The sequence below is a fragment of the Phragmites australis genome, chromosome 1 (assembly GCF_958298935.1).
Source record: "Phragmites australis chromosome 1, lpPhrAust1.1, whole genome shotgun sequence".
In the NCBI taxonomy this organism is placed as follows: domain Eukaryota; kingdom Viridiplantae; phylum Streptophyta; class Magnoliopsida; order Poales; family Poaceae; genus Phragmites; species Phragmites australis.
This window is the reverse complement of record NC_084921.1, coordinates 33829893-33901148: the sequence shown is the minus strand read 5'-3', so window position 1 is coordinate 33901148 and position 71256 is coordinate 33829893. Positions and strand designations below refer to the sequence as shown.

Below are 71256 nucleotides of genomic sequence, written 5' to 3'. Positions count from 1 at the left end.
GATTGCAAAAATTTTAAATTCACTAGTGGCTTGCCTAACTCTATGCACTTTAGGAACTAAATGAGCATTAAACTTCTGTTCTACCATCATCTCCCAATCTAAATACCTTTTAGCATCATAAGCACCCTCAAAAGATGGTATAGTAAACTTAACCTTAGCAAATAGATTATCATTAATACATAGGTTATGTTGCTAAAAATTATTACCTCTCATACCTTGATGGTTGAAGTTCAATCGGTTCCTTTGTCGTTCATCAAAGGCGTTATGTTCTTATCTCAAAATTTCATCATCCGCAACGGACTCCTCTTGTTCATAGGTTACACCATGGGGATCCACTCGACCATTGTTCAGTAGCGGATTAACCAATCGATCAAAGTGTGTATTAAGCATTGCAATGCTTTCATTAAGTCGTTGTAATACGGTATTGGTTCCCGCAAGCTTCTTGTCGATGTCGTCATTAATAGTTTGTTGATGATCATCCAACAACATTGTGAGTTCTTCCCTCAAAACACACTCTCTTTCGCATCTGATGCTTCTCCTGCCATGGTTAGTCGAAGATAGAAAACAACAAAAGATAAATTATCCCTATTGACTACTAGGTGGTGGAGGTGGAGTCACACACTCTCAAGCGTCCACTATGCTCTTGCAAGTGTTCTTACCAATCACTATAGTTGGCACAACCAGTGGCTGGTTCGTGATACCTTATCAGATGCGAGTGAGATAGTTGCAAGGGAAGATACCGTTATGATCGAGAGAAGGTGTAGCTTGGACAGATAATATTTAGTAGCAAGGAATAGCAATTTTTTTGTGGGGCAATTTTTCTGGACTCTAGGTAATGGACCAAAACTAAACAAAGGGAATAACTGATATTACCTAACGGGCAACCGAGGCTTTGATAGTACTTGATGCGCGTTTGCCCGATCTTCTGAAAGGTAATATGATAAGTCGATTGTGAAAGCATCTAGGCCCCTAAATTGTGTTTTGGTAATTAATGACAATATATCTTTGTGGACTAACTCATTTAAATTGAGTTGTGAAAAGGTTAGTCACGAAGATATTGCGGAGCTAGAAAGATGCATGTGTGGAAGGCGTAAAAGCCTAGTGTAGGAAACATGCCCTTAGGTTGATTGCCTAAATTACATAAGGGCATATATATGATTTTGGTGATTAATGACAACATAGTCAATAAGACTAACATGTTTGTCAAGTATATGCTTTAGTAGGTCTCATGGATGCAACAAAAGAGAAGTCACCGAAGCCGGAACAAAGAAAGGAATGAATTGGACTTGTTCCATGAATTTTGATGTGATCAAATGGGTTGGATTTCTGTATAATTTTGTAGAGTTCTTCACAAGCTTTCAATAGAGCCCAAGATCATCAAAATCGGAGTTCGGAGCGAAAAGTTATGCCCAAAATACAAAATGCAGTTGTGCTGAAATTTGCCTCACCGGATTATCCGCTGCTCACAATGAATTTTGATGTGATCAAATGGGATGGAATTTTGTATAATCTTGTAGATCTATTCACAAGCTTTCAATAGAGCCCAAGATCATCAAAATCGAAGTTCGGAGCGAAAAGTTATGCCCAAAATACAGTTGTGCTGAAATTTGCCTCACAGGATAATCCGGTGCTCAAAATCAACATAACTCCGGTGCTTCAGAGGAATATCCGGTGCTCAAATCAACATAACTCCAGTGCTCAAATCAACATAAGTCCGGTGCCTCACAGGATAATCCGGTGCTCACAAAATGAACTCACCGGACTAATTTTTGCAGAGAGCTCCAAAATGAACTTATGGGCATAGGATAATCCGGTGCTTTTGTCCGGTGTTAACTAACTCATCACAGGATAATCCGGTGCTCACAATTGAGTTTGAGTGGGTTCCAACGACTAGTTTCTCTGATGTACTCACAGGATAATCCGGTGCTTGTACTACTATCATCACAGGATTATCCGGTGCTCACAATTTTCTGAGCCGTTGGGGCAACGGCTAGTTGGCGGGTTTGAGGCTATAAATACTCCTCCATTCAGTCATTTGAAGGTGTTGGAGTCCAGAGAAGTTCATGTACACTTGAGAAGATATCCAAGCCACCAAAGTGCTTAAGTGATCAAAATCCAAGGCGATTAAGCACACTATTAGAGAGTGATTAGTGCTTGTAGGCCTAGAGAGAGTGTAGCTAGTTGATAGCTGCATAGAGAGTGGATCAAGGAGTGATCCTAACTTGTACCAAGTGGTGCGCCGGCACCTTGGAGTCTTGGTGACTCGCCGGTAAGCTTGTTGACCCTCCGACTTGGTGTGGAGAGGCGGCAAGGTATTTGTGCGGGGACGCGGAGACCCTTGCCTTTGTGGCTCAAGCTCCGAAGTGATCACGGCGGCGAGGAACCGGAAAAGAGGCTAGTGGTGAGACCTTGCTTTGGTGGTTTGGTGGCTCATCCGGGTAGAGGCCTTGTCTTTGTGACTTGGTGGCTCAAAGGCCGTGACCGGGTGCCGACCGGGAGCATATCCTTTGTGGAGCTCCAACGTGGACTAGGGGTGGCATTCATGCCATCGAAACCACGGGATAAAAATCCTTGTGCCGAGTTTGTTCTCTCTACCCTCTTTACACTTCCGCATTTACATTCTTGCAATTTACCTTACTAGATAGGTTGCAAGTTTCCTTAATCGGTAGAGTAGACACGCTAGATAAACTTAGAGCACATTTAGATAGAAATTGATATAGGTTTATCTTGTGTTATTTTTTGAGCCGGTTTAGTTCTAAGTGTCCTAATTCACCCCCCCCCCTCTTAGGACGTCACCGATCCTTTCAAGTGGTATCAGAGCCTCGTGCTCTTAAATTGGGCTTAACCGCCTAGAGTTGTGACGTCCAGGGTTGGGATGGATTTCCATAGAGCTCCACTTTTTGATGGCACAAATTTTTCCCGTTGGAAGGTTCTAATGTCTTGTTATTTGCAAGCCCGGGGATTAGATATTTGGAGAGTCACTGAGGAAGGGATGAGGCAACGCATCACTAACAAGGAGAGACAATTAAATGCATTGGTGAAGAGTATCCTTTTATCATCTTTATGCACCGATGCATTTAATCGTGTTTATTCTCTTACCAATGCGCATGATATTTGGACTAGTCTCAATGAAATACATGAGGGCACAAAGGATGTGCGCAATGAGAAATATCATGTGCTTGTTACTAAGCTCAATGGCCTCAAGCAACTATCCTATAAAAGTGCTAATGATATGTATTCTCGTTTGAATATTCTTGTGAATGAGATCAATGGGTTAGGTTTGACGCCAATTGAAGACGATCAAGTGGTGAGAAGAATACTTCAAGCTCTTCTTCCAAAGTACAAGTTGATAGTCTCCTTTATTGCTTTAGTGATCATAAGTTTAAATTCCGCAAGTTTTCTTGATCGCATTGCAATTAGTTTTAAAACCGCCTATTCATCCCCTCTCTAATCGTTATCCTTGATCCTACAAGTGGTATCAGAGCATATGACTCCTTTTTATCGCGGAATTAACCATCCGGGAGTAGAATTATGGCTAGTGATGCTCATGTTAATGTGGGGAAGTCTCCATTTTTTGAGGGGTCAAACTATGCCTATTGGAAGGCTAGAATGATCGTCTACTTAAAGGCTATGGGCGGTAAGCTTTGGGATCTTGTTGATAAGGATTATGTGATTATTGATCCCACTAATCTTACTAATGTTGATAAGGAAAATACTCTTACTAATGCTCAAGCTATGAATGTTCTTTATAGTGCTCTTGATCTTAATGAGTTCAATCGCATTTGCAAGCTTGAGACCGCTCATGAGATTTGGGAAAGGCTCAAGGAGATTCATGAGGGTACTACAATGGTAAAAGATGCCAAGCTCTTTGTTTACAAAGGGCAACTTGAGAAATTTACTATGTTACCAAACGAAAGCATTGAAGAAATGTTCAATCGTTTGAATAACATAATAAATGAGCTCAAGGGGCTTGGCATGGATGTCTCCGATGTTGATTTTTCTCATAAATTCTTTAGAGCATTGCCTAACAAATATGACACAATTGTTACTTTGCTTGGGAGGTCAATTTGAAGGAGACATCACCTGTGCAAATCTTGAGCGAAATTCTTACTCATGATATATTCAAGAAGTCTCAAGAAGATCTTCATGATGGTACCAATGATGTCAAGAAGAAGATTGTTGCTTTCAAGGCTCAAGCATCAAGAGATAAGTATGATCATGAAGAGAGCGATGATTGTGATGAAAGTGATGAAGAAATGGCTCTCTTTGTGAGAAGATTCAAGAGATTAATGAAGAAGAAGAAGTATCAAGGTGGATTCAACAAGAGAGGGCAATCTTCCAAAGGAAACCCTTTTGAAGAAAGAAGATGTTTTGTGTGTGACGAGAAAGGTCATATTGCCACAAATTGCAAGAACAAGGAAGAAAAGTCTTTCAAGAAGAAGAAGGAAGGTTATGGCAAGAAAGTATTCAAGAAATACTATAAGAAGAAGAAGGATGGCCAAGCTTGCTATGTTGAGTGGGATTCGGATGCAAGCTCAAGCTCCGACTCCGAAGATGAGAAGCCATCTCAAAAGGGTCTTATCGGCGTCACTATCAAAGAAGCGCCTTCACTTTTCTCTACTCCACATTGTCTCATGGCAAAAGGTGACTCAAAGGTATTTAATGATGAAGATGAATATTCATATGATGATCTTGTAGAGCTTATAAATGGTTTTGATGATTTCATGAGCAAAGAAAGAGCTAAGTTTAAGGAATTGAAGAAAAGGCATACTTCTCTTCAAGAATCCCATGAGGAGCTAAAGACGGCTCATGAGGGTCTAAAGGAAATTCATGAGTTGCTTAAGGAAGCTCATGACTCTCTCGTTGCTCATGAAACCAACAAAACAAAAGTAGATATGAACATATCTTGCAATATTCTTGATGATGTATCCACTTTGCCTAGTATGAGTTCATCTACCGTGCATGATAATATTCTTGCTATGCCTAATGCCATACCTTGTAATGATTCTTTGATTATCAATGAGAATATCATGTTGAAAGAAAAGGTTGAGAAATTAACCCATGATCTTGCAAGATGCTATGTTGGAGAATCCAAAATTAAACAAGTTTTGGATAGTCAAAGGTTCTCCATCAACAAAGAAGGCCTTGGGTATGTTCCCAAGAAGGGTAAGAAAGCTTTTGTGCATCACAAGACTATGTTTGTGAAAGGTAACGATTATTGCATGAAGTGCAAGAAAACCGGGCATGTCGAGAAGGAAGGCAAAAATGTTAAGGATAATTCTTATGCTTCTTTTGATTGATGCTATGTTCTTAGGAGATGCTCTAATGGTAGTGTTAAAGCTAGATTTGTTGGCACTCCTATAATTGGTGCTAAAATGAATGCTATTTGGGTGCCTAAAGCCTTGGTTACTAACATTCAAGGACCCAAACAAATTTGGATATCTAAAAGAACTTAACTTTATTTTGTAGGTGAATTACAAGTCCGGTGGAAGATATTGGGTGCTAGATAGTGGGTGCACTCAACATATGACCGGAAATCAAAGGATGTTCTCTTCTATGAGCAATGATAGATCGGAATATGACAAGATCACATTTGGAGACAATAGCAAAGGAAAGGTAAAAGAGTTAAGTAAAATTGCTATCTCAAATGATTTATCTATCTCTAATGTTTTGCTAGTTGAATCATTGAATTTCAATTTGTTATCCGTAGCTCAATTGTGTGATCTTGATCTTACATGCACTTTTTCTCCAAATAATGTGATCATATCTAGCATGAAGGATAATAGTATTGTTTTCAAAGGTTTTAGACATGGCAATCTCTATCTAGTTGATTTTTCTTCTAATGATGCAAGCCTTAGAACATGTTTGTTTACAAAGACATCTAAAGGATGGCTTTGGCATAGAAGGCTTGGTCATGTTGGTATGAATCAACTAAACCGGTTGTTGAAGCATGATCTTGTAGTTGGCTTAAAGGATGTAAAATTTGAGAAGAACAAGCTATGTAGCAATTGTCAAGCCGGAAAGCAAGTGGGGAATTCTCATCCTTATAAAAGCTCAATGTCAACTTCAAGACCATTGCAATTATTGCATATGGATCTATTTGGACCAACTACATATATAAGTATTGGAGGTAATAGCTATTGTCTTGTTATTGTTGATGATTTCTCTAAATATACTTGGGTATTCTTTTTGCATGATAAATCTATTGTATTTAACGTGTTCAAAAGTTTTGCAAAAAGGGCCGAGAATGAGTTTGAGTTCAAAATCAAGAAAGTGAGAAGTGATAATGGCTCCGAATTCAAGAATACTAAAGTTGAGGATTTTTGTGATGATAAGGGTATCAAACATGAATTCTCGGCTAAATACACTCCGGAGCAAAATGGAGTTGTTGAAAGGAAGAACCGTACTCTTATTGATATGGCAATGCATATGCTTTCGGAATATAATGTCTCAGACAACTTTTGGGCCGAAGCTATCAATACCGCTTGTCATTCTTCAAATCGGTTATATTGTCATCGGTTATTGAAAAAGACTCCATATGAATTGCTTATTGGAAGAAAGCCCAACATATCATATTTTCGGGTATTTGGATGCAAATGTTATATTCTGAAGAAAAGTACTCGCTTATCTAAATTTCAAAGTAAATATGATGAAGGTTTCTTGCTTGGTTATTCTTCTAATAGTAAAGCTTATCGTGTCTATAATCAAAATTCTGGTTTGGTTTAAGAGACACATGATGTTGAGTTTGATGAGATTAATGGCTCTCAAGAAGAGTAAGAAAATTTGGATAATGTAGGTAATGAAGGCCTGAGAAGTGCTATCAAAAATATGTCTATAGGTGACATCAAGCCAAAAGAGGAAGATGAACAAGAAGATGATCCTTCTATCTCTATTGAAGCTATCCCTTCATCCTCTACCACAAATGATCAAGCTCAAGTTCATAATGTGGAAGATGTGGATGATCAATTACCACAAGTTACTATTTCATCAACTCCATCTCAAGAATTGGTAACTCACCCAAGAATTCATCATTCTATTACCAAGGATCATCCCGTTGATCAAATTTTTGGTGATCTTAGTAAGGGTGTTCAAACTCGTTCTTGCATCGCTTCATTTTGTGAACACTACTCTTTTGTGTTTTCTATCGAGCCTAATCATGTAGAAGAAGCACTAAGTGATCCGGATTGGGTGAATGCAATGCATGAAGAATTGAATAATTTTGCCCGCAATGATGTATGGGAATTGGTTGAAAGACCAAGGGATCATAATGTTATTGGCACTAAATGGGTTTTTCGGAATAAGTAAGATGAAGATGGAATTATTGTGAGGAACAAAGCAAGATTGGTTGCACAAGGATATACTCAAGTCGAAGGTTTGGATTTCGGTGAAACTTTTGCTCCCGTAGCTAGACTTGAGGCTATTAGAATTTTGCTTGCTTTTGCATCATCTCATAATATTAAGTTATATCAAATGGATGTGAAAAGTGCTTTCTTGAATGGTAGAATTAGTGAACTTGTATTTGTTGAGCAACCTCCCGGTTTTGAGGATCCTAAGAAGCCTAATCATGTTTATAAACTCTCTAAGGCTCTCTATGGCCTTAAACAAGCTCCACGTGCGTGGTATGAGAGGCTTAGAGATTTTCTTGTTTCAAAGGGCTTCAAAATTGGGAAAGTTGATACTACATTGTTCACTAAATCTATTGGTAATGATTTCTTTGTTTATCAAATTTATGTTGATGATATCATATTTGGATCCACTAACAAAGATTTTTGTGAGGAATTCGGTGAAATGATGTCAAGGGAATTTGAAATATCCATGATTGGTGAATTGAGTTTCTTTCTCGGACTTCAAATCAAGCAACTCAAAGATGGGACTTTTATTAGTCAATCTAAATATTTGAAGGATTTATTGAAGAAATTGGTATGGAAGATGCGAAGCCTATCAAGACTCCTATAGCAACAAATGGTCATCTTAATCTTGATGAGGAGGGAGGTAAATCGGTAGATTTAAAGCTTTATAGATCAATGATAGGTAGTTTGCTTTATCTTACCGCATCTAGGCCCGATATCTTGTTTAGTGTTTGCATGTGTGCAAGGTTTCAAGCATCCCCTAAAGAATGTCATTTGATGGCCGTTAAGCGCATTTTGAGATATTTGAAATACTCTCCTAGCATAGGACTTTGGTATCCAAAAGGTGCTAAGGTTGAGCTAATCGGCTATTCGGATTCCGATTATGCCGGTTGCAAGGTTGATAGAAAAAGCACCTCCGGTAGTTGCCAATTCCTTGGCAAATCGCTAGTGTTGTGGTCATCCAAGAAGCAAAACTCCGTAGCACTTTCTACCGCCGAAGCCGAATATGTTTCCACGGGTAGTTGTTGTGCTCAATTGCTTTAGATGAGGCAAACTTTGCTAGATTATGGTGTGGTGTTCAAAATAGTGTCTCTTTTGTGTGACAATGAGAGTGCCGTGAAAATAGCCACAAATCCGGTCCAACACTCTAGAACCAAGCATATAGATATTCGCCATCATTTTCTTAGAGATCATGTTAGCAAAGGCGATATCTTAGTTGATAGTGTTCGGACCGAAGACAAACTAGCGGATATCTTTACCAAACCACTAGATGAGAGTCATTTTTGCAAATTGCGAAATGAGCTTAACGTCATCGACTTCTCAAATGTTGCTTGAAAATTTGGACACATATGGTTTTTGTATTTATTTGTTCAAGTATCCTATTCCATGCTTTACGTGTTCTCTTGTTACTGCATTTACAATGTCCTACAAGTTCTTGTTACTCTATTTTATTGCTATTCTTGCATATTTAAATTTATTTCTATTTAAATTCAAGTTCATATATTTTGTGAGTTTATCTATGTCTCTACTCATATGGATCCATCATATATATCATCTCAAAGTTCTTTTGATATCTCTAACCTTGCTTGTATGCTCAAAATTTCGAATTCAGCAAGTAATGATTACAGCGGTCCGACCGCCGGGGGCTCTCGGTCTAACCGCCAGAGCAAATTTGTCTCTGCGCCGTCACGGTCTGACCGCCACGGTCATATTTTCCCAGGTCGACCCTATCCACGTCGGGTTCCAACCCTTCTTCTCCAAACCGAGCATACCCCCCTCTCAAAAGTGCTTAAGGTCAAAACTCAAGAACCTCAAATCCCTTGCTCCCGTTCTATACGAGACCTTTCCCGATCTAACCGAGGACTTCTCTCGCATGGCTTCTCGTGGAGGTGAAGGAACAAGTGGATTTGGAAGGTGGAAGAAGGCTTTGGCCAATAAAGTAAAAAGGAGGAGACATGAGGCTACAGATTCAGATGATGACGATCAAGGTTCTGATTGGATGCCTTCTCAAGGCACATATGGTGAGAGAGTTTCTTCTTTTGCAAGTAATTTTGATGATGATGAGATGAATGAGAATGCTAGTGATGATGATAATGAGTTTAATTTTCAAGAATACACTGGTCATAGAAAACACTGGACTGCATCTGCATACACTAAAGCCAGAAATAAATATCAGTATGACTTGGAAAATGATGCATCTATTCCTCAATTCTATACAATGGTTCAACAAGATGCTTTCTTTGGTCTTATTGTGGAAAAGCAAGTTTTTAAGCATAAATGGATTGATTGGACATATATCCGAGGTCAACCTAACTTGGCAGCTCTGGAAAATATCTTTCAAGAGTTAGGGCTTTATGAGTTTCTTAATCTAAAATGTCCTTGGAATGAGGGTGTTATCAAACAGTTTTATGCCACAGTAGAGATATCTCATGAAAATCAGATAATTGAATGGATGACAGGGACCAAGAAATATCAGGCTTCTTTTCAGGATTTTGCTAATGCTATTAGAATTTCTTATAATGAAGTTTTTGATTCTCGTGATGTGCATAGAGAAGTGGTCTTGACTGATAATGAATGGAACATTTATTATGAAGCACAAGGAGTTGTTCCTAGAGTTATCCTTGGGACTGTTACAGGCTTAAAGGTGCTCCCGGCTGCCATTAACAAAATCTTGAGAGCCACCTTTGCTCCTAAGAGTGGGAACAATGAGGCCATTCGGGATATCCATTGGAATCTTATTGATCATATCATGTAGAGGCACAAAATTAATGTCATTAAGTATATTCTGAGGAAAATTGATCATATCACTATGAGCATTAAGCCAAATCTCTACTTTGCTCCTTATATTATGTCTCTTGTGCTTATACAGACCAACTTTCCAAGATCATCTTGTACTTGCAAATATCTGGGTTATCAGCCTTTCAAGGTAAATCCAGAAATTCTTCGTAGAGGTCTAGATGATCAGGGTGTACCTCAGGGAGGACAGGGCGGTGAGCATCAGCATTATGTCCCTCCTCCAACACATCCAGTCCAAGAGGCAGCACAAGCAGATGCACCACAGTGGTTCTTAGGCTTTCGGCAGCAATTTCATGGTTTTCGACAGGAGTTTGCGGGCTTTCAACAGCAATTCACAGATTTTCAGGCACATCCTCCCGCGTCCTTCTTTCAGCCGATCATTCAAGCACATCGGAATGATATTGCTCTTGTCAGAGAGGACATTGCAGCTCAGAACAGAGAACTGACTGATATGTTCAACAATGTGTCTCTTGAGCAGCAGAATCTGCAGCATGAGCTTCATGACTTCACTAGCAGCTTTACCTCTTTCACTCAGCACTTCTATAATGTCTATCCACGGCCTCCTCCACCTCCTCCGAGTGATGAGTAGACCTTTTTGGTACTTGATGCCAAAGGGGGAGAAGAAATGAAGAATTGTCATCTATCTTTTATTTGCTTATGCATATGGACTTATGTGATGTTTGTTGCATTGCATCTTAATTTATTTGTATTGGATAAGTACTATGTTTGAACTATGTGTTTATTGTAATATGTGATAGACTATGTTTAATTACTTGTGTATCTTTTTATTCATCACAATATTCTTGTTCTATATTTGATTGGATATCTTGAGGAAGAAGCACACTTTGAATGATATGCTTATTAGAAATTTCTTTGTTATTTTCTCTTCCTCGGATCCAAGAAAGTAAGGTAAACTCCGTCAAAATTTTCATTACAATCTATGTCATGTGCCATTTATTCTTCTTTATTTCTTATGGGCACATATGTAGGGGAGCTTACCTTCCATGAGTTTGTACAGCATGTAATTTCTTCAAATTTCACATCTTTGAAATTCTTGCTATAGAAACTCACCCTCGAGTCTTCTTTATGCCTTGTGCTAAAAGTGGGCTCAAAACTTTATACACAACACTTCTTTGAGATATTGTCATCAATTACCAAAAAGGGGGAGATTGAAAGCATCTAGGCCCCTAAATTGTGTTTTGGTAATTAATGACAATATATCTTTGTGGACTAACTCGTTTAAATTGAGTTGTGAAAAGGTTAGTCACGAAGATATTGTGGAGCTAGAAAGATGCATGTGTGGAAGGCGTAAAAGGCTAGCTCAAGGCAAAGGTATATGTTAGGGCATTTTAACTTTGCCGGTCAAAGGTGCTTAGAGAAGAAATTGACCGGATTTATAGGTTATATGCCGTACTATAAAGAAGGGTTGATGTATGGTTACTTGAGGTCTCTATAGTGCCAACTTGCTCAAACTTGCATTCATATAGATGTCAAAATCTTGTTAGAGAGAAAAACTCTTTGGAAAAGGCTGTCTCGGGGTGTTCTGTTGTTGGCGGTCTGACCACGCCTATGGGCGGTCTGACCGCTGTCTTTATAAGAGCAGCACTTAGGTTTTTCAGCTTGTCGGTCTGACCGGAGTGCTCGGGGTGCTCGCTCGGTCTGACCGGGGTGCTCGCTCGGTCAGACCGCTGTATAAGAATTGGCAGCGTGGCTTTCTTGTGTGCTCGGTCTGACCGAAGGGTCGGCTCGGTCAAATCGGCCCCGTGCAGAGACTTTTCGTGCATGGCGGTCTGTCTTAGGGGGTCAGCGGTCCGACCGTCCGGCTGTGTCATAAAGTCAAAGTAGCCGTTTGCTGTAGCGGATGGCTCGGCCGGTCTGACTGACACAAGGCTCGATCAGACCGCCAGGGTCAACTTCGCGTGTAAGAGCACTGTAACGGTCGAATTCTATGAGTTGGCTATAAATATGAAGTGTGCTGGTCATTTGGACTCTCCTCTTGCACCCCTAACACTTCATACACATACTTGGAGCTCTTGTTTCTCCTCTCTCACTCACTTTGCTTAGAGATTGTATTCTTGTGAGATTTGAGAGCATCTAATGCATAAACTTGAGAGTTTGAGCATTTAGGCACTAGTGAATCTTCAAGCAAGAGTCATCGGCTTTTTACTCTTGGAGGTTGCCGCCTCCTAGACGGCTTGGAGGTTGTGGCACCGTTGAGCCCTTCGAGGAGATTGTGAAGGAGCCACGGTGGTGGTTGTGAAAGGCTTGAGCACGCCTTGCCGGAGCAGCGAAGTGCATCGCTAGTGGAATTGAGGTCTCGGGAGTTCTTGTCAATTCTGACTTAAGATCAAGTTGCTCGGTGTGAGTCTTTTATCTTGCGAGATTTGACACTTGATAGAGAAGCGGATTGAAGCTTGAACTCACCTCAACGTGGATTAGGGGTCATCGACAAATCACCGATACCACGGGAAAAATCCTTTGTGTTCCTTGAGCAATTTTCTTTAATGTTGAGCAATTTACCTTTCATGCAATTTACTTCAAGTAATTTACATTCCTAGACTTTGAATTGTTGCTTGTCACCCTAGGTTTGCAAACCTTCAAAATAGCTCTAGTTGTCCCTTTTATTGCTTTAGTGATCATAAGTTTAAATTCCGCAAGTTTTCTTGATCGCATTGCAATTAGTTTTAAAACCGCCTATTCACCCCCCCTCTAGTCGGTATCCTTGATCCTACAGATTGGTGGAGCTTCGATGCTGATGATCCAAGCTCCGAACAGAACAGATCGATAACCCCCGCAACCACTACACCACTACTCCGTGGTTATCAACCGTGCCAAGACGCAGTTGACCTCGTCAAGAAGGCTTTTCCTGCAAGCGAATCGAGAACACATAGATGCAATCTGAATATTGCTAATTACCAATGAAGTACTCGAGTTTGGGGTTCAACAAACTGATAAATAGTGAAATTGTCTAAAACGGAATAATCTAAGCTAAATCTGAGCCTAAACTATGACGGCTACTGTATATTTATAGGTGGAGATGAGGGGGTCAACCTAGAGTTGTGCAGCCATGTAAAAAGACGTGCACAACCTGGACTCCGACCTCGACACGATTACAAAACCCGACAGGGTCCAGAACAGTGATGCAGCACCTTATTCCTTCGACTCTGACAAAACTATAAGAAATATTTGGTCGAGCATAGATCCATTGGAAATGGCTCGATATAAGCTTTTCAGCAAGTCCAAGAACGTCTAAAACGGATTTTGTATGAGAGAATTATGCCCGTTTTACTGAAATGATGTCTTGTGACTCGATCACGACTTCGACTAGAGCTCAGCCTCGAGTCCGAATAGACTTGACCTTCGAGGGGTGACATCCGGGTAAGGTTGTAGTGCTTCTCCCACGTTCCTAAGTAATAAAAATATCATAAGAATTTAGTAGTAATCCATCTAAGGAAATATGAACAGCGAGAAACAAGCTTACCTTGTGGTCTAATTATCGTGCACATGCTCTTGTAATTGGATCTTGTATGATTTAAGGATTATTAGCGGTATTGATCGTATCTAAAAGAGCTATGAACTCATCATTAGAGGAAGCAGTAAACTAGTCACTAGGAATTGCTACCAAACAATTATGACCACCAACAACAACTAAGTCTTTTTCTCAAATAAATTAGTATAGGCTAGAGATAAAAACCACAAGGTTTAACTAAAAAGATGATCATAATGATCATGATGATGATGATAATAATAATAAAGTAATAACAATACAAGGTGTATAAGTTATGGTCCTAACACGTGAATTGCTAACTTTCACACGTTTCTATCCATAGATAGTCTTTTGAAGATATTCTATTCCTTCAAGTCTCTCTTTACAAATTTCCCCGCACTTTAGTATCCAAAGAAAAGATATCTTTATAAGGGCACGCTTGTAAAAATCCCCAAAGGAAACTATTGCTGACCTCAAGAAACTGCTATTGACATGGAGGAATTACCACTACACAATGAATGTGTTATAAGGGGAAAATCGAAATATATGTAACTTATGAGTTATGAGTGGTTTATGAATTCCCTCCCTCCAATTTTCGCACACTATTTTGATGGCTGTTAGGATTTTTACCGGCTTGAACCTGATTCGCCAACTCGTGTCCATCTCTAAAATTCTATCATGTGCTCCGAGCAATTCTGCAAGGAAAACAAGAGCGCATTCTTGGAAGTTAGAACAAAGAGATGATATTAAAACATGCCTTTTTATTTTGAGAATAGAATGCATTTGATCAATAAGATGTTGCGCAACTAGGAGCACCTCGCCCACCCAAAGCAAGAAGCATTCAGGGCCAACCACCCTGCTTGCCCCCACGGCGGTACCTGCAACAACTCTCAAGAGTACTGCTCCTTAGCCTGCTTGATGAACTGAGATATGGATCTGATCATCTGAGTAAAACGTCTGCTCCATGTTGCAGCATGCACAAGAAAATGGGATCCGGCCGTCTCATTATCCAGATGCAATCACAGTGTCATCAATGCGCGGGCTTGATGCTGCTTTGTTTGACCTTTTTTAAGCATGAAGCATCTGAAGAGAGTAGATGACAACTTGTCTGACTTGAGAAAATCAAGCAGTTTCTCCGAAACTACTGCACTCTAAGGCCATGTTTGGAAATATGTTACGATTTAGTACTATTAAACAAACAAACAAACAACAAAACATTTATCCCAAATAAGTTGAAATAGGTTAGAGATATAAATCCACGAGATCCAACTAAAAAGATGATAAGAAAATAACAATAACAACAACAAAAATAAAAATAAATGTATTAATAATAGTAAACAAGCAAAAATAATAACAGTATCAGGAGACTGATGCATAAGTTATAGTTCTGACACGTAGATTGCTAGCTTCCACGTGCTTCTATCCATAAATAATTTTTTGAGATATTCAATTCCTTCAATCTCTCTATACAGACTCCTCACATGTTAAGTTTGGTTGACATCCACCTCTCTTCATATTATCAGCGTGTCTTAGCATTTCATTATGCGCAATTGACTCCGGAGGCCTCCGTTGGATATATCCAAACCATATCAACTGATGTTTGATAAGCTTTTCTTCAATTGGCGTTACCCCTACTCTATCATGTACGTCATCATTTTAGATCCAATTCTTTCTTTGTATGGCCACAAATTTATTACAACATACACATCTCTACTACACTTAACTACTCGGCATGTCTCCTTTTAGTTAGCCAACATTCAGGGACATTTCTAAAAGCTTGACACCATTTCATCTATCGGACTTTGATTCTATACCTAACATCTTCATCGATATCATAATCGCTCTATAACATCCATCCCAAGTATTGAGATATATCATTATTGGGAACCACCTCTCCACTTAAACTAATATCTTCCTCTTTATGCCTAGTAGCACCGAAATCGTACCTTATATACTCGGTTTTGATCTTACTAAATCTTAAAACTTTTGATTCTAAAGTATATATCCACAACTCCAATTTCTTATTAATCACTATCCTACTCTCGTCAACTAGTATCACATCGTCAGCAAAAAAACATACACCAAGAAATATCTTCTTGTATGTCCCTTGTGACATCATTCATCACTAAAGCAGATAAATAAGGGCTCAAAGCTGGCCCTTTATATAGTCCATTTTTATGCAAAAAGTCATCGATATCACGTTCATTTGTCTGAATATTTGTTATAACATTATTGCGCATATCCTTGATAAGGGTAATACACTCTGTTGGGATTTTGTGTTTTTCTAAGGTCTACCACGTGACATTTCTCAGTATTTTATAGTAAAACTTCTCTAAGTCAATAAATACCATGCACAAATATTTTTTTGTTCCCTATATATCTCTATGAGTTGCCTTATAAAAAAATGGTTTCTATGGTCAACCCTAAACCAAATTAGTTATTAGTAATGCCCACTATTTTTATTAGGCGATGCTCAATCATTTTCTTCCAAACAGAACCTAAATTCCTAAGTTCTTAGGCACAGCTTGAATCAATACCTTACCACCTAGTCGAGCTGCTCCTACTATGTGATCGATGGTGGAAACTGGAAACAACATTCGTTCCACCGAGTCCGGCAGAAACTGCTCCAACTCTTGCTATTCAAGTGTTCATCCATCGCTAACCCCATGGCCTGATGGCCCCTTATTAACAATCTTGCTTGTACCTGCAAATTTGCAGTTTACTCCAAGCAAATTAGTTTACCAACCAGACAAAACCATAAAGAATAAACAGCAGGACAGGACAGGACAGGACAGGACGGGAGTGGCCATAGATAGCAAAAGCACACCCGAACGGACGGAATTGTCCAAGTGACGAGACAACGGGAGCTTTCCACTCGATCCCCTCTCCGAATCAATCCATCGCCCTCTGCCAATCAAACCTTGCCGCCACTCCTCGCCCATTGACTGACAGGCAACCACCTGCCCGTCGCCATCCGCGCCCGCCTCCACTCCCACTCCTGCACGCGGGCCGCGCACGGCCTGCCCACGAGACGTCACCACTTACCAGTACGCCGCTCGCTGGCTGCACCTGCGCCCGGCAAGCGAGAGGCATCGCGTGTCCCTTGCTTCGTCCGCACGTGCCTTGGCCCCTCCGCTCCCGTTGCCCACCGAGAAGAGGATCGAGGCGATGCAGCAGGAGCCGTGGCGGCCTGCCGGGGTGGGGGCGGGGCCTGCGCCCACCACCGTCGACGAGGCGTCCATGGAGCGCAGCAAGAGCTTCGTCAAGGCGCTCCAGGTTAGCCGCCCGCCGCCCGGATCCGAGTTGATCCTGCCACACGCAAGTTCGTTTTTTTTTTTCCTTTCGTCCGAATTGGAGTGCAAAGATCCGGGTTCCCCGGGAGCCTGGTTGCTGCCCTCGCTTCTTGGTTAGGTTGGTGCTAACGGACGGTTGCTGCGCGCGCGTGCAGGAGCTCAAGAACCTGCGGCCGCAGCTCTACTCGGCCTCGGAGTACTGCGAGAAGTCCTACCTCCACAGCGAGCAGAAGCAAATGTGCGAGACTCTTCTTGTTTCTTCCTGCTGGAATTATTCTCAGCAATTAAGTTTTTCGGTAACAAAAATTCATGCGTGAAGCAACCATTGTTTACATGTTGTATTGTTCTTAAGGAACCATGGCCTCCTGAACGTTCTAGCTAGCTAGGCAATTTTTTTTTATTTGGTGTTACAAGTCTACGAACAGTAGGTTTTAATGAAGCATTAGTTCAGGAGTACAGGATCCATCTGCCTAGGAGTGTAGGAGGTAGGAGATGGGCATCTGCAAAGTGCATCAATTGATTTTGGGGGGAAATTGTCAGTTGTGGAATGTTGAGACTTGAGAGTTGAGACCTCACTATGAAAAAGTAATCTTGGGCGGACATGGATGTGCAGAAGTAAAATTCTGGAGTTTTCTAGTGAGGGTCCGCAAGTTGTTTATATCAGTTTACTTTGGAGGTTCTGAAATCTGCACTAGACCTCTAGAATTGCAGGATGTGTGCACCTGAGTATAACTGCACTGCAAAAGTGATTTCATAACTACTGATGAACAAAAGGGCACTGCAAATTTCTGCTAGTCGTTAATGGTTTCAGTATGATCGGGGTGGGTCCTCCTGGCCATGTTAAATGTCACGTAGTTTCTGCTATGTAATGAGTGTGCTGGACTGAAACATCCACTTAAAAATTCTCTCATCCATTTTCCCATGCTTCTTGATATCAGGGTGCTGGACAACTTGAAAGATTATACTGTCAGGGCCCTGGTCAATGCTGTCGACCACCTTGGCACAGTCGCCTACAAATTGACAGACCTGTATGAACAGCAGGCTTCAGAAGTCGCAACCCTTGAGTTGAAAGTAGCATGCTTGAACCAGGTACTGCTACTGTCTTAAAACAGGAATTTGTACCAATTTAGCAACATGGGTTAAGCTGAGATTCTTATGGTCCAATGTTTAGCAAGTCCTCACCTGCCAAACTTACACGGATAAAGAAGGCCTTAGGCAACAGCGGATGATGGGGTCTGCCACAAGACACCACAAACATTACATCGTACCATGTAAGGATTTGTAGAACAAATATATAATTATTGGTCAAGGTCTCAAGGGAATGATAAACACCTAACTAACTTTTTAACTTTTCTCTACGATCTAGATGCGGGAAATAAAAGTATGCAGGCTTTTTCTGAGATGCAAGTCGACGCTAATTTTGACTCAACGCCTAGACCTTATTCTTCAGGTGTAGCTTCTTGCTTCTGTGCAAACATTTGAAATTTTGGTATTAGGTACTTGGTGCACTGAAACAAAAGGTTTTTCCCTGCAGCAAAGACCCTCCAGTGGCATTTGGTTTCTGAGAAGAACTCCAAAACTAATAGACCACATCAGCCTGAATTCGAGTAAGCCGTGTTCTGCTTCAGTCTTGCTAAATTGGCATTTGTTCCGCTTACTTCTTCCAGTGTAACATTGGCACCATCTGCTTTTGCAGCCTAGGAGAATCAAAAGCTACTAAGCCTTCATCAAGTGGTTTTCGCCTTCTTGGTATTTAGTTGCTTTGATTGGCTTTAAGTTTATCTTCATTTGGGAGGGGGGTTTTTTTTTTGGCATAGCCCATAAACAGACTGCAAACACTTAACCGAAACTGCTTATGTTTCAGGTAAGGAATCACCTGCATCTCCCTTACCCAAGCATCTGCAGTCCAACATGACCGGCTTGGATATCGTTAACGTCGGCCTGAAGGTAAACCACGATGTAATTGAAACTTGCGCTTAATATTAGGATGATTTCTTTCTGCCGTAAAACTTGCAGATAGTCACCATATCCTTTAGGCTTTATTTTTTATATTTTTTCCAGGTTAAAGTAATCCTTTTCCCACCTATGGTTCTATCATACTTATCCGTAGAAATGCCTTATTTGCATTTTCAGGATCGGCCTGGTACCAGGCCTTTGTCATCATTTAGTTCTTTTGACAACCCAAGAGGGCGCCAAATCCAGAAGGCTCCGCTCCGCACAAAAAGTATGCTTGCTGCTTTGTTTGTCAAGCACAAATCGGCAAAGATGAAGAACGTTTCTGTTCGTTGATCAACTGCCAGCCTGCAATTTGCTCCAGCCATATCACAGTGAAAGTATGAAGCACATGGAAGAAACTATGTATACATGTCGTAAATTATATTTTTATCTTGTATACGAGTGGCCTAGAGATAAATCTTTACTGATACCATTTTCATCTGAGTCTTAATGTCATCTTGCTGATGACCTAAATGGACATACAATGATAGTTTTATACCTTTGTATCATCTCACTAGCCTGAAGTTTCTGTTAGACAGAGAATCCGTCTGCTTACCTTCTGCGGCTGGTCGTCCAGCCTCTGTGACCGTCTGACTCCTGGGCATGTATGGTCATCCAACTCCTGCCCATCCGGCTCCTGCGCATAGATGGACGTCCGGCTTCTTTCTCTCATATGTGCCTATATAATGTAATTTTTTGCAACTCTGAATTTATCAATACAATTATGTGTGATTAGCTTCACTTTCATAGTATTACGATCTGTGTTCGCATCCTGCGAGCACGCGCTTCCGCTTCATCCCTAGCCACCGTCTCACCTCCGCCATGCCATGGCTGACGATGATGCCACCCATGTCGTTGCTGCCACTCACGAACGTGAGGCCGCTGCAGCCCACGACCGTGATGAGGCCATCGCCCGCATCCGTGACGAGGCTGATGCCCGTGAGGAGGCTGCCGCCCATGATGATGATGTCGCACGGGCGCTAGTCCTCCACGAAGCTGCCGCCATAGCCAATCTTCATGCCTAGGCGGTCGCCGCCTAGAATATTCGTGCGCTGGTGCCTGTCGTCCTTGACCTCGGCTTGCCAAACTACAACAAATGGCACGGCCAGTTTCTCATCACGTTGGGAAAATACTCGCTGACTTCCCACGTCCTCTCTAACGTCGTCCGTCGCGACTCCGCCGGCTGGTGTCGCATGGATTGCGTCGTCCTTGAGTGGCTATATGGCACAATCACCCCCGACCTCTGTGAGATCGTCATGGAGAACGGCGTCACCACGCGTGCTGTCTGGTAAGCACTCGAGGGGCAATTCATCGGCAACCGGAGATGCGCGGGCTGCACCTTGACGCCGAGTTCCGCGCCTTCGTCCAGGGCGACCTCGCCATTTCGGACTACTGTCGTCGCCTGAAGATCATGCCCGACGCTCTAGGCACCCTCGGCAAGCCTGTCCTTGACCGCACTCTTGTCCTCGCTGTCTTACGCGGGTTGAATGAGAAGTTCGCGTACATGTCGGCTCTCCTCAAGCGGCAGCGGCCGTTCCTGATGTTACTCGAGGTTCGTTTCGACCTCCATCTCGAGGAACTAGAGATGGAGTCGCGCCCTTCTCAGCAATCAACGACTGTCCTCCTCACCACCACCCCATCTGGTGCAAAGGGAGGCGCCCAGCCCACTCGCGGCCAGGCTACCACCTCGGTTGGTCGCTCCACGGCGCCTCCTGTCGTGACACATGGTGGCACTGTCAACCCCGACGGGTCAAGTAACGCCAATCGTCGACGATGCCGTAACAATGGGGGCAACAACAACAACGGGGGCGGTAAATCTGGCACCACTGGCGCTTCGTCTGAGTGGCCTTCCTTCTACAATCCGTGGATGAGCACCATCCAAATGTGGCTCGGACCACAGCAGAGCGCCGGTGCCCACCCCCCGGGAGCAAGTGCACCACAGTCGTGTGGCGGTGTGCCCATGCCCCACGCCATGGTGGCTGTCGGAGGGTGAACTCCTGTCGCAGGGATCCCGAGAGACCCCTTTTTAGAGATTCGGCCGGGGGGATGATCCTGGAAAAGCTTGTTTGGGAAATAAGCGGGAACGGAAACAAATGCGATGGCTGGCGGGAGATGATTGCCCTAATGCGAGAAAAAAATGGGTGCACCGGGGTTTAGACAGGTTCGGGCCGCACGGAGGCGTAACACCCTACTCCTGTGTGAGCGCTATATTTATCCTTGAAGGGAATTCTTCAAGGATGTATCTGGTTCTAAGGGGAGAGCCGTTTACAAAGAGCTTGAGGCTCTCGTGTTCTAGCTTAGCTTGAGCTGGTTCGAGCGTCTGCGTCCTCTTCTTCACACACTTTCGGTTCCTTCGGTCTTGTTCGTCGGGGGGTCCTCTCTTTTTTAGTGTTCTCCATCCTTTCCTTTTATAGGCGCGCCGACCTCAACATATCCTGAATGGGAAAGAGGGGATGCGAATGCCAAGGTGCCATGGAGAAAGGCGTAATCATTTCATCTTGACGAAGTGACAGGGGCGGTGGAGAAATGCGGCGCGCATCCGACCACCCGCCACTGTGGAAGCCCTCGGGCGCCATAAAGGGGGCCCGCCGGGCAGCCTCAGAGGTGTCCGGTGCGCCCACCCTGTCTTGTTCTTCCGTCATGGCAGGGTGGCAGACGGAGCGCTTCGATCTTGGTAACGTTATCCCGAGGCACCCGGATGAAACGGGACGGGACCCGTGCATTTAATGGACCCACGCCCCCCCCCCCCCCTCCTGCCAGTGCATGGCAGGGTCTGACACTGGGGCGTGGGCAGCTGAGAATGTCAGGATGTCAGGCCGCGCGTGCCTATTAAATGCGGCATTGGGCCTTTGACTGGATGACACCCTGACGACGGGACCCTTCGGGTCGTCGAATGATCTTGCGCGAACCTTCGGGGAACCGAGTCCTCGAGGGCTGCCACGTGCAGCCCCAAGCACTCTCTCCCGAGCACTTCGGTGGAACCTTCGGGGAACCGAGTCCTCGGGGGCTGCCACGTGCAGCCCCGAGCACTCTCTCCCGAGCACTTCCTTCCTGGTATTTGGGCTCTGCGGATCATCGGGGAATTAGGGTGCTTGGGAACCAGAGGCGGCGGCCCCGAGCACCTTCTCCCGGGACTTAGCTTCTTCTTACCTTGCGGGGTGGTGACATGTGGCGGATGGCCGGCCTGGTCTCGGGACTTAGGGACCCCTGGTTCTGAATACACCGACAGTGGCATACCCAGCGCTGCCAATGACGGCACCCCCTACTACTCGTAGCCGCCTCAAGTTCCTCCGCTGGCACTCGCTCCTCCCGCCTGGACTCCCATGTCTGGGAATTGGACCTGGGACCAGTCGTCTCTGGCAATACATTCAACACTATGACACTAACGCCACCGCCGACCACGGACTGGTACATAGACTCCAGAGCCTCCTCGCACATGACTTCCGATGCCATTAACTTGCCATCCTCCTTCTCGCCTAAGTCTTTTACTCCTTCATCAATCGTTGTCGGTAATGGGTCATTGTTGCCCGTTACTTCCATTTGTTCCACTAATCTTCATGGTCATCTTCGTCTTAATATTGTTCTAGTCGCTCCAAACATTATTAATAATATCATTTTTGTTCGTCAATTCACTATTGACAATAATTGTTCCATTGAGTTTGACCCTGTCGGTCTTTCTGTGAAGGATCTTCGTTCCAAGAACGTGATCGCCAGGTGCAATAGCTCTGGTCACCTTTACCCTCTTCATGTGCCAGTGCCCACTGCTTCATCTTATGCCCTCCTCGCCGGTGCCCCTACTTCGCTTTGGCACCATCATCTTGGTCACCCTGGTGGCGATGCTCTTTCACAGCTTGTTAGTTCTTCTGCTATTTCATCAGGTAATAAGGGTGCTAGCGATACTCTATGTCATGCTTGTCAGCTTGGCTATCATGTACGCCTTCCGTTTGCCACATCAAACTCTAGAGCTCTCAATAATTTTGACTTAGTACATTGTGACCTTTGGACCTCTCATGTTGCCAATGTCTCCGGTTACAAGTACTACTTAGTCATTCTTGATGATTGCTCTCATTTTGTTTGAATGTTTCCTTTACTTCTTAAATCCGACACTTTCTTCACTCTTTCTAATTTTTTCTCCTTTGTGGCTACGCAGTTTGGTAGCAAGATTAAGAGTGTCCAATGTGACAATGGCTGTGAGTTTGACAACTCCACTACCCACACTTTCTTTCTCTTCAATGGTGTCACTCTTCGCATGTCTTGTCCCTACACATCCCAACAAAATAGCAAAACTGAACGTATTATTTGTTCCACCAACAATATAGTGCATTCTCTTCTTTTCCAAGCAAGCCTTCTGCCTTCCTACTGGAGTTGAGGCCCTTCATGCCGCCACATATCTTCTTAATTGCCTTCCCACAAAAACCCTCTCCTTTTCCACTCCACACTTCGCGCTTTACAACGTGTCACCCACATACTCCCATCTCCGTGTCTTTGGCTCAAAGTGCTATCCCAACTTGTCCGCCACTACGCCAAACAAGTTGTCTCCACGTTCCACCATGTGTGTGTTTCTTGACTATTCCTCCAATCATAAAGGTTATCGGTGTCTCAATCTCTCGTCCAATCGGGTTATCATATCCTGACATGTGACATTCGATGAGAACTCATTCCCTTTCGCGGAGTTGAACAACCAGTTGCCTCATGGTGTATTTGATTTTTTGTCTCCTAACATGACCATGTCGCCGCTCGTTGGTTTGTCACAGTCCTCTCTCACTGCAGGTCTCCGTGATGGTTCGCTCGCACCTAGCCGCACACTGACTCTCAGCCCCATGCTCTGCTCGATCAGCGCAGCCCCACTGCTCGACCCCCTCATGCACACCCCCGGCTCGGTGCACGCCTGTGACCCTTCACCTGGGTTCGGCGTGCCTCCGGGTGCATCACACGTAGCCTCGATCTCGTAACTAGGGATGCCGCCCTCCGTGCCTCTGGTTGAGGTGCCCCCTTCGCTCGTGGCTACCGCAGCTTCAGCTGTCGTGCCTGTCGTGGTCACGCCTATCGCGGCCTCTGCCTCACAACTTCCGACCAGTGTCATGCCAGTTGCACCCGTCATCAACGAGCAGTCAATGGTGACGCGAGGCAAACACGATTTCAGCTTGCAGGTTCAGCGCCTCAACTTGAACATGAGCGCCCTATCGTTGATTCCCAAGACATATCAATCTGCCTTAGCCGATCCACAATGGCACCACACCATGGAGGAAGAGTACGCAGCTTTCCTGGCCAATAATACTTGGGATCTTGTGCCACGACCGACTCATGGCAACATCGTTACCGGCAAGTGGATCTTTCATCACAAGTTCAAGTCTGATGGCTCCCTTGACCGATAGAAAGCATGATGGGTTCTTCGTGGCTTTACATAGTGGCCTGGTGTTGATTTTGATGAGACCTTCAACCCTGTCGTCAAGCCTACTATAGCATCTAGGCCCCTAGGTAAGTGGTAAGTGTTTCAGTGATTAATGACAATCGTATCATTATGACTAATAATTTGTTTTGAAGGAAATCAAAAATTTAGTTCACAATAATAATTGGGTATTCTTGGTCCCTAGGGCAATTATGTGGATGATCAAAGTACTTGTGCATAAATATTAAGGATGTTCTAGCTCTAAGTGTCACAAAGGAGATGAATGACACTTAGAGTAGTATAGGTTATTTTTCTTTAGTCTTTTGATCGTACTATAAAAAGTGACTAAGAGTAATAGCTTGACCTAGTAAGTCTAGATTTGGTTTGATGCACACTTATGAAATTATAGCACTAGGTAGCTCATAGAAGCTCATGGTTGACATGTGAAGCTAGAGCTCAAGAAAGTTTGAATTGAACAAGCTCAGGAAAAATTTACCTCACCGGATGATCCGGTCTATATGAAGTGATCCCACCGGAGCATATGGTTATCTCAAGACAGAAAACACTCTAGATGCACCGGATGCTCCGATGAACAAAGTGATATAATCATCGGATGATTTTCTGGGTGACACGTGGCCAAGATTGTTAGAAGTGTTACACCGGATAGTCCGGTGATAGTGTGGTGAGAGCACCGGTCTATTTTTAGTAGAAGGGGTATTGCCAGGAAAAATTGAAGTTCAACTCACCGGATTATCTGGTGATGGAATGATGACTGCACCGTACTAATTATTTCAGAGACGATTCCAAGGCAAAAATTTTGAAGCTCAGTTCACCGGATGGTACGGTGAAGATGGTGTGTACATCGAACCAATTCTTGTAGAGAATAATTTCTTATGGCAGAACAAACTCCACTCACCGGATGGTCCGGTTAAGGCAAGAATGGATTGTCAGAATAATATTTCCAGAGAGGGTAGTTTCAGTTGGATTGAAGGAGTTCTACTCACCGTATAGTCCGATGATGGACACATATGCACACCGAAGCTTTTCTACCAGAGAAAATTTTGAAGACAAAAGAAGTTTAACTCACCGGATAGTCCAGTAATGGCAATGAAATCATCATTATAGCAGATTTTTCAGAGGGGGTTGCATTAGGCAACTTAGCTAGTTTGTCCGCATAGGATGGTCCGGTGTTAGGTTAGTGTTCACCGAATGATGTCACCAGACTATTTCTCAGCAGTAACGGCTAATGACAGCTGGCACAGTGCCAATGAAAGTTTGTACTCGCCGGATTATCCGATGTGCGTAAGGAGATACTCACCGGATCATCAGGTGTTAACAGAAAAAGTGGATTGTTAGGTAACGGCTATAATTTGGATATCTAGCCTATAAATACCTATGCACTTGGTTTTATTTGGCTCTCTTGCAACTCAGAGGAGCTCATACACTGTGTGTGTCATCAAGAAGCAAGAGAGAGCACTTGAGTTGATTTCTAAGTCCCTAATTGAAGATTAAGGATATCATTAGTGCTTAGAGAGTAGCAAGTGTGCATCTAGCTGTAGTCTAGACTTGATCTTGGTCAAGTGAAGCTATTGGCTTGTTACTCCTGGCGGTTGGCAACACCTAGCCGGTCTTTAGTGATTGGTGGTGTCTTGGTGAGCTCTTGGATTTCTTGTGAGAGCCCTAGGAAGAGCTATGCACTTGGTTTGATACCCGCCAATCTGAAGATAGAGAAGTGGTAATCATGAGAAAGCACTTGAGTTTTGGTGACTCAAAGGGAGCAATATCCTTGGTGGATGCACCAACAAGGACTAGGAGGGAGTGCTAACTCCTCGATACATCGAAAAAAAATTTGGTGTTCTCTTGTCCATTTCTTTACTATTTCACAATTTAATTTGAGCATTTACATTCTTGTAAGCTTTTAATTCCGTATATTTTTAGTGTCTTTGCTTGGTTGTTTAGTTGCTTTCACCTAGCTTGTTCGTGTAGTCACATTTTTTTCATCAAGGCTAATGTTGCTATTTGTTCTAGTTTTTGGTAGAAATTTTTAATTGTCAAATTCACCCCCCCCCCCCTTTTGGACCATTCGATCCAATCACCTGCCACCGTCCGCACTATTCTATCTTTGGCCTTGTCTCGTGATTGGCATGTTCGAACGCATTCTTGCATGGTACCTTGATTGAGACAGTATACTGCTCTCAGCCCACTGGCTTCATGGATTCCTCGCATCCAAACTATGTCTGTCGTCTGAACAAGTCCCTCTATGGCCTCAAATAGACGCTTTGTGCATGGTACAACCGTTTTGCCTCTCACATTTCATCTCTGGGGTTTGTTGAGGCAAAGTCAGACACTTCCTTGTTTATTTACCATTGTGGTGTCGACATGGCCTATTTGTTGCTCTATGTGGACGACATTGTGCTGACTGCCTCCTTGAATGCTCTTCTTCGCCGAATTATTTATGTGCTTCAGCAAGAGTTTTCTATGAAGGATCTAGTCTTTCTCCATCATTTTCTTGGCATCTTAGTGGGACGAAGCAATGGCGGCATGTTTCTCTCTCAGCGCCAATATATGTTGGACATTCTGAATCATGCGGGTATGATAGATTGCAAGCCCTGTAGTACACCTGTCGACACTCACTCGAAGCTTTCATTGCCTAGTCCTCTTGTGCACGATCCTACCCACTACTGCAGTCTGGCTGACGCTCTTCAGTATCTCACATTCACTCGCCCAGATATTGCTTACGCGGTTCAGCAGGTCTGTCTTCACATGCATGATCCCGGGGAGCCTCACTATACTGCACTGAAGCGCATCCTCCGGTACATCCATGGCACTCTAGATCATAGCTTGTTTCTCCACCGGTCACGTTCGACGGAGCTAGTTGTTTACTCTGATGCTGATTAGGCAGGTTGCCTGGATACTCGCAAGTCCACTTCTGGCTATGCAGTATTTCTGGGTGAGAATGTTATTTCCTGGCCCTCCAAGCGTCAGAACACAGTGTCCTGATCTAGTGCGGAGGCAGAGTATCGGGTTATGGCCAATGCTGTTGTCGAGGCCTGCTAGTTGCGGCAGTTACTTCGGGGGCTTCACAGTCCACTTTGTCACGCGACCCTTGTCTACTGCGATAACATCAGTGTAATCTACCTTTCTACGAACCCGGTGCAGCATTAGCACACCAAACACATAGATATTGATCTACACTTTGTTCTGGAGCATGTCACCCTCGGTGACGTTCATGTCCTTCACGTCTCGACTTCGTCCCAGTACGCCCACATCTTCACCAAGGGGCTTCCAACGTCGGTATTCACTGAGTTCAGGTCCGGTCTGAACGTCTGCTCCAACGCCGCTCTGACTGCGGGGGCATGTTAGACACAGAATCTGTATCCTTGCCTTCTGCGGCTGGTCGTCCGGCTCCTGTGACCGTCCGACTCCTAGGCATGCATGGCCATCCAACTCTTGCCCGTCCAGTTCCTACCCATGCATGCCCTTCCGGCTCCTGCGCATACATGGCCATCCGGATTCTTTCTCTCATATGTGCTTATATAATGTAATTGTTGCAACTCTGAATTTATCAATACAATTATGTGCAATTAGCTTCACTTTCAGTTTCCGCTGTAAACGGAAGTGCAAGGAGTATACTTTTGTTTTGAGACAACACAACGTGGATGGCCCATCTAATTAGTTGAGTTTCATTATGTGTATGTCCCGAAGACCCGAAATTGGCTTGAGTGTAAACTGCGTAAGGTTTATACTTGGTAGTGGCAAATGTAGGTAAGTAATAAAGCGTAATACAAACCGTGGAATTTCTGAAAATGTCACCCCCCCCCCCCCCTCAATGTTGTAAATGAAGTTGTGATTGTATGCATTTTGCTATGGCGAACTTCTATACACTTGTGATTGTAACGGCACGCCACAGTTACAACGGAACTTAGAGATTGAATCTAGGACAGGCAGAACCTAAAGGTAAAAAAGTGCGCGAACTATAGGTCTGGTGTGAACGAAATAGTTCATGTACTTGCTTATTTTGTGAGGAAATGTGGTCATGAACCAAGAAGTATCCCACAGAGGACAAATTTAGAACCACGTTTGTGCTATGTTTATTCAGAATAATATAACCTTGTCTGATCTGATCGCTAAAAACCACGATTGAGAGGATGAAAGCACATGATCACGAGTCATAACACGCTCGGTGGAGCAGTTGAGCTGATCATCCCATCGAGGATACAAGTTAAAATGGAGGATGGCGAAAGATACGGATCGCAGCATCAGAACACCCTCAAGGTATACAATGGGAAGAAACACTGCCACCCAGAGTCCATGATGTTGATTAAAAGCATCTAGGTATGAATCGCTATATCATGCACCCCATTTCGGTAAAAACTGGTCCGGGCAGCAGATATATGGATCTCAAATGATCGGTCTTCTTAATGGCTGTTCCCAAATGATAACGGGACCAGGGGAAGATGTCTAAGCAGTATTCATTGAAATTGTACACAACAGTCAGAACATGCGCCTCCGATTCGGAACAATCTCAGGGCTGTTGCTCCTCATCATGGCAACAAACTCCTGGTAGTTAATTCTTCCATCCTGCACGGTGAATAAAAAGGGGAGCATTAGCACAGTGATAAATTGTGCTAGGCAGCCTCTGTTTGAGCTTTTGAGTTCTAATTTAGTAAAAGGATGAGTAATCTTTGGCATTTCCAATGTAGGTTGGTCAAGCGAAGGTTGGTAGACTACGGAAATTTGCTAATTCATCATCAAATTTAAGTACACAAACTGGGTGAGTCTCCATATATTTTAATCAGCAGTTTGGCACTGTTAAATTAATCCACTATACAAAAGAGATGGCAAATATGGAACCAGCATGTTTTAACACCAAGCTCCCTCAACGTCAAACCTTTGGTCTTCTCTTCCTATAAGAATTCATTTCTATATTCTAGTAACATGTCATGTGGTTAAAGTCAACAGTATGTAACATGCCACATAATTGATGTCTGTGAAGTGGGTTTCTTCAGTAGATTGATTTCGATGTTTGTAAGAGTTAAGCTTTTACTTGAACTCTGTAAAATATATACTCACATGATCTGTATCTACTTCAGCAATGATTTCTTTAATTGTTTTATCATCTCCCATATCATACTTTCTCAGAGCTTCTTCCAACTCATCTACTGTTATGTATCTGCACAGAAAGATTTAAGCAATGAGGAATCAAATGAAAACAGTCCAGATTCGCAGAACAAGTTCAGGCAAACTTAGAAGTGAAGTTACCCGCTGTGGTCCTTATCAAAATATTCAAATGCTTTGAGTATGTGGTCTTCCTTCTCCAATCTATTCAAGTGCATCGTAGCTGATATGAACTCCGCGTAATCAATGGTCCCATTTCCATCAACATCAGCCTGTTTGGGGAATTAAAAAGAAGAACGAGGAAACAAAATGGCATACGCTGGAACTATTAGAGCAGTTCCACCAACAATGTGCAAATGTCTGATACATCTATAGCAGTTTAACATGATGCAGTCAAATTCTTCCATCCCATATTTCCTTATAAATGAGTGTATTATGGTGATCTTGTGTTCCCCATTCATTAAAAAGGATCAGAAAGTTGTGTGAAGCTTGTTTAGAAGAAAAAGGTTGTGTGGAGGCCAATGCAGTCATGGACAGTTGCTTCCAATTTTCCAAATTGGAGGTGTGGTTTGGGGATTGGGCTTGTAATAAGAACAAAGAAAATATAACGTAAAAAATTATGTAGTCAACAAAAACTAATGAAGCATATGGGTCTGGAGGATGAACGTACCGCCTCCATCAACTGTCTAATTTCTGATTCAGAAATTATAGTGCCAAGTTTTGGTAAACCAGATCTTAGCTCTTCAAGAGTAATTGTCCCACTGTTATCTGTATCCAGGGATCTGAACATTTCTTTTAAGCCCATAATCTCTTCATCTGATAAGTTCTCAGCAACAACCTGGTTATAATAAAAAGAGGTTAGAATCTGCTAATGAAAATCAAGTCTTTAGAAGGAATAAATGCTTTGGAGTCCAAGCCAGTGACCTTCAATGCAACTTTCTTAAGTTTGTTCATTGCCCTGAACTGTTTCATTCTACTGATGACCGTAATGTCAAGTGGCTTATCTGGTGCCTCTCCATCTTCTTTAATCCATGGATGATCTGTATGCTCATAATATTAGACTGATAAACTATACTTGCAAATAATAAACAAATGAATATTCAGTTCATGTGGAAAGCAAACGGTCTTCGACAAAGAGAAAAATCAGCAGTTTCTTTCTATAATTCTATAACAACTATCAGCACTTTTACGCTCTTGTATCAAAAAACACGAAACGTGGAAGAAACTAGGAGGAATGATTACTCTCATTTTGTAACTAAACTTACTACAGCAGTGTTTATTCTCTACAAATAAGAATACCATATTATGAAACGTGATTCCACAATTAGATATACAAAGACAGAGAAAGAGCAGTTAACTTACTCAAAATTTCAGCAGCAGTCAGGCGCTCTTTTGGGTCTTGCCGCAGCATCTTCTTGACCAAATCCTTTGCACCATTAGATATTGAAGACCAAGGATCAGAAGAGAAATCAATGTGACCGCGCAAGACGGCATCAAATATACCATCCTCGTTCTCTGGCAAAAAATGGATGAAGAGAAGGAATAATCAATTGTGTTAGAGTGATAGAAGCAAAACATACGATTGAAATGAGATGTAGCAAAACTAACCTGCCCAAAAAGGAGGAACACCAGACAGAAGGATGTAAAGAATAACCCCAGCACTCCATATATCAGCCTCTGCCCCATAGTGCCGTTTCAGCACCTCAGGAGCAACATAGTACGCACTTCCCACAAGATCCTTAAACATCTCGCCTGCATCATCCGTTTTAGGTTCTCATTCATTCTCATGCCACGAATACAAATGAAGTAACAGGCCATTTAACTTCCTAAAATACAAAACAAAAGAGATAACATAAAGCACCACAATAAATACTCCACCGTGACTAACAATTTGCAAAATGAATAATCTCACTTTTATCCAACAAGCTAAGGGTGTCATTTCCCATTCTGTGCATGCACTTCTCGCAAGCTTGATGCGCTATGCTTCCTTCACTTAACGACCCATGGTGGAAACAATGCAGTGCCTAAAGAGTAAACAATGCAAATCTACAATGCCACCTTTGGAACACGCAGCAAGAATCGACAGATGGATAATGCCACCTCCATCTAGACACTAATTTTAGCAATGCTGGGGTTCGAAACCCAGCGAATCAGTCAAGTCAAACAGACATCCACATCCAGTCAAACACCACAAAATCCCACACGTCAGGATCCATATGGAAGAACAGATGCAGTCAAAATCAAGCACTCACCGTGCTTCAAGAAGACGGAGAGGCCGAAGTCAGTGGCCTTGAGCGGCGAGTCCTCCTTGTTGTTGAGGAACAAAAAGTTCTCAGGCTTGAGATCCCGGTGGAATACCCCCATGGAGTGGCAGCTGTGCACGACGGCGACGATCTCGCGGCAGAGCGCGGCTGCGGCTCGCTCGGTGTAGTGGCCCTTCGCGATGATGCGGTCGAAGAGCTCCCCGCCCTCGCAGAGCTCCATGACGAGGTTGACCGAGTGCCTGTCCTCGTAGGCGCCGCGGAGCTCGACAATGTTGCGGTGGCCCGTGAGGTGGTGCATGATCTGCACCTCGCGGCGCACGTCCTCGATGTCGTCACGGTGGACGAGCTTCCGCGTGGCGATGGACTTGCAGGCGAAGCGCTGCCCTGTCTCCCGGTGCGTGACGAGGTAGGTGACCCCGAACTGGCCCCGGCCGAGCTCGCGGCCGAAGGTGTAGGTCGCGCGCACGTCCTCCATCGGCCGCCCCAGTACGCGCCCCACCGCCCCAGCGTCTGCCGCCAGCGCCGGAGTCGGCTGGGGCTTCGGCTTCGGCTGCTGCTGCTGCGGCGGCGGCGGAGGAGTCTGGGGATTGGGCTGGGTCGGCGGGGCCGGCTGCTGGTCGGTGGCGTGGCGATGGTGGCGCGAGGCGCGGTTACCCATGGCTGGCTGGGGTCTGGGGTTTGACGAGGGGAGGAGGTGATGGGGAGCGCTCGGGCTCGGGCTCGGGCTAGAGTGGAAGATTTCTGGAGACGACAGGGGAGACCGCGACCTGCGCGCTGGGTTGTGGGATTGGCTGCGGAAGCAGGACCGCAGGAGAGCAGGTGCGCCGGCGTGCGAGCGCGACAGGCGTGGCGTGTGGGTGTGGGCGGTTTTGGGGAAAACGCGGGGAGATGGCGGAGGCCACGTGAGCGGATGGGTGGGGCCGTGGAGTCAGTGGCGTTTTCCACTTTGCTGGTCCCTGGTCGCCCTTATTTCTTTCGGAATTCTTTATCCGCCGCGGGTGTCCGTGCTCGTGGGCGTATTTCTGGGCAACTTGGGTTTCATTTCAATTTTTAATTTAAAAAATCACATATTTATATCCTTCGTATGAAAAAAGTACAATGACTAAGATAAGTAAGAATAAAAAATTAGAATAGCATAATACAAAATTAATAAAAAATACAAATATGAAGAAAAGGTCACAAATTCTGATTTTCACCTCAGTCTAAAACCAAAAAATCTTACCCCTCCCCTTATCTCTTAAAAGGTTCAAACTACCCCTATATCATTTCAAGGTAGTTTATATGATGGTTTTGGCTAATGTGGCAATGAGGTCCACGACCCAACTCACTCCTTCAGGAAAAGGATCATGTCTTTTCTTCTATCTCCTCCCCCATCCTTCATGTCAACGTGCGGGGAGACTAGGCGCTTCCTGCTTAACCAAATGAGAAGCAATAACTCCTCAACAGCTCCAGCTCATCAACCTAGCAGGCACTGTCGAGCTCTTACCATGATCGCTACCCGGTGAGCAGCTACAGTCCCATGCAACCTAGGGACCACATGTCCCATGCCAGCAGTACCACCACGCGCCGCCTCTAGCACCGTCCACGACGACGTACCGTGTGGCCCACCACCTCAAAGACCAACCTTGCAGGGCCAAGTAAGTGAGCTTTGACCCCCCCTGCCCATCCTGCCACACACACCAAAACTTCCATTGGTGCCTAGGGGCCGCATCAACGAGGACGCAAACGCTAAGCTCCTCCTCGTCGGACTACCTGTCAACCGCATCAACGAGGATGTGAATACCAAGCTCCTAGTCGGACTATCCGTCGACCGCATCGTCCTAGAGCTTGCCAGGCTAGGCAACTGAGGACTTAGCCGCTTGCGCCGACCGAGCCAGGGAGGAATTGGGGGGAGAGGTAAAGGGTGACGGATCTAGAGGAATTGGGAGGAGCCAAGGAACGGTGTGAGGACATGATGGTGGTGGTTGGGCGGCGTGTGTGAGAGAGACATTGGGAACCATGGAGAATGCTCATGAATAGAGCCAGCTCATGGGTGATAGTGGGGACCTCTCCTCTGTCAGGCTGCTAGGTGTCATGTCTCAATTACTTAATCATGTCATTAAGCATCATAAGTATCATGTTTATTGTTAAGCATTTTAGAATTTACTTGTTAATTCGAATGGTGGTTTGATATTTGCTATGTAGTTGGAAAATACTCGATGTTAGAATTTTTCGTTAGTTTAAGTCTCACATAGGCTTTGTGTCAGGATCCCGACTTCGGATTCCCCTGTGTCTCATGTATTAGTCCCTGGATCAAGTAGCTAATACACACAGAATTCAACATAATGAATCAAATACATACTTCAAATAAAAATAAAGTAAAATAATTACCTGAACAATACGAAAGATGGTCCGATGGACAAGGATCCACAGCAAACTAGTCAAGCAGAAGAGCCTACAACACAGCGGAGCGAAACGAACGATGCACCCAATGCCACAGGCAACTCGGGTGCGGACATGACCTTAGACTTCTTCACTTATCTTTGACTGGGCTTAGGTTGACCTTCATCTCAAAAATCTAAAAGTGGCAAGACTAGATATGGAAGGTACTCAACAAGTCCTATACAACTTAAAGGGGTTGATAGATGCATAATGAGTATTTCAAGAATAAGGCTTTACGACATAGTTTTAAGTGTAAAACTGGTTTTATGCAGTTATCCAGTTATATTATCTACCGTTAACCTTTTGAAACAAAAGTCACCTAATAACAAAGCTTTTGATGCAGTTTAAAACAAGGTAATATAGTAACAAAGCTTTTAAAATAGTATAAAACAAGATAACCTAGTAACAAAGCTTTTGAAATAGTTTATAATAAAGTAACTTGGTAACAAAGCTTTTGAAACAGTTTAAAATAAGTAACCTGGTAACAAAGCTTTTGAAACAGTTTTAAATCTAGAAAATAGTTACAAGTTATATCTAGGGTTTTTCGATCCTGGGAAGGACTACATCACACTCTACAGTCCCTTTTATCACATATGGTGTACCTCTAATACCACACAGATCTTGGCGGATTGAGCCAGCAACCTCATCACACAGATATCTAGTCCACACACTCACTCATCAAGATACACGCATCTGGAGTCTAGTCAAAACGGTTACTGCTGTCGCATGTCTATGATCGTGGACACGGCTATTCGAATAGGTTTACACTCTGTAGAGGTTATACACTGTACCCACATGATATGCGCAGTCTCCAACCGTTGCAAGCGGAGGAGCGAATCATACCGAGATACTCCAATTACCTTTCTTACCAGGCTTTTCTACGAGATTTACCCCAAAGCGCCAGAGTCCATGTACTGAAAGCCAGTCCCCTTTTTAAGCCCGGGCCGGTACTACCAACTTTCAAACAGAGAGACATATGGCCACCTAATTGCTCGCTGCTCTCAGCCTTCTAGTATAATGCTTAACTTAGTCCGGTGAAAGAGAAGTCAAGTAATGCCCATTCAGGATGCATGGTTGCACAGGGTGGCTAAGCACGACGCAATGACTCGGGTCTTAAACGGCTAGGGTAGGTATCTTCTAGCAATGAATACCACAGAGGTAACTCAAGCCCCAGGAGCATCCTCATCAAAAGTACTACTCCACCTACCCTGCTAAACAGTTTTTACCCATTTATACACATCATCCACCATATCCCACACGACACCAAGGATTTCACAATCATTATAGAATTCACAACCATCAAGAATTCATGGTATATGAGTTATCATTGATAACAGTAAATCTTATCTCTGAAAAAAAAGTGTTTTAAAAATGACATCTCCAAAGAGACGTATTCAATCCTAAGCATACTAGATATCAAAGTGTCATCTGTCATTAATATATATAACAACCGGTAATCTTAGTGTAATATGTATTTTGTATGATAACATTTATGGCATATAAGTGTTGATAGGATTAACTACTATAAGCAGTTTGTAAAAGCGCAATACATAGCACATGCGATATAAGTCCAATTTTAAGTTGATCACGTAGATTATTTGAAAACATAGGTTCAATATGATCAAGGAAATAAGCTTTGCCTTCATGAAAATCAATTCATGATCGATCTTGTCGTTCGAGCATCTCGGGTTCTTGATCATCAGGCCTCGCCTTCAGTTCCTTCTTCACGTTCTTGCTCAGATCCGTGACTTCGAGAAGAACGACCGAGGAAAACAACAAAAGCTAACCTAACGGGAAGACGACGGCAACACTAAGCTTAGCGAAACTAACATACAGAGACTAGCGAGATTATCTAGTGGAGCTAGGTCAAGTTGTTCACCTAGTTGTTTTATTAACTTAAGAAGAAGCCTAAATAAGTTAATAATAATTAAGTGAGCATTTATTAGCTTAATTATCGAAAAGCGTATGTTAGGGTTTCTACGTGTAGATGAGTGCGTGTGTACATATATGAATGTATGTGTGATACTTACGTCTATATGTATGTGAGCATGTATATATATATGTAGTATAACTCTAGGTTATTATATATGCTTAAGTGTCATATTAACATTCTAATCTACAGCACTAAAACATGGTAATCTAGTATTTATTCCTAATTAACTAGTATTACTTAATTGTCACTCTATTTAAGCTATATATTATTGCCATCATAAGAGCATTTATATAATTAATTAATTAGGTTAAACTATTCTTTAAAACTAATTAATTAATTATTCAAAAAGTATTCAATTAACTAATTACTAACGTTAAATTATTCTATCATCTTCTAATGACTTGTTTCATTAATTATACTCAGATTAAATCCTATGGATTAAAACATGAAATAACAATTTACTTCTAAAAATTTAATTAAAAGATTAATTCTTTAGTTATTCTAAAAACTATTCTGTAAATAATATGATGATTAAACATTTACTTTTGCTAGATTACATAAGCAACTAATCTATGATTATAACCTAAACATGGTTATCAAAGTAACTAACTCATCTTTATTTATTAAAAGACGAAAATTAAATATAGGCTAAACGTCATGACACTAATTAAATACCGAACTAGAAAATTAAATGAGTTCCAAAAAATTACAAGACTTGGCCGGAGGAAGATCATGATTTTAGAGGAATATCGGCGAAAGAATCACCAAAATCGGAGTTAAAATGGAGGAGTTATGGTCATCGAAAGATTTGATGGAAATAGAAATTATGAAAATTGGAAAAGGGCACTATGTTGTGAACTTGGTCTATGAGACTTGTGAACCATGGGAGTTTTTGAGCGGAGTCCACAGTGCACTGGATTCGTGGGCTTGGTATGTGGCTGGGTGGACCGGGGTTGGTTTGGTGGGCGGTGCACGGTGGACTGGAGCCATGTGGCTATTGGCCAGCCTGACTAGTAGGGTCCATAGGGTGAGGATAACGTCGGCCGGGTCTTATCCCGTGCGACTCACAGAGAGGGAGGCCGAAGAAAGTGAGAGGCAGAGGGGATCGGCCGGAGGAGATGGTGGCTGGCCGGAGATGAGCTCGGCCGGGGAAGAAAGGGGTGGCCGGCTGGGGAGCAGGAGGCCAGTGAAGAGGGAGAAGGCGATTCTAGGAGAGAGGAAGGTGCACTGGGAGGAGGTGAAGGCTGGAGGAAGACGATGACTCGCTGGAGAGGGAGAGAGCAGAGGGGCTCAGCGCGAGGGAGAGGAAGCTCGACGGCGAAGAGAAGCCAGGACGTCGGGGCTTCTCGGCTGGGCTAGGGCGAGGAGGAGACGACCGACCAATGGAAATTCGATGGTGGTGGGCACCTTGGCCAAGCGTGCTGGGATTCCAGCTTAGCAGGGAAGGGGCGGTCGTCTGCGCGGTGGACGGCGCGTGAGCACGCGACGCAGCTTGCACGGCAGCTACGCGACGTGATGTCGTGGGTGACGTGCGGGTGGAATGATGTGGATTGGTGGTGTGATATAGCACGATGCTCACGGCGTGGCACAACACGTGCGGTTCATAGGGAGACATCAGAGAGGAAGAGGGAAGACTCACCGTGGCTGTCAGCGCTGGGGAGCAACGCGTTCGGGACGATGCAGCTGCAGGAGGTGGCACGTGCGGGTGGGAAACGCTAGGAGATGCGGTGGCCTGGAGGTGTGAAAGGATCTAATGGCCCTAGAGGGGAGGTGAATAGGGCACTAATAAAAAACTAACCCAACTACCGAATTCTATAACAAAGAACAACCATAGTCTAGAATGAATAAAAGCAACTAGACAACCTAGCAAGCTAGAATGATAAGCACAAACATGCAAGTATATAGAACATAAGTAAAATACGGAATAGAAACTTGCATGAACGAAATGCTAGAAGCAAAATGCGGAATGTAACAAGAGTAGGGAAAGGGGACACCAAGTTTTTCTTGAGGTATCGAAGAGTTGGCACTCTTCACTAATCCTCGTTTGAGCATCCACACAAGGATGTCACTCCCCCTTGAGTCACAAAGACTCAAGTGCTCACTAGTGATTGACACTTGTCCATCTCCAAATTAGCGGGCATCAAACCAAGTTCACGAGCTTCACGGGACTCCCACAAGACCTCCAAGAGCTCACTGAGAACACCTTCAATCTCTATGACCGGCTAGGTGTTGCCAACCACCAAGAGTAACAAGCTAACTGGTTCACTTGATCCCTATCAAGCCTAAACAACAACTAGATGCACACTCACTACTCTTAAAGCACTAATGGAGTCCTTAATCTTCAATTAAGAACTTGCAAATCACCTCAAGTGCTCTCCCTTGCCTCTAGATGACATACACTGTGTATGAACACTTCTAGGTTGCAAAAGAGATGAATGAAACCAAGTGATGAGGTATATATAGGCTAGAGGTTCAAATCTAGCCGTTGCCCAACCACTCACTTTTTCTGTGAACACCGGATGGTCCGGTGCACACACCTCTGTTAACACCGGACAATCCGGTGAGTTTACTTTTTTTTTCACACGCTGATCTGATAGTTGTTAGTAGCCGTTGCAAAATGCTCCGGCGTTCTTCCACATAGCATCACTGGATAGTCCGGTGAGTTATAATCCATTTCCTCCGAAAATACCAAGCTTCTGTTAAATAGTCCGGTGATAACTCCTTTAAGTCATCGGACAATCCGGTCAGTTAAACTCTGATTTTCTCTAGAAAAATAGTTCTTCTGTTAAATAGTCCAGTGTATGCGTTCTTCAGATCTCCGAATAATCCGGTGCATGTAACTTCAAAATTCTCTGAAAAATGACTCTTTTGCTAAATGCTCCGGTGCAAAATTCCTCCCATCACTGGACAATCCGATGAGGTCATTTGAAATCTTCACAGAAAGGAAAAAATAGTCTGGTGAGTTTAATCCTTCTCATACCGGATAATCCAGTGAAAACAAACTTTCTGAGACTCGTCCAATTCAATCGACTTTGAGTTCTAACTTCTCAACTTCTCACTCATGGGCTTCTTTGAGCTACCTAGTGTTATATTTTCGTAAGTGTGCATCCAATTATGTCTAGACTCAACTAGATCAAGCTACAACACTTAGCCCTTTTTATAGTACGGTCAAAAGATAAAAAAGAGATATATGTCTACTTTAAATATCCTTCGTCACCTTGTGACACTTAGAACTAGAAGATTCTTAATCTTGACGCAAATGTCCTTTGATCAACCAATAAAATTCCACGAGGGACCAAGAAAACCCATTCAATCATTGTGAACTAAAGAATTTTGATTCCCTTCAAAACATACGCATTAGTCACAATGATACGGTTGTCATTAATCACCGAAACACTTACCACTTACTTAAGGACCTAGATGCTACAAGGTGGTCGAGCACGACAACGATGACCATGACAGCAGCGTAGAGGGGACTAGCTCAGTGTTGTGTGCCCATGGTCAAGCAGGCTGCTGGCCAGGGCTACGCACTCACGGGAACGGTGCTATGGGTGAGGAGGAGCAAAGCATGGTGGCGGCCTGGATGGCGCGAAGGGGTAAAGAGGGGAGGCAGTGGTGCTCACCGTGCTGCTTGTGTGTGTATGTGATGTATGCATGTGTGTATGCTTGCGGTTGGGGGAGTCTTGCAGGTCAAGCAAGAGAGGAGAAGAGGAAGGGAAAGGAAAGTTTGCTTGCTGCTCTAGGGTGAAAGATCAGTGAGAGAGAGAGAGGAGGAAGCGCATAGTTGCTACTCTGAGAAAAGATCAGAGAGAGTGGACAGAGAGATGATAGAGAACAGTGAGATGAGAGAGTGAGATATTTGTGTGACAAACCAATTTGATGTATTTTAATTGTAAATGAAATGTGTGATAATTCAAATAAAGATATTCAAATTTGAATTATTGTATGATGATTCGATGAATGACTTGAATTTGAAATGGATTGTATTGAAACGAATTTGCGAAAAGATAAAACTGGAAAGTATTTGAATTTGAAATTGAATGAATGATGATTCAATTTGAATGTATTTGAATTGAAATGAGATACATGATGTTTCAATGAATAATTTGAATCAAACTAGATTGGGATAGGAACAATTTGAATTTGAATTTGAATTGATTTTGGAACGAGGACTTGAATATGAGATAAATATGTGACCCAAGATTCGAATCAATTGAAATGAGTGTGCGAAGCGATTGAACTGGAAGAATTGGATTATAACTCGAATGATTCAAGTTGCATTCGAATACATAATCGATGAAGTTTTGAAAGAGTCGAGATTTGAGATATTTGGGATTAAATTCAAATAGGAGTATTTGAAGAATTTGGATTTGGCATCAATTCAAATAAGGGTATTTGAATTATGAGTTGGATTCGAAGCTCTGACTTTGGGAGAGGAGTTGGATTCAAACAATTTGAATTTGAGATAGGTTTGACTTCAAAAGAATTTAATTCAATTTGGACTACAGCTTAAGTGAAACTAAGAAAATAGATTTGAATTTGAAAGATGTTCAAATTCAAATCTCCACTCGAAGAACCATAAAAGCAATAAACCAAAATGTATATGATTAATTTGGTGCTCTCTAAAATACTTAGCCAAAATAATATATTTGAATATATGCATACGAGTATATATGTATCAAATATATATTTCCTTGATTTTATCTTGGTTTAAATAATTAGAATTTTTTTAATTTAGAGTGAATTTTGCAATTTTCTAAAATGGTAAAACTCAGGATGTTACACTTTGCGGGTGAATCCATTCTAAAATGGGTTCTCTCATTTTAATTGCGACAAAAAACATCCAAGAATTTTTGGAGCACTACAGTACCCTTTTGGGTTAATTAAAGGAGAGAGGAAAAATGAGAGAGGAGGAAATATTTTTCAGCTTTTGGGTTGCTTCACTTGCAAGTGGGACCCACCTTTGGCTAGCCCACCCCCTCCTTTTCCCTTGGGCGCTAGCATCCGTCACTCTCTCTTCTCATCCACTCACTCTTGCTCTCCCTCTCTCAACCGGTCAGAACAACGGGGCAAAAGCAGCACCACTTCTTCTCCTTCCCTCTCTCAAACTCTCTCACTACTCCACCCAAAATCTCACCCAAGAACAAGGATTCAAGGTATGCATGTATTACCACTATATTCCCAACATCTCTAGCTCTCTATCCATCCAAGAGTTTCTCACATGCATGAAGATTTGAATGAGTGCAAATCATTTTTGTCACACCTCGTTTTTCTGCAATTTCACCAGGCCGTCTTCATCTTCTTCATCTTCCCCAACCGACGTTCCCCAACCTCCAACAAGACTTTGGGTGAGTCTCATAGGTTCTCTTGCTGTGAATGCTTGTTGGGTTTGGTTGGATTTCGAGTTTCGGAGCTGCAATTGAAGAATAGTGAAGCACTGGTGTTCTTGAGGTAAAAGAGCTAGAAGGGATGTTTAGATGAGATAGGGCAAATGAATAAATTTTTTAGAGTGGGCAAATTAGGTCTATAATCCATTCATTAGCACCAAACATGTTTATCCTCAATTTAGAGAGACATGCAAGTTGAATCGGCTGACGAATCATCGAAAAACTCATGTTCTGCTTTAACCTGGAGGTTCTAGGTTAATCCAAGCACTTTTTAACAGAGGACCTCCACCCGGAGGTTCACCCGAAAGTTTCAGTACCCGGAGATTCCGAGTTTAACCCGGACCCTCTAGATTCTACTTTTTATTAGGCGTTTTTCTTCTTTTGTTTACTTTGCTGATACCTTATAAATTTCATAGTTAATTTATACGAACTCTAAAATTATGAGACCAGTTGCGTTAGCTTCATATGAGTATGATACATTTTAAAAATGTTGGAACTCAAGAAATACTTTTTAATAATTAATTAATTAATTAAATATATTTCAGCTTAATTAAATCACAGTTAATTAATGTGATGTCCTAAAATTCTGAAACTACTTGGAAAATTCATTTTATAATAAGTTCTATCTAGGAAAAATATACTTTGGTATGAAAGTTCTGTTTAAATTGTGAATCTCATTTAATCTTGATAGCTAGCTTAATTACTATCCTTTTTTACCATACCTTAAATTAATCTTTTATACATGAGCTTTCGCACTTCAATTCATATGATTCTTGTTGCATCATATTATTTACTCAGTACCTCATATCCTATTCAATTTTCATAGCATTTGATACATATATCATAGTATTTCATCACGTTAATTATGATGCATCGTTATTTCTTTTAGTGATTGATGAACCGGAGAGCAACATGGATATTCTTGAGCTGGAACCTAGTTGTGATATTGTGTGAAGCACTTGAGAAAGGTAAGCATATAAGTATGTTGCACCCATCACTTTAGATCATATGTTGTCTTTAATTTGATAAAGAATGCTATATGTATGTCACGCGTGATACTTAGTCGAGGTCGGGTTTTTGGAAGTAGATCCTAATTGTTGCATTACTCTTCCTTAGTATTTTTATCTCTTGATCCATTGTAACCCTGGGTATAGCACTCAATTGTCTAACTTAAAATGAATATATCATGCTTAGCAATACTTATGTCATCGGTAGAAGTCGAGCGGTGGTTCGACCATCATTCGCGAGCTTAGGGCTTACTCTTATTTCACAAATACAATGATGATGATGAGATGTGTAAGTTAGTAAGGATAAGACGATGTTCGGACGGGCATTAGGGATGGCTCGAGAAGTGAGTCTTGGATGCTATAGGCCCACTTAAATCGTTTAAGAATCGACTGTTATTGTAGTTATCTTTGGCACTTTTCGTACTTACCACATGTCGATATAATGGTAAGATAAGTCGAATACCTTTTGTAGCTGTGACCTTTTAGCTTGTTGGCGTACGGTGCTGTGGGCATGATAGACTTGTAAAGGTAACATCATGAAGGTGTTGTGAGCCTAATAGGCTTTTAGAGGTATCTAGTTTACTCAAGTAGTAGTTCTAGCTACTTTCATAACTTTAGGCGTAACTAGGGTGATCCAGGAGTAGCCCTAGTAGACCTCCACACCTATAGGTGTATGTTTCAGGGCTCAATTGAAAAAGATTGACACAAGTACCTCTTGTGTGCATTTTAGCGGATGACACAAACTGAATGGTCCTCATATCGTGTTTGTAAAGATATACCTCTGCAAGGTGTAAGATCAATTCGAATTGCCGCGTTTTCGGTTATGAGTATGTTTCTGTCTATTTATATCAATCGTAGAGTCTTTGTTATTGGGATGTTGTGATGGAATGTTGGGACATAGCTAGGGATGTTAATAAAGAGTTGATGTGGTACAAGTTACAGTTAAGTTATGTTGATGATCTCATGATACAATAGTATTTTGGTTAGGTGTAGATGCTTACACTTGAGTCCAAATCACTTTTGCATATGAAGTTACTTTATATTTGTGGCCGAATCCTCGCTAATTACCTATATAAATTTTTCTTAGAGTCAGACTATTTATAAGTGTCTATTATGGATTAAGTTTTGCGAGTACCTTCATACTCATGTGCTTTATTTGTTTTTCAGGTGAGGAAGATTTAGTTTTTTGCTACTTTATACCTGCTGATGTTAGCGACAAGCAGGAGTAGTGTCATTATACTCGTATGTTGTTATTTTAGGGTGGCGCAACCTATCTTTTATCGTTATGTAACTTATTCCGCTGCGTAGCTACTACAGCAAATGTTCGGGTTATGTATTTTGATATAAAGTTAAATCTACTTAAATACTTGTAATTTAATTTAATTACTCACTCTTTATCATATTTTGTGATGATGTACTTATTATAAAGACGTATGTTTCGATCCTGAAAATAAACATATGCCGACACTACCGAAATATTATTTGGATTAATCATTATGAACATAATTATAAAAAATAATGTCCTAATAATTAGCTTAAATACTCTTTTGACCCTTTCCCACAATGACAGCCACGTCTCACGCTGGGGCCGCTCCGTCCTAATACACCGTCACACGCTAGGGCACTGCCGCTCGTGGATTGAAGTCAACGGGCTAGTTGCACCCGAAGCTAGGGTGAAGACACTGATTTGAGGTGGAAACAGTTGGGAAGGGCCTCACGAGGAGGGCATGACATCGATGATGGGAGGAGGTGGGTGTGCTAGGTCTTTGGGAAGGGAGGAAAGGGTCAAGGTCGACAAGGAGAATGATGCGGTGAGGCTTGCTGACATCGGTGGTTATGGGTGAAGTCTGCCATTGGAGGGAAGTGCAAGGGAGAGAGTTTGACTGGCTTTGTGAAGAAGAAGGGAAGGGCAACCATTCCACGTGGAAGGATAGCATATTTTGAATTGGCTCATCTTTAGTGTCATACTCTAAATTTTCTGTTGCATTGTTGTCTCAATGCTAGCGAGAAAACATAGTTGGAAGGAAAAGCAATGGAAATTAGTCGTTTCCTTGCAGGATCACCAACAAAAAGCAACTAATAACAGAGCCCACCTAGCTGAGATTAGGGAAAAAATAAATAATTTGCCACTTATAAGGGTTGTTTCGATAAAATACAACTCCAAGATTGGCTTCTATTAAATGCCATTGACAAAGTTTGGTCTCTTAATCAATTTCCACTATAGATAGTTTTGTTCTAAGCCTCACATTTAGTCATCTCTTTTCCCTAGCCTAATTTTCTTCTCCTCCCTTGCTAAGCCCATCAAACTCACTACTTCTTGCTCATGCCCTTGCCAACTCCACTCGTCGCTCCATGACATCAACGCTCACCGCTCTGCTGTGGTGCCACACCTTTGCCTGTTGCTGCTAGTGCGTGCCAACGGAGAGGCCAACAGTGGGGGGCAGATTAGCCGCTGAGGATAAGTGGTAGCATATGCGTCTATTGGTTAATATGGCTTCACCACCTCCTGTTGCGTTAGCTGTAGGGCGTCGGTGTGGGGTAGCTGCACAGGTGATCTTATTTGGCACGTGGTGGGGTGGGTAAGGTGGGATGGCATTGGCCACAACATCCGTTAGGGTAGTGGCGGTGAATATAGTCATACGTGGAAAGAGCTTCGGTAAGGACGAAGAAAGAATAAGAAGGAAAATGAGGTATGCAACATATAGATCAGAGGTAAACTAATTATAGTGACATATAATTAAGAGATCATATATAGTCATGATATTTTATCGAAGCCAACTCTTACACAACAATTGATCACCATGGGCAAATATTGAATTAAAAAAAAAAAAGGGGAGCAAGGAACGGCCACCTCCCCGGTCCACGGTCCATCTCCACACAAACCCAAACAAGATAAGCCGCAAACCACATCAGCCGCCATCGCCAAACCGCCTCCACCATGATGTCCCCGGCGGCCTCCTCAACGGCCACGGCCGCCGCCTTCCTCTCCGCGGCGCCCGCCTCCTCCTCCCCTTCCGCCGGACGCCGGCGCAGCCGCCTCTTCCGCCTCCCTGCCATCTCCGCATCCGTCTTGTCTTCCTCCGGTAAACCCCAACTACCCTACTGCTCCTTCTCTCTTCCCACCATTTTTGTCGCTAATCTGACTAGTACCTGCCGCGTCTCCAGAGGAGCCGCTGCTGGTGCGTGCGGCGAGGGGCGAGGACGGTCTCCCGCGGCCGCCAGCGTGGATGATGAGGCAGGCGGGTCGGTACATGGCGGAGTACCAGGCGCTGGCGAAGCGCCACCCTTCGTTCCGGGAGCGGTCCGAGAACACGGACCTCATCGTCGAGATCACACTGCAGCCCTGGCGCGCCTTCGCGCCCGACGGCGTCATCCTGTTCTCGGACATACTCACGCCGCTGCCGGCCATCGGGGTGCCGTTCGATATCTCGGACTCCAAGGGCCCGGTGATCCAGTCGCCCGTGCGGTCCGAGGAGCAGGTGAGGGAGCTCGCCCCCATCGACCTCGATATGCTCCAGTTCGTCGGGGAGTCACTCAAGATTCTGCGGAATGAGGTAATGCTCGTTTACATTTTTGTGCGACGGAAAGCTTTTTGTTATAATGGTTTAGGATCGAATGATGCTAGTTAAGTAGTTACAAAGGGAATTCCTCCAAAAAAAGTAGTTATACAAGTTATTATCAAAAGTCAATTCTTATGCAGTGATTCAACCGACAAGATGTGTTGATTTTTACAGTATTCTAGTAGCATCAGGCTCACTGCTGCGTGCTAGGAAAATGACACTAGGGGATGAAATTGTTGGTAATTAGTGCTAGCCTCATGCAGGGATTGTTGGCTATTAGTGCTAACCCGATGCAGTTGTGTGTTTCAATCATACACTTAACATCATTCATGAAAGTTCTGCGTGGTGCTGAAAATAATGTGTATTTTCTTGCAATTTCTTTTTGACAAGCAATTTTGGTCGAAGGTTCGTTGTTAACATCGAAGTCTTAGTGTAGCATCTGCAAGGCAGGCAAAATACTGCTGGTTTATTTGGTGCACTTTGGTAGCTTCAATTCAAGACTCTTTTTGCTGCCATGAAAGGCTACTAGCTGAAAACAAATGTCAGAAAAATTGAAAAAACTTTACATTTTTAGGTAGCTCTTCTCGTAAAATGTACAGTGTTTCCAAACATTTGCAACTTAGTAAACACGCTTATGCTGTTGCTTTATTTCTTTCTGGACATCGATTATGTGTAGGTGTTACAAGATGCTGCTTTGTTATTCTTTGAATTAAATGTTTACAACAGTGATTGTTTCAAATATCTAGAGCCCACTATATCAATCAGACACTCCAGTTCAAAACTTGCAATAATCGTTGAATTGCGGGACTTGTCAGACATCAGTACAATGCAATTCATGTTAGTATATTTCAACCCAAAGTCATCATGTTCTACTGGCTCTCGTTGTTGAGTATTCCTCTTGGATACTTTACTTTGATCACAATATATTGATTATATTCTCATGAACATCAATAGCTTATTTATGAGTACCGTTTTATTGATATGAACTGGATCGAGTACAATTTAGCAATGCATTTTGCTGTACACTTTCTTTTGATGCTTATACACCTTGTTTCTTCCTCTACCCTCTAGATTGATGGAAAAGCTGCTTTGCTAGGATTTGTGGGGGCCCCATGGACAATTGCAACTTATGTTGTTGAAGGGGGGATGACCAACACATACACAAATATAAAGAGTATGTGTCATACAGCTCCAAATGTCTTAAGGGGCCTTCTCTCTCACCTTGCACAAGCGATATCTGACTATATCATTTTCCAAGTAAACTCTGGGGCTCAATGTATACAAATATTTGATTCATGGGGTGGGCAACTTCCACCTCATGTGTGGGAACATTGGTCAAAACCATACATCAAACAGGTAACTGTTCCTTACTTTTCTTGCTCCCATGTGTTTCCAACTTCACATGTGACATGGTCGGTGCCTCGGTGGTGTCTCTAATGTTAACGTAATTGGATTTGCACTGTATAATAGAGTGTTAATGTCTGCCTGAACTAAATATTCTAGAGTTCATTATTTGTTGAGAAATATCTTTTTTTTCTTACACTGAAATATTTCTGGTATGAGTAATTACTTTAATCCTCTGCAATTTATGGCTGCACATTTGACAATACTTTGTACGGTTATGACTGCAAGTTCCTCCATTACCTTCGAAGAAAGTGTATGGAATATAGAAGGCGCCAATCTTTTACAAATAGTCAGCACCTGATGTTTATATAAGCAACATGTTCTCAGTTCACATGCATTGGATATATATGTTGTTGTAGTTTAGTTTACATATAGTATTTGATCATAAAATGGTAATTTCCACAAGCTCAGGTTCTTTTATAAGGAAATTCCAAGTTTGTGTCTTGAGCTTGCAAAATTTGCGAAAGTTATAGCTGTTGAGACTGTTTTTTAGAGCGCCATGAAAAGATTTCACTGCAAAGTTACAATATGGTTGATTCTGTTCATTAATCTATTCCGTTTCATTGACAGATTGTGAGTAGGATTAAGAAAGAGTGCCCTCATGTCCCACTTGTGTTGTATATAAATGGAAATGGAGGTTTACTTGAGCGCATGAAGGACACAGGAGTTGATGTTATTGGGCTTGATTGGACAGTGGACATGGCTGATGGAAGGAGGCGCCTTGGTAATGGAATTAGTGTACAAGGGAATGTGGACCCAGCATATCTGTTTTCACCACTACCAGTACTGACTGATGAAATTCATAGGTTAGTTAAGATTTTATTAGTTCCATTTAATTAATGTTCTTTGATACTCTTGGGTGCAATTTATTAATGAGGTCTCCCAAAGTTCTCTTTTAGTAGTATATATCTTCATGTCACATATTTGTGTTACGCCATCACATTGTTGATATCTTTGGTCATTAAGTTCAGGTGTACAGTTTGCGAAACTGATTTAATTTCTGATGCATGTGTTCAGTTGTATATCAATGGATATTTGTCCTTAGATGTCTTGCACTCCTGATTCAAGAATAGTAAATAGATGATCACCTCATACAATCTTAGGGTGTTGCATTATCTTTCTGCATGTTGTCAGTAATCTCGTGGAACATGTAGAAGTGCATAATTCCCTTTGATATACAATGCAGCATATTTAATTCCTTAATGTTTGTTTTATGTTGCATTGGGGTTGTATCAGTTGATGCACAAGCATAAATGCTTAAATGGGCTGCACCTTCCAGTCATTATGTTCCAAACACCTTTCTACGATCAGTCACTAGGAACTGCTAATGATTGTTGTCTCTAACTATCTGCTCTTCAGGGTTGTGAAATCAGCTGGCCCAAAAGGTCATATACTTAACTTGGGCCATGGTGTACTTCAAAAAACACCCGAAGAAGCTGTAGCACATTTCTTTGATGTCACAAGGAGCTTGAGATATGACACCATTTTCCAAGGTTCTGTTGCTGAAGAATTGCAGCCTGTTGCTTGACAATGGCAATGTCATTCTCATCTTTCATCAAGTGGTCCATTTGATCTGTGGTGTATCATCCTAGATTCCTAGTGTTGTCTGCAAGCTCAGTACCCTCTACCCTTCAAGAGCTACTCCGTTTCGCCGGAGCCTGGATATGTCTTGTAGAAATATCAACAGCAAATTAATGCAATGTTATTCATTGTTTGTCAGTTTCATTATTCTTCTTCCCAATAAGGAATGCATGCAATTGCCCATTTTCTTCTTTTAGAGTCTCTAGCGTGATACTCCAGTTAGAATGAATCTCTTTCGGGAGGCGAAGCCTGGATATGTCTTGTAGAGATATCAACAGCAAATTAATGCAATTTTATTCATTGTTTGTCAGTTTCATTATTCATCTTCCCAATAAGGAATGCATGCAACAGTGGAGGGGGTTGCCCATTTTCTTCTTTTAGAGTCTCTAGCGTGATACTCCAGTTAGAATGAATCTCTTTCGGGTCCTGCAAATTATGTATTCTTTGTGGTAATAGGCATCATATTGTAGGTACCTAACCCGAGGATCCTGATCTGGACTGGTACCAATTTTTTAACCTGTCATACTTTAACTGGAGAAGTACTAGGGCCACTGTTTATTGCAATGTCAGTTGGCCCATGTGTTCACATGCTGTCTAGGTTTAGCATATCACAGATCTCTCTTCGGTCCTTCTCCTGCACTTAAAGGGTGCATTTGTTTAGAGAACAAGGTTAGATGGGATAAGTTATCTTTGTTTTTAGATATATTTTTTTAGATGGGATAACTTTTTAGATATAATTTTTTGTTTGGTTGATTTGGATGGGATGAGCTCGTTTTATTTTTGGTTGGTGAAATTAGAGTGGACAATACGAGTTAGTTTTCTATTTAGTTGAATGGATTTCATGAGCTGAGTTGTTTATGATGATTTTTTTGTCGACTTACCTTTTGACTATGCAACATTTGGATGAATTTATGTATGTTTGAATTTGATTCAAATTGAATTTAAAAAGAATATCATATGAAATAATACAAATGCATATAAATGTAGCATTATAGAGAAACTCACGTTTTCACTAAATAGCCTAGAGTTGTAAGTATTTTTATAAATTAGTACATCACATGAGAAGAATATTAGTGAATTTTTTAAAAAAATTATAATTTAGTTGAGGCATTAAAAATTACTAGAAATTATAAAAATATGTTTCTTTGGAGAATTTTAATTAAATATTGGTTTAGTTTTTTTATCAAACTAATTAAAACGGGTTGCTAATGAGCTCTAATTTGCTTATGAAAATGTTTAGAATTTTTGGACAACTTGAAAAAATTAGTGACATTCTAATAGAAAGGTAAATAAGGTCACTTAAAATTATTTGGTTCTAAAAATTTAACAAGATAAATCTATATTGATTTTTATCTAAATATACTCTAAATTCATCTAGTGTGTCTATTCTACTGTTCAAAAGGTTTGCAATATATAGTTAACTCTAGCAAACTACTCTAGGAAGATAAACAAGTAAGGGTAGATTGTAAGTATGTAAATGTAGAAACGTAAAGAAAGTAGAAAAAGTAAATTTGGTACAAGATTTTTATCCTATGATATCGATGATATAAACATCACCTCTAATCCATATTAGAGTAACCACCTAGGCTATACCTCCTGGAATGAATCGGGTACGCCCCTTGAGCCACTTAGGCCTCAAGTGGACAATACCTCGCTGTAACCATCTCTTTTGGTCACTTGCTACTGTCTTCATTTTGAAACTTAAGTCACCAAGGCAAGGGTCTCCGTGTTCCCATACAAACATTTTGTTGTCGCTCCACACCAAATCCAAGGGTCAACAAATATAAGCCATCAAGGCTCATAGTGCCCGTGAGTCACTAAGACTAAGGTATCGGTATATCACTTGGTACAATATAGGATCACTCTTTGATTTTTCTCTAGGCAGCAACACTTAGCAACAACTCTCTCTAGGTCTATTAGCACTAATAACTCCCTGATCTTGTGGTTATTTTATCTTAGATGATCACTTTTAGTATTATGATAGTTTCGATGTCTTTTCAAGTGTCTATGAGCTTCCCTGGACTTCAGCACACTTAAATGACCGAGTGTATGTGTGGAGGGTATAAATAGCTTTAACCCCGTAAACTAGGCGTTACTTTAATAGTCACATTTTGTTATACTCACCGGATGATCCGGCGTGTGCAACATTACAAGCACCGTACTATCTGGCGTCTAATATCTAAAAACTAGCTATTGAAACTTCACTTTTATTTTTGTGAAAACCGGATGGTCCTTCGAGTTTATTTTTATGAACACTGGAACATCCAGCGTCCATACGGTACCAATCGAATCATTTTGGAGCCCCTCTAGAAAATAGCTCAGCGTGTTTATTTTGTGAACACCGGAACATCCAGCGTGTATTAGACTCTGTTGTAAACTTTTTATAAACACCGGAGTATTTTTCTTTATGAACACCTAAACATTTTTGCAAACACCGAGGCTTTTTATTTGTGAGCACCGAATTATCCGATAGGTACAATTTTAGTAGAACATCAATATATATTTTGGGTATAACTTTTCGCTCTGAACTCTAATTTTGATGATCTTGGACTATATGAAAAGCTTATGGAGAGCTCTACATGATTGTATATGAACCCATTCCATTTGATCACATCAAAATTTATGGAACAAGTTCAATTCATTCCTCTCTTTATTTCTGGTTTCGACGACTTCTCTTTTATTACATCCATGAGACCTACTAAAGTATATACTTGATAAATATATTAGTCTCATTGACTATGTTGTCATTAGTCACTAAAATCACATACATGCCCAAAGAAGACTATGTTCGCTACACAACTCTTGTACTGCTAGATAAAATCGAGAGTTACATAAAAAAAATACGAACATACATGCACACACCTCCGATCAACAACTCGGTCCGCTCAAGTTGGATGGCTTGGTTCAGCTATTTTTTGAAAGTGCATCTGTCCCTTGGTTTTCGTAATTAATGGAATGTTTTAGATTTTCAATTGGTATCTCTTGTAGGTATTCAATTGATATCTTTGTAATTTTAATGGGTATTTTTTGTGATTTTATTTGATATATTGGTTTTTTTTTTTGAAATCTCATTTAGTATCTCTTTGAACCCCTTTGACCTATTATATAGCTTGTTCTCCTCACATAGTTCATAACTGGATAAGTGTATTTGGTTTAACTCAAATTATGAGAAATGCACATATCATAAGGAGTTTACACTATACATGGTCATGCACTAGCTTTCAATGATTCTCTCTTGTGGGATAGGACTATGTGTTTTGAAGAAAATTTCTCTTTTAGCGAGTCCTTCATAATTCTTACCAATTTGATGTCAATTGGAGGAGAATTCGTTTCGATGATTCCTTTTGTGGGATAGAACTAATGTGCTTCGGAGAGAATTTCCTTTTGACAATCGAAAGATTTTTGGGAAATTTCTTTTTTAACAAGTCCTTCATGATTCTGATAAAATTTCATGTCAATTGGGGAAGAATTCATTTCAATGATCCTATTTTGACATTAATATCAATTGGGGGAGAATTTAGACTAGATGTTATATTTTGTAACATGGCTTTGCTTATAGGGGAGAATTATTGCTTATGGAGAAAATTTGTAATAGATATTTTGTTTGTAAAGAGAATATTAATTGGAAGAGTTTTAAAAGCAAAATCATGCAACTCAGTTTTAAAAGAAAAATCATTCAACTCTTTTGCTTTTGAAAAGTTTTTTCTTTGCATGAGCATATTCATTTTCATATATACTTTGTCATACTTGCTTCATACGTATAAAGGAAATTCCGTCCAAATTTTGAGATAGACAATGTATACAATGATACTAAAGATTCATTCACACATGCATAGATTGTGAGGAAGTCTGCTTTATATATGTTTAGTTCTATTAACATCAAAATCTTTGTGGTGTTTGATGCTAGTAAAACTAGTTTTGGTAACCTCAAATATCTTTTTGTGATGTTTGATATTTCTAAAACTTGTTCTATGTATACATTCATCTTCAGATTATATGTATACTTAGAACTTTAAAATTTTTAAATATAACCATCTAGTGAGATTATCATCAATTATCAAAACGGGGATATTAAAAGTGCATCTAGCCCTTATGTGTGATTTTGATAATTAATGATAATATTTATGGACTAACAATGTTATTGAGTTTGTTAGTAAGTTGTTCCGTAGGTGATGTATGGAAGAGACATATGTATCAAGGTGATTGAGATCTTAGTGATGCTCACAAGAGGAAAGAAAAACTCATAGAAGATTGGTGATAAGCGTGAATTATAAGTCACTTGTGGAGACTAAAAGACTAAAGATATAAAGTTATCAATAGAGTTTTATGGACTAACTCATGTGCTTTGTGCTTGAGACTAAGTTAGAGTTAGGATCTATAAAAAGACGTAAGTTGAATTAAAATCATATATGCTAAGAGTGGATTTCATATAAAGTGAATTTCTTGAAGATATCGAATACAAAGTGGTTTTTTCTATAGCAAGGCAGTGAAGGGAAAGCAAGACTCGGCTGCGATGGACTATCCGTGGTGAAGGGCAAAGCAAATGGCTTGGTGTCGAAGGACCAATATGGTGGTAAAGAGTGAGTGAAGGCTTTGCACCAATATCGTGGGAGACCATAGGAAGCTACGGGTGATTTGCGTCAATCACATGAATAATCAAGAAGAAATAGAGTGACGACGATATAAAAGTTGACAACCCTCTAAATTTAAAAGAAAGGAGCAGTACTTGAAGTTATTCAAATGCTCAATGAGATTCAAACGTGTTTTATCTTTGAAATTAAGTATAGGTATGCTGCACTATTAAGAGAAATATAATATAGAACTATTTGTTAGGTCTCATTGCTCAAAAAATCTCAGTGCTGAAAGTTGAGATCTCTCCTGATCTCTTTCTGTATGGAAAAGGACGGTAAGCGTCGGCAGCTTTGTCTAGATCAATCAAACATGTGATTGCCTTTCCAGAGGCAGCAGCACAATGGCCCATGTGGGGTTGATCACAGTGGGGCTCTGGCCTGCTCCATTTGGATATATCTTTCTCTTGACATTGGTGTGTTTAGTTGAATGACCATAGTAGATGATATATGTTTATGTGTTTGGTTGAAAGGTGGATGTGATATAATCGTCCACTTTAAGTAGTATTCCTCATATATGTCAGATAGAATGAACTCATTTTTGACCGGATGAGACAATCATCTTATCTAAACTTGATCATTAGTAAAATAATTAGTGTTAATTACTATATTGTATTACTAATTTGTATTTAATATTTTGAGATTATGGTTTATACGTGTTATCGTGTATTGATTAGTGTACGATTGTATTAATTAAAGTACAATTAGTGATAATTAGCATGTTTTGTTGTTAATTAGTAATTAGTATGATAAGATTAACTTTGATGAGTGTTATTGCGTACTTATTTGTATGATAAACTATTATTATTTAATATTAAAAGATATAATTTAATTAATTATTCTTATCACATCCGTTTTCATCACTCTACCTAAACACAAAATTAATTCATCCTATCTACCTAACCAAACACTTAATAATTATAACCTATCCAACCCTACCTTATAACCAAATACACCCTGAGTGGACGGTACGGTTTCTGTAGTTGCTTGCATAATCAGTAGTTCAGTACTGGCCTATGCGAGGCTGTAAAAGATTACAAAAACAGTCCTACTGGAAATGATGGAAAACGCAGTTAAATTATCACACAGTCTTCTTGTTTGACATTGGTTTAAAATTGTAGCACATGTCCTTCAAAGAAAAAAGAAAGAATTGTGGCATATGATTGGATCCGTGAATAGACTGTTCCATGTGCTTCATGATGGAAGGGAATGGATCCTGCTGCACGCTTTCTTATTATTTTCTGGATAATGGTTAAATTGTCTGATTGCTTGATTGTGAAGAGACTTGATTGGATTCTTCACCTTTGGTGACCGCGTTTAGTGCAACCAGATTTGATAGATCGTGACAGTAGTATCCAGTTCACGAATATTCAGCATTTTGTGCGCTCTAGTACTGAGCGGCACAAAACCATGCTGCTCTTTGTATGGTTCATTGGTTCTACACTTATACTTTTACCGTCCCGCTAATCTGGTTGGTAGGAATTTGGGAATGCATGAAGAATTGCCCCCTATTTGCATGCGTAAACACCAATCTGGTTGGTAGAAATTAGGGGTGTCAAAAGAATATACTCCCTTTCATTAAAAATAGTAGACATATTTATTTTTAATAAAGTCAAATTTTATATACTTGGACTAATATTTGATCAAATTATAAAAATATCTAATATATAAAAATTATATAACTAGATTCACAATTTAAAATAATTTTACACTATATATGTTTTGTAGCTATAAATGATACTCTCTCTGTCCATCAATGTAAGATGTATTTTGGAATACAAAAATCTTCAAAAAGTAGATTTTGACCTACAATTTGTTTTACGATGTATTGTCAATTGCTATAAAATTAGCATCATATAAAAACACTTTGAAATATGAATATATTGATACAACTTTTGTAAACTAAATATAAGTATAATTTAACTAATTGTTGATCAAAACCGGCAAAATTTGACTTTCTCAAATAAAAATACACCTTATATAAATGGACGGAGGGAGTATATTTTATAAAAAAATTTAGTTAAAATTTAATTTGGAAGATCAATTCTTAAAAAAAGTAGATCTACTATTTTTGAAGGGGAGTACAACTTTTGTACTCCAATCCAACATGTTTTATAAACACAAGGGAGTAAATGGCCAAGCTTTTAACATGGGAAAAATGCAAAATCCCCTAAAAGTCACTTGAATTTTGACTTTCTTTCTCAAAAGTTGTTTTGTTGCAAAAGACCCCTCAAAAGTTTGATATTGTTGCCAAAACCCCCCAAAAATTCAAAAACAAATAAAAAAAATCATAATCTTTTTTAAAAAAACTAGAGACAATTCTAAGACCTTCTGTGAAATTTGTTTTCAAAAATAATATCCTTTGCATCATATTTCATGGAGAGGAAGTTTGAAAAAAAAAGAAAAATGTGCAGCTTATTTATTAACTCATGTTATTTTAACTTTGTCATGTCTACCATTATTTTTTCTACATAAATAATTGTTTAAGTAAATTAATAAAAGTAGTTTCACTAATTTTGGGGTATTATGGATTAGTTATGAATTAATCTATCTGCAACACATTTACTCAATCTTGCACGTTACAATAACTATTTCAAGATTTCATGTATTTTTATAAGATAGAGGATCATAATAAGACTAAAAAAATTTGTTTCATGATTTTTGGATTAGTAAATAATTAACTATGCATTTAACTCGAATTAATAAATGAGTTGCACGTTTTTCTTTTTTTTCAAACTTACTCTCCATTAAATATGATGCAAAGAATATTATTTTTTTAAAAAATTCACAAAAGGTCTTAGAATTGTCTCTAGTTTTTTTTGAATTTTTTGTGATTTTTTTAATCTTTGGGGGTGTTTTTCAACGAAACCAAATCTTTTGGTTTTTTTTGCAATAAAATAATTTTTAGAGAAAAGTAAAAATCCAAGTCACTTTTGGGTTTTTTTTTTTGCATTTTGCCCTTTTAACTGTATCCAGCAGCAGCCTATCCTAGGCATACCCGCTGCTCCTTTGCCGCCGTGGTGGGAGCTTTCGGTCTTCCGCGCACGCGGGGATGACACAGTTGGATCTTTTGGTCGATGTTCTTGCAGACCCGGCAATCTGTCCGTGCCGAGACTTTTCGGGCGGACGAATCAAAGCTGCCGCCGTCTATGGACTCTGGAGCTAGCTTCTTTTCGCCGCAAGAATCCTTCCACGTTTTAAAATCATAATGGCCAGTGGCGGATGCGCTAGCAAGTCAGGGGATTCATCGCTATCTGGCTCTTGTTCTTCTCTTCTTTTCTCTTTTTTTTTTCTTTTTCCTCAACCTCATTTATAGTAAAAAATTATTAGGAGACTCGAAAGATTTTCTTTACAAAGCAGTAGCTGAAGCCTTTAGCTCATTTGAATCCGTCTCCGATAATGACAGCATTAAGCATCTTTATACTCCGTCCTTAGCTTGACGATGAGAAAAATAAAATAAAATAAAATGTGAATTTTCTATTCCATCCTTGGCTTGGCGACAAGAGTGGAGTAGTCGAGAAAAACATGTCGAAATACCCAAACAAAGGCTCCTTTTCTGCACAAACTAAACAGCAGAAAATGTCACGTGGGCCCAAACAGAGTGACGGACCCACCTGCCATACTGGAACCCGCAGAGAGAGAAACAGCACAGGCGAACGCGGCCTACGGAGCCCGAGACGCCGTGACCCCATCCCCACCCGCCCTCCCGGCTCCCGAAACACGCGGGCCCATGCGCCGCGCGTGGGGAACCCCGTCCCGCCCGTCCGATCGCCATCCGACGCGCTTCGCTCTCCTCGTCTTAGACACCACCACCCCTACCCCCGTCGCCCCCCCCCCCCCTCCGTTCCCATCCCAACACGAAACGAAACGAAACGCGGCGCAGCGCCCCGCTGAGGAATACCAGTTGCGCTCACGAGTCTTAGCAGAGTTTCCTTACTACCAATCCACAGCTCTCGTCTACCGCTGCCACGTCCGATCGTTAATGGCTGCCGCGCTCTCGGAACCCTAGCCGCGCGCGGCTGAGGCCTCGCCATGGGCTCCCTCGACAACGGGGCCGGCGCGGCGGCGGGGAGCTACAAGCGCGGGCCCGCGCGGGCGCCCGCCGCGGCGGGAGGCGGAGCGCGGAAGGTGCGGGCGAGATCCAGGCTCGCGCGGTTCCTGCGGTTCGAGAAGGTGGACTACTTCCAGTGGATCCTCACCGCCGCCGCCTTCTTCTTCGTCGCCATCGTCTTCGTCGCATTCCTCCCGGGGTCGGGCGTCGTCGAGCGCCCCACGCTGCTGCTCCCCTCTCGCCGCACGGGAAGGGGACGCGTCAGCGGGGGCGGGAATGAGGCCTCGCTGGCCCGAGGCGGGCTCGGCGGGGGCGTGGCGTTCGAGCCGACGAGGCTGAGGGAGAGGTGGGCGAGGGAGCGGAGGGAGGAGGCGGAGAGCTTGGCGGAGCTCGGGATGCCCGTCAGGAGGGTCGGGGTCCGGAAGCCGCGGCTTGCCATGGTGAGTACTGACGAGGCTGTTTGGGGAAGGATTTGTGTGCATCGGGGCTTTTGGGTGGTGTGGTTTCTGATTTGCTCGCTGCTTGCGTTCGAACTTTTTGCGTAGGTGTTTGGGGATCTCTCTCCCAGCGCAATGCAGCTTCAGATGGTTAGCGCCGCCTCGGTGCTGGCGGCCATGGGCTACGAAATGAAGGTGCGTGGCTGAACTTGTTGTGAATCATAGTAATGTGCACGCTGGTCGCTGCACAAGCTCTTGGAGGTAGTGATTTGAATGGAATGCGTGCCATTGTGTTTCGTAAAAAATTTGTTAGATTTTGCTTCTAGTGGTTGGTTGTGGGGATGACTTCATCTTCATGGTTGAGCTGAGCTGTTGTTTTTAGTCTATTATGGAGCAAGTTGGTTTGCCATGTATGATGTGTCCGCCTATCCGGCAATGCAAGAGCAGCATTGTTAATCTGTAAGTTCTAGTTTCTAAAAGGAAAAGTAGAACGAAGAAAAAACAAAGCTAATTTAACTGTGAGGTTACTTCAATTGACTCTTGATAGTTAAAAGCTCTGCAGTCCCCAGAGGTGGAAGTAATATGATGTGGATCATATTTTGCTAGGTCCGTGTTCTATGGAAAAAAGTCAGTTGTTAATCACCTTATCAAGTTGCTAAATTAGAGATTCTATCCTTGCTGAAATTGCCTCCTCTACTATACTATGTGCTGAAATTTGGTTTCAGCTGTTGATAAACTTGTCTGGCTAGTGATTTTTTTGCCCAAGAGGAAGGTCTGCTTTCATGTGTCAGAATGCTTGACACTGCATTATGACTTGGCTGTCGGAACTTGGAAGCATATTGATATTCAGATTGAGTGACTACGACTTGCGTCTTTGTTGAATGGACTTATGTGCTAAAATGTGCATGGAAGAAATACTTTTCCCCAGAAATTGTGTGGATAAAATGTTACCTGCAGAGATTGCGAATTAGCAACATTTTTAGACGTCTACATACCCAAGAAACACCATGAAAACATAAAAAAAATTCGGCGTATTGTATTTAATGTACTTAACCAAGATGCTGGCATTGCTATTATCCTTTCCTATGGAGATATGTTGGCACGCTGCTTTGTTTGTATTAACTTCTTGAAGCATGTAAAGAAATTTTTGATAAATGATGTTTGAAATATTGTCCGTTTAGTCAACTTATGCTGTATCAGCTTGTTTGCTTTTTGCACGTTCTTACTAAACCCTCTGCACCTGTTAAAAGAAGGATACTAGCATTGCCTTCTCATTTATCCAAATCCTGACATGGAGAAAAGTGGGAAGAAGTTTTTTGATGAGATGCTGGTGTTGCTAGCATCCATACCATTACTGGATACTAGTATCTGAGCTAAGATTTCATGCATATCTATTTGATTAGTCATTTTTATTTATAGCCAAAAGACTCCAATGAACCGCTACCCTTAATCTGCTTTACAAATTGTCAATGCAGGTTTTCTCACTTGAGGATGGCCCATGTGGCAATATCTGGAGAACTACTGGAGTACCAGTGAGCATTTTACCTAAGGACAAAAACTTACCTCATTTTGTAGATTGGTTAGAGTAAGTTTCTGAAGTCTATCTCTCCAGCTGTTTGCTTCTATCACTTACTATATTATCTGTCCCACTCCGTTTTTACTGATACAATATGTGGCCTTAGCCTCACTTTCTAATTATTTCCTCACCAGGTTTATTTGCATTATTTCTGCAGCTATGATGGTGTACTTGTAAATTCTATTGAAGCAAGACCAGTATTTTCAAGGTAGTATTTCGAAACAAGAATTATATGACTACGTTTTGTCATCTGTTTCAGATTATGATAGAATGCTTTCTCAAAGTCAGATGTTTGATTTGGACCATGTGCCTGTGCCTTCCTACAGTTTTCTGCACGAGCCTTTCAAATCCATACCTGTCATTTGGACTGTGCATGAATATTCCCTTGCTTTTCGTGTTAATGAATATAATGCCAGTGGAATGATTCAGATCATAGATGCTTGGAAAGAGGTCTTCAACAGGGCAAATGTTATAGTTTTCCCGAACTATATATTACCGGTATTTACTTCTAATCTCATAGTGATCTCAACAATCATACATTCATTGTCGTTTGGATCAAGATCCTCCGACCTAAATTTACAATTATATATTTTTCCCTGCAGGTGATGTATGCTGCATTTGATTCTGGTAACTATTTTGTGATTCCAGGTTCTCCCGCAGAAGCATGTCAGGCTGATAGCTTTATTGCCAAAAGTAACCACCAAGATGTGAGAATCAGTTTGGGGTTGGGTCCCAAAGACTTTTTAATTGCCATTGTTGGCACTCCATTTTCTTATGGTGGGAATTTGATGGAAGGGGCACTTGTCTTGCAAGCAGTAGGTCCTCTGTTACAGCAATACCGCTCTGAAAATAGTACACAGTCTGAACTGAAAGTGAGGATCTTCACTGGGAACATAACTGAGAAGCATTGGATGACCCTTGAGGTTATGGTTCACCCCTTCATGTTCTGTTTCATCATGTGAATTAGTTATTTACCGGCTATAGTGCTTTAAATTGTATCTAACTGGGTAGCAGTTGTCTCAATGTGTGGTTATGATAGGCTGTTGCTCTGAGTGCTGGCTTCCCAAGAGGTGCAGTGGATCACGTTGCTGCGGAAGATAAGGACAACCTCCTTGGCATAGCTGACCTTGTTATATATGGTTCTTGTCTAGAGGAACAATCATTCCCCAGTGTGCTGGTCCAAGCTATGAGTCTTGAGAAGCTGGTTATAGCTCCAGACATTGGAATTATTCGAAAATATGTATGTTCACGAACTCACCTCATATTAGATTGGGATTAATCTCTAGATTCAAATACTGATTATTGCGTATCATATTATAAATAAACTAACATGGTTGTCTTATGGTGTAGATTGATGATGGGGTAAATGGACTTCTTTTTCCAAGAAAGAATATTGTCATGTTAACTCAACTTCTACTTCGAGCAGTGTCGAATGGTAAATTGTCTGTTTCAGGGCAAAAAATTGCATCAGTTGGAAAGGCTCATGCCAAGAATCTTATGGCTTCTGAAATCATTGAAGGCTATTCTGTTCTATTGGAAAATGTTATCAAGTTTCCCACTGATGTACTAAGCCCTTTAACTGTTGGTGAGATACCTTTAGCTCTGAAACAAGAGTGGAAATGGCATCTATTTGCGGATGTGAAGCATTTGCACTGTATGAACGAAAGTTTGGCTGGCTACAAGGTACTCCAAAAACTAGAGGAGGAGTGGCATAGCAACCAAATGGAACACCCTCCTGTCAGTACATCAAAGGTTAATGAAGCATTCTCTGCAATTGCCTGGGAGGAACAGAGAGCAAATGAAATTATGGACTTCAAAAGAAAAATGGAAGAAGACGAGGTAAAGTGCACATGTTCTGTATTCACCATCAGTTTGCACGTCCTTTTTTTTAAACACTGCTTCTAAGCAAGTAGCTGGAGTGGATTGTTATGTAGTTGAAGGACAGGAATGACCAACCTCATGGAACATGGGAGGAGGTGTACAGAAATGTCAAAAGAGTAGAGAGGTTGAAGAATGAATTGCATGAAAGAGATGACAAGGAGCTTGAGCGGACAGGTCAGCCGCTTTGTATATATGAGCCTTTCTTTGGGGAGGGAACCTGGCCCTTTCTGCACCAAAGCTCTCTTTATCGTGGAATTGGCCTGGTAAGCTGTTGCTACCTCTGAGCAACAATCAGATAATTCAAATGGGGCGGTCATCTTGGATGTTCCAAACATGTATTTAGACAATTCTGATATTATAAAGTATAAACACATAGATTAGTGAAATTGTTGTAGATTCAAAGATTTCAATTGGTCTTTTTAAAAATGGTTCTAGTGGTACATTCCACTACATCCTAAGTGGGACTTTTAAAACTCTGATCTATTTAAGATTTGTGGTTACATAAGTCTTTGCTGAACAACCTATAGCAGTACTTTTGAAAAGGTAAATTATCTAATATGAACTCCGTGAGGTTTCTTAGGTTATAACATGTAAACTTCCATGTGTATCACTGGATGGTATTTGGGTGGTTCAGATTTACAGTCAGTTGAGGCGAAATACCTTATGATTTCTTAATCATTGGGGTCGAATTGCATCACTGTCAATCTGTGGGGCCCTCTATCCCCTTCAAAATCTGATCCGTCTAAACTGCATCTAAGAATACACTTGGTGACTTCACATCTTAGCATCCAACAATTGATTTGCACTGAATATTTTCCCTTTGCTAAAATTGGCATAGTTACTACAAATCAGGGACGGGCCTAGCAAGGGACATGGGTGTACACCCAAAATTTTGTGTATTTTTTTTCTTCTATATGCCATGTTCTGTAAGAGTGCCAGGTGACCGCGATCCACAATGGCTCAAGCCCATCTTGCCACGACCTAACTGGCGTTGATGTAGCCACAACTCACAACCCACGGCCCACATGGTCACGCATAGTAGCCCATGCACCCTTGAGGCACGAGTGACGACCACATGCGTGAGTGCGTTAGTTCCTGAGAGGCTGAGACCGTGTGTGTGACTGCATGACGATCACGTGCGTGATGATTGTGTTCCTGAGATGGAGGGCGGCGATGGTGCTTGCGCGAGCGAGGCATGATGTGGGTGTGGGCTCAAGCCTGGAGGGCGGAGGCGACGACAGTGCAGGTTCAAGCTTAGAGGGTGGAGGCGGCGGCGGTGCGGGCTCGAGCTAGGCGGGGTGCGAGCTAGGGGAGGCACGATGGTGGCGCAAGCACGAGTGAGGCGAGGCGCGGGCACAACTGCGACGGGTATGTACACCCAAGTTGAAAATCCTGGACCCGCCACTGCTACAAATAACCGATGTTCGAGCAAAAATATATGATAATAAGGTTACTACTGGAACGTAATTAGACTAATAAGAGTGTATGGTTTTGCTTTACAAATATTCCAATGACTCATGTTGATCATTTTTTTTTGTTTCTCATTAGTCTTCAAAAGGTCGAAGACCAGGGGCAGATGATATAGATGCTTCTTCTCGTCTTCCACTTCTCAACATGGTTTACTACAGAGATATCCTTGGTGAATTTGGAGCTTTCTTTGCTCTCGCCAACAGAATTGACCGAATACATAAAAATTCTTGGATAGGGTTTCAGTCCTGGAGAGTGACAGCAAGAAAGGTAATGGTCAAATTTATTTGGATTTCTTTTTGTTTTGATTTTTTGTTGGGTGCTACGGATTTGATAACAGGATGATTAAGTCCATTAGGCAAGTGTTCTTTGTAATAAACATGTGCATGAGAACTATCTATGTTGTCTTGAATAACGATCAGCATCCTACTTGTACTGACTAGATGTTTTTCTGCACAGGCAAATTTGTCAAACAATGCTGAAGCTGCAATCTTAGAAGCCATTCAATCTCAAAAGCATGGAGATGCCCTTTATTTTTGGGTTCGGATGGATCAAGATCCAAGGAACCATGCTAATAAAGATTTTTGGTCCTTCTGTGATGCAATCAATGCTGGGAACTGCAGGTTATCCATTAACCATCTTATGTTGAATTAATTTTCAAGTTTGTAAATGTACTGGTTTGAACAGATTTTGTGTCGATTGCACATTGTCAATTCTATGGAGCGTTACCAACTACCTTTTCTTATAGAGTAATAATTTCAGGGACTTTTGTGTTCTTTTCATGTAGAGTAATCAATTCAAGAGTTTCAAACTAGGTTTTCTAGTGGCTGCTTTGGTTTACCATTGTTACAGATCTATCAGATCTGTTACACTAATATAGACTCTACATGAATATCAGAATCCTAGCCCCATGAGTCAGCCTTGTCATGTATACTTTTTAATGGTATCGCTGTAGTGGACAATTTTCTGTTACAATGGAACTAATCTACTCCATATTTGTACCTCGAAGGTTAGCTGTCTTGGAGGCCTTTCAAAGGATGTATGGTGTACAGCTTGATCATGAATTGGATTCTCTGCCACATATGCCTAATGATGGAGACACTTGGTCTGTGATGCAAAGTTGGGTTTTGCCTACACGATCATTCCTAGAATTTGTTATGTTTTCAAGGTATGCATTATGTTTTCAGAATCGTATAGACTATCTGGCAATTGTAATTACACTTCTAACTAGATACTAAAGACATGTATGCACTGGTTAATTGCTTAATGGTGAGTGAGCACCAGGAAGTATCTGATCTGAGCACGTGTATATCAGTACTGCTAGCAGTATTGCTCTAATAATGATTTGGGGTTTGTACTTCACATGGAAAATTTACCTGTTAGAGCGTAGCCTTGCTATTGGCTCAAGATCCAAAGGAAATACCGGTTGGTATTTTATGTAGATAGTTTAACTGTTAGAGCATAGCTTGCTATTGACCCAGTATCCAATTAAAACTCTTTTTCAACCGTTATCTTGTCATTTGATCATTTCAAAGGACTATGCTGCTATAGCAGCATGCTAGATTTAATCCACCTGGAACAAACCCTTTGGTCCGTATTTGCTTGCTTTCATTATTTTTTGTGTTCATTCCTTCAACCTGATAGGATTGTCGTAGCAATTCAGACCATTTTAGATACTTGGTTATCATTACAGTATGCTGTTGTTTTTCAGAATGTTCGTTGATGCACTGGATGGGCAAATGTATGACAAACATCGTCAAACTGGGCATTGCATCTTGAGTCTCCACAAGGTGAGCTCCTCTGTCACTTCTTTAGATAACATCATTTCATTTTCAAGTCCTGCGTCAGCACTAGGCTTCTGAAGATAGAATAGTCTATAGTGTGAAATGAAATATCCTACTGATAAGGTTGTTTGAGATCACTAATCACCATGCCAATATGTGGCCACTAGGGATGCAAGTTTCATGTTTTATTGCGTTGACCCAAAACCCACTCCTTTGAACTAAAAATGCTATTCCACCTAATTGCTAGTTCATTTCCTTAGTTACTTTCTTAGTTATGGTGTAATTTTTTTTTTATGAACTAGAGAGGGTAGTTGGATACCCACTTGCATCCCTAATGGCCACTAGAAAAGGAAAGAATAACACAAGGTCACCATCTGCATTTCCCTCTTAACGAGACTTGTTTTTGTTATGTGCTTTTGCTACGTGCTTATGGTGCATTATAGTTATTCTACCTTAAAAGGCCTTGCTTCATTGCTCTTTTCTTAATTTGTACAGGACCGACACTGCTACTCTCGCCTTCTGGAGTTGATTGTGAATGTTTGGGCATTCCACAGCGCGCGACGGATGGTTTATGTCAATCCTGAGACTGGTGCAATGCAGGAGCAGCATCAGCTCAGTGGGAGGAGAGGCCAGATGTCAATCCAATGGTTTTCCTATGCCACTCTGAAGAGCATGGACGAGGAGTTGGCGGAAGAGTTCGATTCAGATCGCCCAGACAGGAGGTGGCTCTGGCCACAAACTGGAGAAGTCTTTTGGCAAGGTCTCTATGAGAGGGAGCGGAACATGCGGCAACAGGAGAAGGAGCGGAGGAAGCAACAGAGCAGAGACAAGATCCAGAGGATCAAGAAGAGAGCTCGTCAAAAAACATTAGGGAAGTACATAAAGCCACCACCTGATGAAACTGGTGGCTTGAACCACACAAGGACACTAGATGAGTAACAATTATAACCACATACTTAGGGCGATGATTCTTTCTGCACGAATTTTTGTTCATTCTTTGCCCAGGCTAATGACCGAACTAATTCCCCCAGGATGGTGTGAATATTGTTGTTCAATTTTGTCGTGCCCTCAATTTGCGGTGGCACTGTAACGTATCCAGGCCATCAAGTTGCAGTCTTAGGTGTAAATTTGGCTTCCGACGGACGCTCTTCTTCTCTGTAGGCTTTTCTAACAGCTAAATTGTGTTTGCAGCCTCCTTATTTGTGGAGACTGAAGATCTCATTGAACAAAATGGATGAATGACTGCTTTTCGGTGTTATGCCTACTCCGCTACAATCTGTTAAATCTGGTGTTGTCTGATCTGATGCCCTTCCCTGAGATTACTGGTCCTCGCCACCTCTGGAGCATCGAAATTGGGATCGGCAAGCGTGGTTGATCACACGTCACAACAGTCTCGATGCCATCTGCTGGGTTCAACGAGAGCTCTGTTACAAACCGACACTTCTTCAATTATGTATGTGATCAATTAAGTCATTAGCAAATATAACTGCTTTTCAGTTATTATCTAAAGAGTCACTATTCACTATTGAATGAATATGTTTATACCCTTTGAACATATATATATATACATATATATATACATATACATATACATACATATACATATACATATATATGTATATGTATATATGTATATGTATATGTATATGTATATGTATGTATATGTATATGTATATATATATATATGTAAACAGCCATCAATCAAAGAACACTACTTACTCTCTCAAAATTACTCAAACACGTCATCAGCATTTAGAATAAACCACTGAGCATTTTGGCCATTGTATAGAAGCAAGAAGAAGAAGAAAAAGGGCCAATCGGCCTCACCAACAGAGAAGGCACGAAGGCCTCTCTCAGATCAAGGTAAAAGAAAGAAGATGGCTTCACCTTCATCCACCACTGGAGATGTTCTTCGTTGTTTGATGGATTTAGAGGCGGCAATTCTACGGCACATCTCGCCGTTTGGCCAACAGCGTGCCCGTCGCCGTCGCCGTCGCCGCACACGTGGTCCTCGCCGTCATGGCCACCACCACGACCCTCTAAGGGCTCAAGCAGCCCCTACAGTGTCTCTTGCAGCCACTGCTTCCGCTGGCCCTCCACCCACCATGGCAGCACGCAGCGGGGCTGCACCTCTCTTCAACAACACACTGGCGGTGGCATCCGAGGAGGAGGAGGAGGAGGAGGATCCGGAGGAGCGAGTGTTGTACTCTCCAGAGTACACTCCGCTGTCTTCCTCCATTCCAGTGCCACCCACTGGCACCTCCACGGACATGGCCGACGCGGCTCCTTCTACTGCGGTGGCAGAACAGACCACGGACAGCCACCGCCGCAATTGGATTTTTCGTGTCCGGCGCGGCAGAAACCTCCCGGGAACAATGGCGGACTACAATTCGGCCACTCCTTCCCAAGGCATCGATCTGAACACACCAGCCTTCATCGACTCCAGCATTAAAGTTGTGGAAGTCCTCTCTGAGGACCCATCCACCACTGTCTCGATAGCCGCGGCACCGTTCATCCAAATCGACGACTCCTCTTCATCAACTGCCAGCTCCACAGTGGCTACACCCACTGCACCGCTCGGCCGCACCCTTCGCCGCTTCGCCAATGCAGCGGCCAATCGCCGTCCGGGCCTCCGCTCGGGGTCATGGGCCCTTGTGGCCTCCGGCCTCCCCTCCGGGGGGGGGGGGTTCTAAATGCACCCAGGCTCGTGTGCGTGCGAGGGGGAAAGGGGCGGTGCACCCCTTGGTCGGCCGCCCTCCTCTGCACGAACACTCGACCGGCGAGCCGGCGGCCCGGCCCCTCTGCTCCGGCGGCTCGGTCGGCCGCTGCTCCACCCGGCGGCCCGGCCACCAACTCCTCCACCGGCGACCCAGTCCCTTTGCTCTGATGGCCGGCCTCTCCTCCACCGGCGGCCCGAACCCTCTGCTCCGGTGACTCGGCTGGCCGCTGCTTCGCCCGGCGGCCTGGCCACCAACTCCTCCACCGTCTGCCCGGCCCCTCTGCTCCGACGACCGGCCACTCCTCCACCGGTAGCTCGGCCGGCCGCTGCTCCGCCCGGTGGCTCGGTTGACCCGCTCCAAGGCTGGCAGCCCGCACGGCCCCTCGGCCGGCCACTCGCTCCATCCGCCGGCTTGGCTTCACGACGGCACCGGAGCCCAACGGTTCCGATGCAACAGAAAACACACGGTGGCTCGGCCGCCCTGCGCTCGACCGGCGCGCCGTCCCCTTCACGGTGACTCGGCCGCCCGTCCCTCGGCTCGGACCGGTGCGCCTCAAGACCCGATGGCTCCGCCGTCGTCGCCGCCGACGCCACCTAGGCCGCCCTGTGCTCGGCGCCGACGACGCCACCTCGGCTGCCCAACCGCCGCCCTCTCCCCCGGCTGGCGGCCCCACAAGATGGCCGGCCTGGCTCCCAAAATGGCGGCGGCGGCTCCCAAAGGCCGGTTAGGGTTTGGAAAACCCTAACCGGCCACATTATATACACTACGGAGGGGAGGAGGGGGGCGCCTATGGGCTGGGCCAAAAGGCCAAAAAGGCCACAGCCCAGGTTTTCTCAGCCCATCAGCCGAAAAAATATTGAAATAATGGCATTTTTACAAAAAACCCCTCGGGTTTTCAGAATATTTGTAGCCAATTTCAGTATTTAAATTTATAGTTATGTAAAATCATGTTATAGCCCCTGTCTTTAACTATAATTGTGATTAGTTCTATTTATGTTGTAAATATATATGTTCCAGTCCCTGTTCTCTCTGGAAATTTTATATGTTACATGCATTTTGCCCTTATGCATTCTAATTATATATATATATATATATATATTATATATATATATGTTTACAACTTTGTTTTTGCAATAGCAATTATTTTTCTTGCAAAATACATATTATTGCAAACTATGTGATTACCTCTTCACTTGATATAACACTATATTCCAAACTTTTGCATATTGGCCATACACTAATTAGTACTTTAAATTGCACTATGGGATCTACGCTATGTTTAAACATAGTGACTATCCTTAATGTGCGTACCCAATATCAAATTTGGAACCAAGGTCTACACCTTTTAAGGTGATTACCTTAATTCATATCTCATATTGGCCATACACAAGGTAGTATCTATATACTACTGAGGGATCTACACTATGTTTACACATAGTGACTATCCTCTATGTGCATACCCAATGTGAATATGAATTAAAGAAGGTCTACACCAATTTTGGTGATTACCTACATAGTGTTAACACAAGATTTGAATAACACATGTTAGTGGACTTCATGGTATCTGCTGAATAATTACAGATTACGCCCCCACTACTAAAAGGTTTTCATCATCTTGGTGACTACCTTCAATGTGTTACCAATATAATTTGAGGTCTACACTATCCAACTTAAGTATTAACTTGCCTTTACAATTTTACACTATTACAACATTACCATGATTCTTTAATTTGCCCAAAATGTAAATTCATTCAATCATTGGTCAACTTGTAGGACAAAATGTCCAATATTGGGTTCGAAAGACTCGAGTTAGATGGTAAAAACTATCTAACATGGGCAATGAACATGAAGATAAGTCTATCATCCCGTGGACTTATGACCGCAATTAATCCTCCTCAAGAAGGAGACCCTCCACTTCAAGATCAAAACAAGTATGGGGCTTTATACTACATAAGGCACCATTTACATACAGATTTAAAATCTGAATACTTGATGGATGAAAATCCACATGATCTATAGAATTCGCTCAAAGAGCGATATGAACAGCAAAAGGCAGTAATACTACCTGATGCACAACGCGAATGGACCAACATTTGCCTCCAGGACTTTAAGTCCATTGGAGAATACAATCATGCTGTTCACAAATCTGCTCAAGATTGCTTTTTTGTGAAAAAAAACTCCCACCAATGCGGAGAAAATAGAAAAAACTTTGTCTACAATGCTTCCTGCCCATAGGGTATTGCAACAACAATACCATGCTAGGAACTATCAGTACTATTCTGAATTAATTCATACTTTACTTCAGGCTGAAAAGCGTGATGAACTTCTTTTAAAGAATCATCACCAGCGCCCTACAGGCACTGCACCTTTACTTGAAGTAAATTCAAATATTCAGAATACAAAGAGGCTTGACAGCAACAAACGCCGTCCAAAGAACTTCAAAGGTAGGCACAACCACATTAAGAAGCAGAAATTCCATAGAAATAACAAGGGGAAGAATATTTTCAACAACAAAGACAAATTTGATATTTGTTGTAAATGTGGTTGCTACAGCCACACAACTAAGAAATACCACACCCCAAAACACTTGGTTGATCTTTACCTGAAGTCCGTTGGACAAAGCCGACCAACTCAAGGCAAAAGATTTGAAGCTCATTTCAATCTTCAACCTGACACCACCAGGATAAAGAGTTGTTCCCAAAATGTTCATCCAGAACTGAACAACGACATCACTCTTCAAGAGCAAGAGGACGTTGAGAGCATAGACAATATGCTAGTGGAATTTGCTTCCAATGACTTATTTGGAGACCTCAATTAGGATCTCAATTAATTAGATATTATTAATATCTATGTCCTATATAGTGTTGTAATAGGTTGTTGTCATCTTATACTATTGTATCAACACATTGATACTCAATAAAGTTGTATGTATTCTATATATATCTATGAAGAATTTCACATTCTCTATTTTTATATATATAGATGATTACGGGAGACAATCCAATGGAAGAGGAGATGTGCTTAGTGGATAGTTGTACCACTAACTCTATACTAAGGGAGACTAAATATTTCCAAACTTTGAAAAAGAGTCAAGGAAATGTTTTGACGATCACAGGACGCGATACTATGATTGTTGGCTCTGGTCGCGCCATAATCACTCTCCCTATGGGTACTCAAATTACAATCGACGATGCACTCTTGTATCTCGATTCAACACGTACCCTACTAAGTTATAGAGATATCCGTCAAAATGGTTTCCATATCGAAACTCATGATGACAACAAAGAGGAATATCTCCTCATTACCAAAAATAATGGATATGCAAAACAAATACTAGAGAAAATTCGCTCTTTATCCTCAGGATTATACTATACATACATCAAGCCCGTACCACATGTTGTGTATAAGGTAATTTTTCATAATGTTGACACATTCCAAATATGGCATATCCAAAGGTCATCCCGGTGTTGGGATGATGCGAAAAATTATCTGCAATTCAATTGGTCATAGCATAAATACTACCAAATTCCCACAATCTTTGGATTTTGTGTGCACTGCATGTGCCACAGGGAAATTAATTTTAAGACCCTCTTATCTTAAAATTAGAGCTAAACCACTCAAATTCCTTGAACGCATTCAAGGTGATATATGTAGTCCTATCCAACCATTAACTGGACCATTCAGGTACTTCATGGTTCTCATTGACTCATCTACACAATGGTCACATG

General features: G+C 42.0%; 4 protein-coding genes and 1 long non-coding RNA gene across 5 annotated transcripts; 4 read left to right on the top strand and 1 right to left on the bottom strand.

The window, feature by feature from the left end:
• The first annotated feature begins 16562 nt into the window (after positions 1 to 16562).
• On the top strand, positions 16563 to 19420 carry LOC133916128 (probable protein ABIL1). The gene is made up of 9 exons (XM_062359656.1): positions 16563 to 16908; positions 17081 to 17163; positions 17864 to 18014; positions 18097 to 18196; positions 18292 to 18375; positions 18460 to 18532; positions 18622 to 18674; positions 18790 to 18872; positions 19059 to 19420. The coding sequence occupies exons 1-9, from the start codon at positions 16801 to 16803 to the stop codon at positions 19212 to 19214; spliced, it is 891 nt and encodes a 296-aa protein (XP_062215640.1). The 5' UTR covers positions 16563 to 16800; the 3' UTR covers positions 19215 to 19420.
• Positions 19421 to 28369: 8949 nt separating this feature from the next.
• LOC133916122 (calcium-dependent protein kinase 1-like) lies at positions 28370 to 32545 on the bottom strand. The gene is made up of 8 exons (XM_062359645.1): positions 31680 to 32545; positions 31036 to 31179; positions 30790 to 30942; positions 30352 to 30467; positions 30098 to 30265; positions 29572 to 29699; positions 29383 to 29482; positions 28370 to 28890 (listed from the first exon to the last, which is right to left on the bottom strand). The coding sequence occupies exons 1-8, from the start codon at positions 32347 to 32349 to the stop codon at positions 28804 to 28806; spliced, it is 1566 nt and encodes a 521-aa protein (XP_062215629.1). The 5' UTR covers positions 32350 to 32545; the 3' UTR covers positions 28370 to 28803.
• An 8505-nt stretch (positions 32546 to 41050) lies between these two features.
• On the top strand, positions 41051 to 42421 carry LOC133916115 (uncharacterized). Its single transcript, XR_009909455.1, has 3 exons — positions 41051 to 41201; positions 41333 to 41393; positions 42322 to 42421. It is a non-coding gene; the product is annotated as an uncharacterized LOC133916115 (long non-coding RNA).
• Positions 42422 to 45278: 2857 nt separating this feature from the next.
• On the top strand, positions 45279 to 49300 carry LOC133916108 (uroporphyrinogen decarboxylase 1, chloroplastic). The gene is made up of 5 exons (XM_062359624.1): positions 45279 to 45522; positions 45605 to 45993; positions 47071 to 47355; positions 47974 to 48209; positions 48763 to 49300. Exons 1-5 carry the CDS (start codon positions 45378 to 45380, stop codon positions 48929 to 48931), a joined length of 1224 nt encoding a protein of 407 aa, XP_062215608.1. The 5' UTR covers positions 45279 to 45377; the 3' UTR covers positions 48932 to 49300.
• An 8163-nt stretch (positions 49301 to 57463) lies between these two features.
• Positions 57464 to 65944, top strand: LOC133916100 (uncharacterized). Its single transcript, XM_062359612.1, has 14 exons — positions 57464 to 58103; positions 58209 to 58295; positions 59576 to 59685; positions 59834 to 59884; positions 60003 to 60174; positions 60279 to 60599; positions 60716 to 60916; positions 61027 to 61515; positions 61611 to 61820; positions 63106 to 63294; positions 63484 to 63647; positions 64034 to 64192; positions 64736 to 64814; positions 65304 to 65944. Exons 1-14 carry the CDS (start codon positions 57645 to 57647, stop codon positions 65745 to 65747), a joined length of 3135 nt encoding a protein of 1044 aa, XP_062215596.1. The 5' UTR covers positions 57464 to 57644; the 3' UTR covers positions 65748 to 65944.
• Positions 65945 to 71256: the final 5312 nt, after the last annotated feature.

Bases quoted from the DNA above. Each gene is read 5' to 3' on its own strand.
- LOC133916128 (XM_062359656.1), top strand. From the start codon at position 16,801: ATGCAGCAGGAGCCGTGGCGGCCTGCCGGGGTGGGGGCGGGGCCTGCG. The intron at 18,015-18,096 runs GTACTGCTACTG...TCCAATGTTTAG, and splicing joins AAGTAGCATGCTTGAACCAG to CAAGTCCTCACCTGCCAAAC. The intron at 18,197-18,291 runs GTAAGGATTTGT...TCTACGATCTAG, and splicing joins CAAACATTACATCGTACCAT to ATGCGGGAAATAAAAGTATG.
- LOC133916122 (XM_062359645.1), bottom strand. From the start codon at position 32,349: ATGGGTAACCGCGCCTCGCGCCACCATCGCCACGCCACCGACCAGCAG. The intron at 31,180-31,679 runs GTGAGTGCTTGA...CGGATGATGCAG, and splicing joins CTCCGTCTTCTTGAAGCACG to GCGAGATGTTTAAGGATCTT. The intron at 30,266-30,351 runs GTCACTGGCTTG...TATTATAACCAG, and splicing joins TTAAGAAAGTTGCATTGAAG to GTTGTTGCTGAGAACTTATC.
- LOC133916108 (XM_062359624.1), top strand. From the start codon at position 45,378: ATGATGTCCCCGGCGGCCTCCTCAACGGCCACGGCCGCCGCCTTCCTC. The intron at 45,523-45,604 runs GTAAACCCCAAC...CCGCGTCTCCAG, and splicing joins ATCCGTCTTGTCTTCCTCCG to AGGAGCCGCTGCTGGTGCGT. The intron at 48,210-48,762 runs GTTAGTTAAGAT...TCTGCTCTTCAG, and splicing joins CTGACTGATGAAATTCATAG to GGTTGTGAAATCAGCTGGCC.
- LOC133916100 (XM_062359612.1), top strand. From the start codon at position 57,645: ATGGGCTCCCTCGACAACGGGGCCGGCGCGGCGGCGGGGAGCTACAAG. The intron at 59,885-60,002 runs GTAGTATTTCGA...GCCTTCCTACAG, and splicing joins GCAAGACCAGTATTTTCAAG to TTTTCTGCACGAGCCTTTCA. The intron at 61,516-61,610 runs GTAAAGTGCACA...ATTGTTATGTAG, and splicing joins GAAAAATGGAAGAAGACGAG to TTGAAGGACAGGAATGACCA.